This window comes from Vigna angularis, chromosome 8 (genome assembly GCF_016808095.1).
Source record: "Vigna angularis cultivar LongXiaoDou No.4 chromosome 8, ASM1680809v1, whole genome shotgun sequence".
Lineage (NCBI taxonomy): Eukaryota > Viridiplantae > Streptophyta > Magnoliopsida > Fabales > Fabaceae > Vigna > Vigna angularis.
In genome coordinates this window covers 10251657-10323745 of record NC_068977.1, presented here as the reverse complement: position 1 = coordinate 10323745, position 72089 = coordinate 10251657, and the positions used below count along the sequence as shown (strand labels likewise).

The window sequence follows — 72089 nt, the reverse complement described above, 5'->3', positions numbered from 1 at the left end:
AATACCAAGCCATAAAGATTGCTTAAGCCAAAATTCTTTTGACAATCCAACATTAGGAAGCATGCAACAAGATCTCTTTAAAATAATTATATTCATGCATTATGAAAAATCATTTTAATGAGGTGTCATCCTCCCAATACAAAGCCATACAATGCCTTTTGATAAAATACAAATAAGCTCCCACAAATTAGAGTGAATATAATCAATCATACCTAATCCTACCTTAGTCTTGTGGACAGTAGTGCTAAACTTGACTTTGGTTGCTTTCTATAGACACAACGTTCACAAAAGTCGAATTTACCAATTTTATTGTCATCTAACAAATTACTCAAAATAGACAATCCAACCTCACTCATATGCCACAAACAAGTAATATCTTATTTTATATTATGAGAAGATGATATAACAATAACACAATATGCCACAAACAAGTAATATCTTATTTTATATGATGAGAAGATGATATAACACAAACACCTGTACTACATTGTAGAAAGTAGAGATCATTGATAAACTTTTCTTTCATGATAATAAGATCACCTTTGAAGACTTTAATAATTCTACCTTCAATAGAAAACTTATACCCTTGGAAATCATGAATAATAAAAGAAATGGGACTTTTCTTCAAGTTTGATATATGTAAAATATTATTTAAACTTCTCACAATATTGTCATGCATCTTGACTTGAACCATTTAAATGCCACAAACCTTGTAAGACATATTATTTCCAATAAGGACAACACCATTATTGATAGATTGGTAAGTAGTAAACCAATCTTGATTAGAACATGTCTTGCTAGGGAACCCAAAATTAATAATCCATGTATCACCCTTGTATTTTACCTAACTTTATCATTTTTTCCCAAGTGAAACTTACCTTAGATTTCTAACAAATACTAATAGTTTCTAAATTTTTGTTTTTTTATAGCCTTCATAGTTAGAATTCCTAATAAATATGACGTGTTCCTAAATTAAAGAATATAGCATCCTTGTATCTTACTAAACTTTGTAAATTTTTTTTCCACATAAAACTTACCTTAGATTTGGAACAAATACAAATAGTTTCAAAATTTTCTTCTTATACAACAATTCATAGTTAGAATTTCTAATACCTTTTCTTTCACTTCTCATGTCATGTAATCATCTCCTTCTTTCTTCCACTACAAATTCATATATGATATGTTCCTTAGTTTTTCTTCTTCCTTCAGTTACACAACTAATTAATCAAATTAACAAAAAATAATCTAAATATAAAAATGTGTATATCAAAATTTTAAAAAATAAAAAATAATTAGAAAAAAATTAGAAAGGGAAATGGAAGTTGAGCTTTAAAGCACAACTTCTACAAATAAAAATAAAATAAAATAATATAATCTAAGAAAGTATATAAATGAAGAAATCCTTTGAAATAATGACGACTTCGGTCTTCATTAATTTCCATTCAAATCATCTTTGCCTTGCACCATGTTAGATACTCAACTCGTATTAAGTAAGCACAACTTTGATTAGTGCTAATTAATAATAGTTGAAGTCATGCTTGACATTAACAACTTCATCATGTATACATAAGTTGTGTTATTGGTATTCGACTTCACTTGCCCTATTCAGAAGTCGTCTATAGCAAACACGACTTCTTCATAATGAAGTTGTGTCACTTGCACAATTTAACCATGTTCGTAATTTTAAAAAAAGTGAACCCATATCCATCATTAACAAAGTAAATTGACCCACATTTGTAAAAAAAACAAATTTGATTATAGTGAATTCCTTCTTTTTTACTAACACCATTTTGCAACTAAACATGACTTGTTTCTAGTTGTTTCAACTCTAGGTGGCCCTTCTTTCTTCTTCCTAAAGACTATTTACAACGAAGATTTTCGAAGGTTCAATAGTTACCAAGTTTGGTTCTTGTTAAGAGATTCTATTTAGTTATCAATAACAACAATCTACTATGAATCCATACATATTACTTCAACCAAAATTCTTTTGACAATCCAACATTAGAAAGTATGCAATAAGCTCTCTTTAAAATAGTTCTATTCATACCTTCTGCAAAACAATTTTTGTTGAGGTGTCATTCTCACAAGACAATGTTGTACAATGTCTTCATTTTTAAAAATAACAATTTAAATTATCCTTCACAAAACTCTAAACCATTGTCATTTTGAAGATACTAAATCTTTTTTCTAGTTTTGATTCTATATAAGCACTTTCCACTTCTTAAAGTGGGAAAGACACCATTTTTGTGCTTAATAACAAAAATCCAAACTTTACTTCAATAATCATCAATAAAAATTGTATGGTATGTAGAATAGGCCGAACGGTCAACAAAAGTAACCGTTTGGTCTATCCCTTATGTGAATGGATTTAAGTGTTGGGCCAGCGTTTAAGACATTGATGTTGGGCCAACGTTTAAGTTATTGAAATTGGGCCAGAGTTTAATTAATAAATTAATAACAGAATGATTAAAGATATTGATAACTGATTACAGGATAGAAAAGTTGTTTATGAGTAACAGTCCGGATTTAAAGGTAAGTTCGTTTTATTGGACCTGTGCCAGTTTAGGGTTCATGAAATAATTTATAAATATAAGGTTAAGCTGCAAAGGTAAGTATTTTTTGTTAAAGTCCTAATACTCAATTGTGAGAAAATGATCATTGATCACATGCCTAACTTGAGCGTCAGAGTGCTTTTTGCAGGTATCTCCCCATTCTGGACTTGAATTGAAGTGTTTAGAGTAAGAGATTCAGAGATCAGAGAATAGGAAGACTACGACAGAAAAGGTGTATCTCTCGATTCCAATAATTATATACAGAAACAAAAATCAATAAGGACATAACACCGTCTTTTGAAAATAGGACTCCTCAAATAACGAGTGAACATAATCAACCATACCCAACTTGACTCTAGTCTACTTCTCATATATACAATGTTCCAAAAAGACAAGTTTTGTCACCTAACAAAGACACTCGTTTAAAATAGACATTCCAACTTCGCTCATACGTCTGAGACACGTATGTCCATCCTTTTATCAAATGGTGCACCTTTGAATTAAAAGTTACCTTTGAATAAAAATTCTAAAATTATTATTATTTCTAGGTAAGTCATAGGTAGTAAAAACAACTTATCTACACACGATTTTAATTCTTTTAAATCAAAAGTCGTAAACATAAAAAAGAGTTCAATTTAACTATATTTATACTGAAGTCGAATTGTTGTCTAACGACTTCCAATTTAATACATAAATCTAGAAATCGTGCTCTCACAGCACGAGTTTGATAAAAATATTGAAATAAGAAATTGTGTCTGGGAAATAGGACTCTTAATTTGACATAGAAAATCAGAATCTCCCTAATCTTCTCATTGAAATTATGCTGAGTCCTAGTGAGATTCTGCTGCGTATAAGGCACCAAAACCCAATCCACTAAGATTAAGCCCCCCATTATTAGCCCTCTGAAAAACTGCCGAACACCAAATCTTCTTTCAATATTTTCACCAAACTCATTATGAGGATATGACTTCTGATTTCACCACGACTTCATTGACCTTACAGCACATATTATTCTGCATAAGGACAGCACCACAATTGATACATTGGTAAGTAGTAAACCAACCTCGATTAGGACATATCTCGTTAGGCAGCACAGAATTAATAATCCAGCTGAAACTTACTTTATATTTCTAACAAATACTAATACTTTCTAAACTTTTGTTCTTATATAGCAGTCATAGTTAGAATTCCTATTACCTTAGATATGATGTGTTCCTAGAATAATGAAGATAACATCCTTGTATCTTACTTAACCTTGTCATTTTTTTTCTTCTTATATAGCGATTCATACTTAGATTTCCCAATACCTTTCCTTTTACTTCTCATACCATGCAATCATCTCCTTCTTCCTTCCCTTACAGATTCAGATATGATGTGTTCCTCAGTTTTCGAGGGAAAGATACCCGCCAAGGTTTCACAGGAAATCTCTACAAATCTCTGTGGCAGAGGAATTCACACCTTCATCGATGACCACCACCTTCCCAGAGGGGACCAGATTTCCTCTGAACTTGAGAACGCAATCCAAGACTCCAGAATTTTCATCATTGTCCTCTCTCAAAACTATGCATCTTCCTCCTTCTGCTTAAATGAACTTCATTACATCCTGAGGTTTATTAAGCATAAGGGTCGGTTGGTTTTCCCAGTTTTTTATGGAGTTGACCCTTCTCATATTAGACACCACACAGGTACTTTTCGAGAGGCGTTGGCTCATCATCAAAACAATTCTTATTACAACTGGGAGAAGTTTGAGACATGGAAGATGGCTCTGCATCAAGTGGCTAACTTGTCTGGCTACCATTTCAAACATGGGTACACCATTCCTCTCCCATTATTTTCTTTTAAAACTTTTCATACTGATAAATTTTGGAGCACAGACTTTTAAAAAAGCATATAAAGAGTTTAGCTTGACTTCTCACAAAATTTTCTGATTGAACAGGGAAGGATATGAATATGAGTTCATTGAGAGGATTGTTGAGTTGGTCTGCAGCAAGATTAACCGTGCTGCTTTACATGTTGCGGATTACCCAGTTGGATTAGAGTCACAGGTGCTGGAAGTAAAGTTGCTTCTAGATGTTGGATGTGATGATGTTGTCCACATGGTGGGGTTCCATGGACTTGGTGGAGTAGGGAAAACGACACTTGCTGCTGCAGTTTATAATTCCATTGCTGACCATTTTGAAGCTTTATGTTTTCTTGAAAACGTGAGAGAAACTTCGAGCAAACATGGGTTACTGCATCTCCAAAGCAACCTTCTTTCTGAAACAGTAGGAGAGATTAAGTTAACAAGTGTCAAAAAGGGAATTTCTGTAATACAGCACAGGCTCCAGCAAAAGAAGGTTCTTTTGATTCTAGATGATGTTGACAAAGAGGAACAACTACAGGCACTTGCTGGAAGACCACATTGGTTTGGTCTAGGCAGTAGAGTCATCATAACAACTCGAGACAAACAGTTGCTAAAATGTCATCGGGTTAAAAGAACATACGAGGTGAAAGAATTGAATGAGGAAAATGCTCTTGAATTACTTACTTGGAAAGCTTTCAAGTTTGAACAATTTGATCCAAGTTACAAGGATGTTTTGAATCTGGCAGTAACTTATGCCTCAGGCCTTCCATTGGCTTTGGAAGTAATAGGTTCCAACTTATTTGGAAGAAATATAGAACAATGGAAGTATGCTTTGGATCAGTACAAGAAAATTCCTAAAATGGATATCCAGGACACACTTAAAGTGAGTTATGATGCTTTGGAAGAAGATGAACAGAGTGTTTTTCTTGACATTGCTTGTTTCTTCAAAAACTATGATTTGGCAGAGGTCGAAGATATACTTCGTGCTCATCATGGTCATAGCATTAAACATCATATTGATGTGTTGGTTGAAAAATCTTTCATAAAGATTAGTTTGGATGGTAAAGTGACACTACATAATTTGATAGAAGACATGGGTAGAGAAATTGTGCGGAGAGAATCACCCAAAGAGCCTGGGAAACGTAGCAGGTTATGGTTCCCTCAGGATATAGTTCAAGTTTTAGAAGACAATAAGGTGAATAAGATTGATTCATTGGATGATTTGGTTTTTCCTCTTTAACATGGAACTATCCCTTTTGAATTTTATATGTTCGTGTCATGTCACAGTTACTTGTATTGTATGCTTTATAATTTGTACACTTCTCTATGTATGCATGTTGAAATCCTAATATTGAATCATGTGTTGTGGTTGTTTCATGATTTTTCTGTTGTAAGGGAACTGCTCAGATTGAAATCATATGCGTGGATTTCCCTTCAGTTGAAGAAGTGGAAATAGAATGGGATGGAAATGCCTTCAAGAAGATGAGAAATCTCAGAACACTTATTATCAGAAATGGTCATTTCTCCAAAGGTCCAAAACATCTTCCTAATTCTTTGAGAGTGATGGAATGGTGGAGATATCCTTCACAGAATTTTCCACAGGATTTTCATCCGAAGAAACTTGCTATATTCAAGTTACCATACTGTGAGTTTACATCACTAGAGTTGACTGACTTATTAAGACAGGCAAGTGTATTGAGTTCATTTCCTTGTTTCTGTAACTTGATAACTTCACTTCAAGGCCATTTATGTGTTTCCATGTGATGTTTATATCCATAAGTTATCTTTTACTTTGTTGATTTGCTTTCTTTTTGTATGTTGCAGAAGTTTGTGATTATGACAAGTTTAAATTTTGACGAATGTCGATATTTGAAACAGATACCTGATGTATCTTGTCTCATACATTTGGAAAATTTGTCATTTCGATGGTGTCCAAAATTATCTTCACTTCACTACTCAGTCGGGTTATTGGAAAAACTTAAAATCTTAGATGCAGAAGGTTGCTCCAGGCTCAAGAGTTTTCCTCCAATCAAGTTAACTTCTCTTGAGCAACTCAAACTTCGGTATTGTCACAGTCTTCAAAATTTTCCAGAAGTATTAGGAAACATGGAATATGTACGGGAACTTGACTTGAAAGAAACTCCTGTAAAAAAATTCCCACCTTCGTTTCGAAATCTTACACGGCTGCAAAAGTTACATCTGTGTTTGAGTGTTCGAGTAATGAAAAGTGGTTGTGATGGCCTTCCCCTTTCAAGCATTTGCATGATGCCAGAACTGGTTGATATTGCAGCAAATGAATGGGAAGGGGGGCTTTTCCGTGAAGCCAATGAGGGTGCAGAAAAAGTGAGCTCAATCTTGTCTACAAACGTTCAATATCTTCAACTCAGATGCTGCAACTTAACAGATGATTTTTTTCCAACACTTCTCCCATGGTTTGCTAATATGAAGAACTTAGACCTATCAGGGAATAATTTCACAGTCATTCCAGAATGCATCAAAGAATTCCACTTTTTAACCAGGCTTAATTTGAACTTTTGTGAGCGACTTCAAGAAATCAGAGGCATTCCTCCAAACCTGAAATATTTCTTTGCAATAGATTGCCAATCCTTGACTTCCTCGTGTAGAAGCATGTTACTAAATCAGGTATTGATTTTACACATTGAATAAGAACGAGCAAGTTGAACAATATATAAGGAAAATTTTGAATTGAAGGTGGTGTTTTCAGTATCAGAATTGTATATCATACGCCTAAACTTGATAAATTATTTATGATTAACAGGAACTGCATGAGGCTGGAAGCACCTTCTTTTATTTGCCAGGAGCCAAGATTGCAGAGTGGTTCGAGTTCCAAACATTGGAACTGCCAATTTCTTTCTGGTTTCGTGGTAAACTCCCAGCCATGGCTATTTGTCTTGCAATGGAACGAGTGTGTGAGTATTCCACATCAGAAGGTGGTAAATACAGACCCTTGGTGATCCATAGCACATTTAGATTCATGTCACCCATTGTGATCATCAATGGCAACGAACATTTGTTAGAAACTTGGGAGATGTTGGATGATTGCACTTGTGTTTTTGACCTGAGGGAGACAAAACTGAAAAATGATTTAGATGAAGAACTTGTGGAAAACGAATGGAACCATGTAGAGGTTACGTGTCGATATGTGAGTTTAGGCCAAACCTTAATAAAACATGGAATCCATGTATTTAAACAGGAAAGTAGCGTGGAAGAGATTCGATTCACTGATCCTTCCAGAAAAAGAAATCTTGATATGATGAACTCAATAGCTCAAAATCACAGCAGCAACAGTTGCTGAAAAAACAAAGATGAGTGCACAAAGAAGTTGGTGAAACACAGTTTGTGCAGCAGGGAAAACTGTCCAACACCACTGTTTCTCATTTCTTCATGCTTCAGCAATCAATTGGTTACTGTGAATAATTCTACCATCATATGTTTGTATTTCATGTGCAGTGTGACCTTTTTCATTCTCTACTCTACTTTTGAAGTTTAATTGAGATTATGACATTGTTGATCCAGGTTTGAGTATCATAGTTCAACATTGTTTATTAATAAATGTCATTAATTATTTCTCGCACGTTAAAGTGGTGTTTATTTTTTCACCAATATCATTAGGATTATTTTATTGTTAATCTAGGCTATAATTATTTTCTAAGCAATTTCAATTAATATTTTCTTAGTCAACATTAACTATATTTCTATGTTGATATCAAACATGTTCTTTAGTTGTTTTTCAATCTATATCACTTGAAAGATATTTTGTATACAACGGAGTTTAAAATTAACTCTCGATTAACAATAGTTAAAAACTATTATTATTTCACTCTTGCGTAAGTCAAAATTTTCTCGGAAGAAGAATATTTTTTAGCAAAGTTATAGTTGTTCCTATTATAGTTATTCGGTTTGAAATTTTAGCTCGTATGCACTTATGCCATTTGGTTAGTCATTACTCTAAATGCATTTTCATGTTAACTAACTTTTTATTTCATATTTATTTTAGTTTCTTTATCAAAAGTACGGTTTTAGGCAACCTTGAAATTCATTTGTCACACGATTAACAAATAACCAAAGTTAGGTTTAAAAGTTTTACATAACGACAATAAATAAAAACAAAAAAACATTAATTAGAGTCGTATATTAACTACACGACTTTTCCAGTTATATTGAAGTCGTGTTGGTATAACACAACTTTAACTTTAGTGTCAAAAAGTTGTGTTATTTGAATACGATTTCTTTTTCATTAGACAAACAAGACTTTTCCACATTTCTACTATTTAAAAAACTATAAATTTGATAAAATTAAAATGAATTGCACTAGTCTAGTAAACAAATAAAATGTGTGATATTCCATTGAGGTAAAAAGAAATAAAGTAAATTTACTTACTTGTCAATATAAATTGTTCGGTATAGAAGAAAATGAAGACACAGATTTGTTTAACCAAATTTAAATTGTAGATCTTGATATACATAAACTTTTTCTTGTTATACATCAAGTGATAGTAGATATTTTGTCTTAAAGTGTTATCTAACAGTTATCTAGATACATATATGATGTTAGACACCTTATAGCATTAGACTCATCTTATTTGTTTAGTGCATATGAAGATCCGTAGTAGATTATTTAGTAATTTTCTATTAAAGTTAGTTAGAAAGTCTTTTATAGCCTTTTATATGATAGGCTCATGCTTATTGTTGTATATGAGATATCGATTTACAATAATGATAAATATAAGTGCTGAATTGTAAATATACAAGACATTCTTTGTTATCTCTTCTTACTTTAAGAGTTTTTTCATTTTTAATCTTTTTAGGTATGATTTTCTGTCGATCATGCAGGATAAACAGCAAGTCCAATTATATATTGAATTTTCATTTTAATTTTAAAACTTACTTTAACAATTTTCTTTGTATGTGTTTGCAGTTGAATGTCTAATCATAATGTCATGGAGATAATTGGTCATGTGCTTAGGTTGCAAAGGATGTCATTTGCTTAGGTTAAGATAGTTTAAGGTGTTTTCGCATCATGATTTTAATGAATTATCATAGTAATCATTCTTTTATTATGATAAATTTGACTTATTCCTTTTTGTTTTTACATGTTTCTTATGTTACAAACTAGACTAGAGTTATTTGGATAATGACTAAAAAATTCAAAAGATCCATAAAACTATAAGGGTCAACTCAGTTTGTTTAAGTCTGCCCTAATATTAGTCCGTCAAAAATAGGTTGAATTGAGCTTGCTTGCCAATTGAAAATGGATTGAACTTTACAACTTAGTTTGCCTACTACTGGACTGTCGAGCTAATGGGTTGATCCACCTATTTATTTTTTCGTTATCAAGATTCTAATATCATATGGAAAATGACTGATTTTTTTACATGAATGAACTGATGACATGCTACTAGGTTGATTTCGGGCTGAAACAAACTTTTCTCTAGTCTGATTCAAATTTGATTGAGTTGTATTAGACATCGATGAGCTGTATCAAACCTTAGTCTAGTTGTATCAAGTCTCGACCCATCTGTATTAGATATTGACTGAGTTATATCAGACATCGGTCAGACTATTAGGTTGTGTTAATATGAAGTGTCTGGAACGAGTTCTAATTTTTTTAATAAAACTGGATTGACGCAGGCTCCTAGATTGAAAATGTTGTCTCAATCTGTCTTTTTTGGCTGAACTAGTAGGTTAGTCCGCCATATTTGGCTCCTTTTATCATCCCTACAAGAAACTAAAATTAAAAAAAAAAAATTATGAACTTTAATAAATAAAAAAATAATAATTCAAAATAATAATATACCACAATAAATTGTTTTATAAAATATTATTTTTTAATTCAAATTATTTTAATTTAATTTATTCTATTTATTATTATATTATTTTTATTTTTATTATTTATTGTATTATAAATAGAAAGTATAAAAACTTTACATACAAATAATCAATTGTATTAACTATATCACTGATTATCATTAATAATATATATGTACAGTGAAAATTTGAAAAGAAAAATTTCTCTCATTTTTTTATGTTTTCTTACTCTTGTTTCAAAATTTTCACATCATTCAATGCTATCCATGTTTATGTGGTTAGAAACAAACCGAGCATAGTCCCTGTTTTTTTTTCCTTTTGTTTGAATTTTTTACTGACGTTAATACGTTATCTTTTATTAGTATGATTTTTTTTCCGGTTCATTCCTAAAGTAGTTAAAATATAAATATATAAATTATTGATATTAAAAAGACTTTTCTATTTTGAAATTAAATAATAATACAATCTTATATTTGTTTTTTCTAGAAAAATGATCTTTTCATGCTTTTATTATAATTTCTTTTAACTTTAATAAATTTTAGTCTTAGTTGTGTTCCGTAAGAGTTATCAAAGTTACTTTATTTTAATTTTAAAAATGTTATCTAAACTGGTTTTGAGAGAAGTAAATATGTGAAAAGCAAAAGAAAAACCAAAGCTCAATGCAAAGCAAAGTTGGGAAAGTAAGAATGATTGTGTTTATATGATTCTCTTAACTTAAGGGTTTTGTGATCTAGAAAAACCAATTTTCTTGTTAGCCCAGCCACATTATAAGCCATAGAAAAAGTCCTTGTGATGATGCATGCTTGTGAATTTATTTGATTGTGGTTAAATGAAAGGCAAAGTCAATTCTTGTGACATTGTGGTAGTAGAGCGAATGAGTGATTACCTCTTATACACTTGTGTTTGAGTGAAACACTTTACCTAGTGAGGAAATATTCCATGAGCACATGAACATCCATGCTTAGTTGATTGATCATTCATGAAAAATAGCATTTGTTGGATATTAAGTGATTTTGTAAACACCCAAAGCATGTGCACATCTTGATTGAAATCTTTGTCATGAGTTTAATTGAAGTTTTTACTTATCTTGAAAAGAGGATTTTGAATGGAGCAAACCATTGTACAAATTGGTAGATACATGCTTTCTTTCATCATTAGTTAGGGTTTTTCCTCTTTGCTTAATGCTTGCTTTGTTTGACTCATTCATTGCTATGATTATTGATTTTGTCGATATGGGAACGTACGGGGAAATCTAGATCCGGGGAATTTCTTCCAATAGCATATTGGTTGCCTTTAAGCTCCTGCACTTCAGAACTAATTACTAGGAATGCTAGAAATTGTATGAACTCATAATTAAGGATAGGCCTTCTTGACAAGGTAATTTAGAGAGTGGCATTAACATTGATGAAAAGATTGATGAATTCCTAAAGTATATGAGAGTGGATAAGATGAAATTGATAACCCCAACAACATACTCATCCATATAATTCATTACGTGTTTGTTTTACTCTTTTTGTCATTGATCACATTCATGTATACATGTTTAATTACTGTCTTTTGCATTAAAAACCTACAATCAATCGTTCACAAGTCTTAAATAATCAACAAATTAGATAACTAACTAGGCCGTGAGTCCTTTGGGAAAACGATACTTGGTCTTACCTAGTTTTATTACTTGATACGATTCGGTCACACTTGCCGATTGTTAAACAAGTTTATGGCGCCGTTTTCGGTGTTCATAAATTTGTCATCAAGTTTTTGGCGCTGTTGCCGGGGACTTGTGGTTTAACTAGTTTATTTGTGTGATTATTGATTATCTTTGACTTAAATTTTGAATTTTGAAATTTGAATTTCTGTTTTTATTTTCTGTTTTTATTTTTCGGTTTTGATTTTATTTTATTTTATTTTATTTTATTTTGATTTTATTTTATTTTATTTTCTGTTTTCTATTTTTATTTTTTCGTTTTCTGTTTTTATTTTTTCGTTTTCTGGTTTTATTTTTTTATTTTTTTTTTAATTTTTTTTATTTTTTTGTTTTCCGTTTTTATTTTTCTATTTTTTGTTTTTATTTTTATGGTTTAATAGGTTCGGAGGTCCCTATATTTGCGGGTTCGTTTCAATTGGGTCCTTCAATTTTAAAAGTGATCAATTAGGTCCCTAATTTAACAAAATTGAGTCAATAATACCCTTTCCGTTAAATGTAATGGACGGCGTTAACTTTTTAAATAGGTGGCATGCTGAAACATCATTTTATTTGCAGGTGGCAGAGTTTGAGCTTAATACGTGGCAATTTATGCAATTTTTAATTTCCTGGGACAAGGTTTGTTCTTTCAATACATCCTTCATAGATCCATTCCTGGACGAAGAACCTTCAAACCCCTCGCTCACCCTTGAACGGATCTGAGGGAAGCTGAAACTCTGTGCTGCTGTAAAAACCCATCATAGCTGCCATCATACCCCTCGCTCACCCTTGTATAGTTAATCCATCAATACTGAATGTCACGCTGTAAAACAAGCCGTTCTGGAAAAGACTAGCATAGAAATTACCAAAACAGCAACTGAGAATCAAAATTCACAAATTGACACAGGCCCAATGATAAAGAACCCAAAATAGGAGAAGGGTCGAAGCGAAAGTTAATTACCTGCAGAGGCACCAGCAGCAGCGTGACAAATTAAAGCGCTAATGTCGAGACTAGCACTACAAGTTTCGCCATTGCTACTCATATTAGAATCCCAAAACGCAATTTATCAAAGTCGAAGGCAAGTAGTTCCTTAGTTTGCAGAAGAAGGGAAGGGAATTATTTTCATGGCAGATCTTAAATTCTTGTTTGTTTATATACAATCTTCCAAGTTTCAAGTGTTGAGAGGAGAAAAAAAAATAAGGTGCGATTTGGGGTTAACTTGAGAGCAGGGTTTTATTTACGCGGCGAATGGGTCTAACGAAGGGGCTGAAACGTGTTCTTCGGGGAATGAAAAATTGCCAAGCAAAATCAACGGTCTCAAGAGTTGAAAGTTGAAAGAGAATGAGAAATTGTTGGGTTATTTCCACTCTTTTTCTCTCTCGTTGAATCGTTTCTTCTCTTTCTGGGTCCTTGGGGCGTTGAAATTCTCTTCAATTTCTCTTGGCTAATTTCAAAGGGAAAAAAATGGGGGAGGGGATCAAGATTTTACTAGCAAATTTTGACACTAAAACCTGGATCTTGTTTATGAAAAAAACCTGGCTTTCGAGAAATACTTCTAAGTTTGCTTCTTGGTGAGTTAAAAGACAAACCCAAAAATCTTAGTTTGAAAGACAGATGATTAACAGAAAGGGATTCAGAGAAGCGGGGTGTTGCAGAGAGGGGGGAGAAGGAGAAGAAGATGAACCACAGAAGACTGAAAGCTCAAACTCTGCCTCTCGTCACTCTTGGTTCTGCCACGTATTAAGCTTAAACTCTGCCACCTGCAAATAAAATGATGTCTCAGCATGCCACCTGTTTAAAAAGTTAACGCCGTCCATTACATTTAACGGAAAGGGTATTATTGACTCAATTTTGTTAAATTAGGGACCTAATTGATCACTTCTAAAATTGGAGGACCCAAGTGAAACGAACCCACAAATATAAGGACCTCCGAACCTATTACACCTATTTTTATCTTCTATCTTGCTATCTTTTATCTTCTTATCTTTTATTCTTTGTATCTTCTCTATCTTTTTATGCTAACAAATATTTTCTAGAGTTTTGTGCCTAATGCTTGCAGGATGCAATTCGGACAAGAATTTAACTATATGGGCACTCAATTCTACCAAAGTAATCTCAACTATTGGTGGAAACCTCACTCAAGCATGGATCAAAGTCAATTTTGGCAAGTTGCCAAACAATTTAAGAATCAACCACAACAACAATGGCAGCAACAACCCTCTCTATCGAAAAGAAGGCCAACATTGGAGGACACACTTCAACAGTTTTTGCAGGTGGCCAGCTCCACTCAGAAAAACATTAAAGCATCATGTAAAAGGATGGAGATGAACCTTCGTTACATTAGTCAGAGATTGAACGATTTTAAGGTTAATACTGAAGTTAACCCTAAGGAGGAAGGTCAAGCCATTGTCACTGAAAGTGACAAGATTTTTGATGAGAAAAAAATAGGGAGAGATGAGGAAAAGATAGAGAGAAAAGAAAAAGAAGAGTTGAGTGAGAAAGATAAAGATGAAGAAAAAGAAAAAGAAGTGGTTGAGAGAAAAGAGAGAAAGAAAATTTGTGTGAAAATAAAGAAGTTGAGAAGAAAAAGAGAAGGAAAGAAAAAAATAACAGAAAAGAAAAAGAGCAAAAAGAAAGTAAGAGAAAAGAAAAAGAGGACGAGAGAAAAAAAGAAAGAATCATATGAAAAACCTCTTCCTGATCCAAAGAAGTATCATAGGAAGAAGAAATTTGAGCGCTTTATGGAAATCTTCAAGAAATTGGAGATTAAAGTTCCTATGATTGAGACATTGCAACAGGTTCCTGGTTTGATCAAATTTCTGAAGAAGTTCAGTAGAAAGAAGAAGAAAAAAAAGATGGAACTTGAGCTTTATTTGGTCAAGCTAGTGACGTTAAAAGAGCGCTTGCTGGGAGGCAACCCTATGATTTAAGAACTCTTAATTTTTGGTTTGGTAATGTAATTTTGAACTTTTGGGTATTTTTGTTTTTGTTATAAGTTTGTTACAGGGTTTACATCTACTGATGGATGTTAGGCGGAAGAGTATCTACTGAAGGATACTATGTTTGTATACACCTACTGATGGGTGTTAGTAAGAAAGATTTGCATCTACTGAAGGGTGCTGGAGGATTTTGGGTCAGGCTCGTGACGTTAAACAAGCGCTACTTGGGAGGCAACCCAGTTGATTGATTTTATCTGTATTGTTTGTTTTGATTGTGCTTTAGTTGCATGATAGGGATTGAATGTTTGAGTGATCTGAGAACTTAATTGTAGGGAGCAAGTCAGGGGCATGAGTAGAAGGCACCTAGGGTAAGCTAGGAAGAAGAAAAGCACAACATGAAAGTGCCGCTGAGTGGTGGTATCGTAAAAGGGGCTTAGGTTGCCCCTTAGCGGAACCTGAGCCCATTAGGGTATTTTTATACCCTAAGTCACGCTTTGGCCTCTATTTTGAGATTATTCTCTGCACACACACTCCTAAACACTTTTCCAAAGGTTCTCTACATTTTTCCTTTCATTCCTTTTTAGAAAATTTCCCTTCCACTCACTTTCTCACTAGTTTTTCATCTAAGTTTAGGGTTGGGAGAGAGCATCATTGATGGGGCTGAGTTTTTCAAAACACTAGATTAGGATTTGTTTTATCAATCACTTATTTTTAGAATAGGATTTGATGTACTCAATTGGAAACTTTGTCTATTATGATGGTTTGCTTATGATTGTTGTTTTATAAGTAATGCTTGATGATGCTTTGATATTGATTGATGTTGAGATGTGCACATTACATGCTTATACAAGTGATTCACAAGTTTTGTGAACAAATGCATGATGTTGTGATTGTGATTATGATACTAAGAAGGATGTGTATATGGAATGTGAATGAGCTTATATGTGAGATTTTGAGCTCCAGAGTTTTTGTGATTGAATGCTATTACTTTGAAAGCATGAATGATTTTGCCCAGGTTTTCTATGATTGAATCAATTGCTTGTTTGCATCATATGATCAAGGCCATTTGTTGGTAACCCTTTTATTAGCCAAATTCATGAATTTAGCCACTAAAAGAGAGCACTATGTGTTCTATCATTTGAACCCGTAGCCTTGAACATGATTTGAAAAGCTTTACCTTGAGTTAAGATGAAAATATTTTGTGGTATTGACAAATGTTCAAGTTTGGGGTTGTTGGAAAATAGAAAGGGAAATTGAAAGCATTGAGCTAAGAGCTAAGAATTAAGTATGTGAAAAGATAAAGAAAAAAGAGAAAGAAAAGAAAAGAAAAAAACAAAGCTCAATGCAAAAGAAAGTTGGGGAAAAGTAAGAATGATTGTGTTTATATGATTCTCTTAACTCAAGGGTTTTGTGATCTAGAAAAACCAATTTTCTTGTTAGCCCAACCACATTATAAGCCATGAAAAAGTCCTTGTGATGATGCTTGCTTGTAATTGTTTTTTATTGTGGTTAAATGAAAGGCAAAGTTGATTCATGTGGCATTGTGATAGTAGAGTGAGTGAGTGAATACCTCTTATACACTTGTGTGTTTGAGTGAAACATTTTATCTAGTGAGGAAAGATTCCATGAGCACATGAAAAATAGCATTTGTTGGATATTAAGTGACTTTGTGAACACTAAAGCATGTGCATGTCTTGATTGAAGTCTTTTTCATGAGCTTAATTGAGTACTTACTTATCTTGAAAAGAGGATTTTGAATGTGTTGAACCATCATAGTGATTGGTGGAAGATTGAGTTACATCTTGTTTGCTTGAGGACAAGCAAAGTTTTAAGTTTGGGGTTGTGATAACGGTTGAAAAATCATTATTTTTATGCTTAAAATTGATACCAAAAGCAACCTTTAAGACTTAGAAATTAGCTTGAACTCATATTTTTGCTTTAGTTTTGTGAATAAGAGAGTTGAAGGTGAATTTAATGGTTTTGTGCAAGATTCCCTTGATTTTGTAGGCTAATTGAATGATTTGAAAGAAGAATTGAAGTACCGAATGATTGGAATGCTGAAAAGTCAACCAGTCAACCAAAATGCAGAAAAGTTAACCAGAATACAAAAAAGTCAACCAGACAACCAGAAAAGTCAATCAGTCAACCAAAATACGGAAAAAGTCAACCAGACGAGTTTTGGGCCAGTTTTCTGCGATTTTATGATCTGTTTGGGCCTGGACCCGTTTTCTATTGTTTTTATGTCCTATTTAAAGACCTAGATGTCTTAGGGTTTGTATCTTTGGCTGGGAGGAAGTAGAAACACATTTTTCACCCCTTGAGGGTAGATTGGGAGATGGTGATGGCTCTCCTCTTCTCTTTCTAGGGTTTTTCTATCTCTTCCATTCTTTCATTATTGTTCATCTAGTTTCACCATGAATATGGTGAACTAAACTTTGTATTGTTGTTGGGGAATCAATGTAGTATTGTGAAATTCTCATATATGGAATTTGTTTTAACATCTTATATTAAAAAAAAAATACAAAAAAAAAATGGCACACAAAAAACAAAACATGGTAAAATTAGACACACAAAAAACAAAACATGGTAAAATTTGTTTTCTTGCTAACAACTTGTCTACTGTTAGGTTGATTCTTTTATATCTTAACTTATAAAAATGGTACTACTTGCACACAGTTTTTTTATTTATTTCTTATAACATCTTTTTTTTAAGTTTTCCTTTACATAAACTTATCTTTTAGTTTTAAACCATTTCTTGATAATATGATTAATAAATTTTCTAAGCTTTTTAATGTTTTCTTAAATTTTTATACTATGATATTGTTTTAATCTGGCTTAATAAATATATTAAAAAACAGAGTTTAATAAGATTCTTTAAACATTTTCATCTTTACTATGGAGTAGCCAAAACTTATGTCTATATGAATCATATTTGAATATTATAATTAAATCTTAGTAATTTGGTATGTTAATTATTATTTATCATTATCTTACTAATTAATATACTATTATCATATTTTCAAGGTAAGATTATTCCAATAGGAACATAGGTTCAAAACTTATGTTGATTATATAAATATAACTTTCGAGGAATACACACTCTCTCATAAACACTAATGTACACGATTTATATAAAGATATTAACTCTGTTAGTTACTTGAGCATCAAATAGTCTTTTGTGGGTGAATCTTCCTCCTATCAACAACAAGGAGATCATTTCCAAACAAAAAGAGCAATCAAACCATCGTTAGGATATTGCCACCTATTCGCAAATTCACACTCAAGATCCCGATAAGATAATTTAGAGCCCACTGTAGGGCCCCGGTAAAATGTTTCCCTAGCCTCACCTCTATATGGTCAACACTCGAAGGTTTGCACAACTCTCCCATAAGATGAAAATCAACTAGGTCGCGACCCTCCATCAACAAGTACAAATGCTTATAAAATAGCATGATGAGCAATGCAGGCAACATGACACCAAGCTTGAGGCCTTGCACACCCACAAGCAAGTTGACCTACAAAAGCTTCGAGAAAGGCTGACTTACCTCGAGAGCAAGAGGTCATCTCTTTAGCATCGCCTTGACCCCTAGGAAGAGATGATAAAGGACCATCTAGAGGAAGCCACATTGGACCTTTGACTAGATTCATGGCTAGGAGAATGGAAGAGGAAGAAGGACTTTAAAGAACTCTACTCTTGTGAAGAATAGTTTATTAGTTCATCTTTCCTTCTTAAGCTTTGTAAATATGTAAATAACTCTTTTTTTTAGGTTTTGTATTTGGGTCAAGGTTAAATTTCATTTGGGCTTGTATTTTAGCCATTTTTTTCTATCAACCTCTACCTTAATCAATTATAAGAAACAACAACATTATCTTTCCTTCTTAAGCTTTGTAAATATGTAAATAACTCTTTTTTTTAGGTTTAGTATTTAGGTCAAGGTTACATTTCATTTGGGCTTGTATTTTAGCCATTTTTTTCGATCAACCTCTACCTTAGATTATAAGAAACCCATAATCGATTAAAGTAGACAACATTATGAAAAAATAGCAATTTTTATGATTTAATTGATTATGAGTTTTAGATAATCAATTAAAACAAACATGTCTTGACAAAAACTACAATTTTGGCTTTTCAACTTGATTCTTGAGTGGGTATGTGAATTAAGTGGTTCTTTGGACTTGCTTGAGTCTCAAGTGACCCATAGGACATAACTTAGAGGCAAAGGTACCTTATGCATGTATCAACACTCTAGAAGGTTCTTGTAACTTTTAGATTCATTATAGTTTCTTTCTTCTTTGTTAAGACTTCAGTCCACTCCTCCTTCTATAAATAGAAGTGCTCAAGCATTGTACATTCAATTTGAAAATAATATAGAGAAATTATGCCAATATTGTAGCTCTTCCTTTCTAATTTCACTAGGATATTTTTCTTCTTGATTCTCCTAACCTTTTTCTTGATGGTTCATCAAACCTCCTTCAAGACACACATCCAACCCACTCTCAAAATCCTATTTCCTTCATATTTACATGCTTTCGCATCCAATGCATCGTCTCCATGGAGTCTCCTTCAACTTGTTGCAATTGGTATGTTTTATTGGAAGAAAATTTTCATTCCGCTCAAGTGACTGCATTAGTTTGGATGAAATGTCAAACTCGTAATGTTAAATTCTCTTATAGTGACTAATACTTATGCCTTTCATTATGCTTAAAATATTTGTGAATTGGTAACTTCTACGTACTTAAGTGTGGGGGCAAGTGATAAAGTTTTCTTATGGCTCAATAAGGGAGGGAGCATATGGGTACATGTTTGAAGACCATAAAATAACACTCTATCTCTGTTTGTAAGGTAATATTTTTCTTTGACACTTTGAGAATCCATAAGCTACATATGGATATGCATATTTTTCTTTTTTATGTTTTGGGTAAGCAATGAATTATGTGCAGGTGTATATGTATTACTCACTCTCAATAACTTTTTTTTTTGTAGTGGTTTATGCTTTTAGATGCTCTGCATCTCTTTTATAAAGAACTACCATATGTTGATCATCTAAAGAAACGATATTGTCTAACATTTCCTATTTTGAATTTTAACAAAAAGCGTCGAACAAAATAAGCGTTTATCAATACAAATAATCTATTAAATAAAGTTTTACAAAAAGCATATATCGTTTAACATACAATGTTTAACAAATAACGTCTAACAAAAGGAAACATCTAAGTGTATGCTTAACAAAATAGTGAAGCTTAAAATTTTTTATATCTAAATAGTATTGAACAAATAATCGTTTAAAAAAAAGAATCATCTAAGAAAAATCGCTAAACGATGTAATAAAACTTACAAAAAGTTTTATAAATTAAGCATTCAACGTGTTATATCGTCTAAAGATCATATATTAAACGCTTTACGTCCTAAACGATATTTCTATCAACAAGTTGACACTTGTCAAAATGTTTTAAACACAGTAATATACCTAAATGATTACTAATGTTTAAAACATTGATTACATGTATAAAAAGTACCTCTTTGTTTGTATCTTTGTTCTCTTTATATGTGTAGATCATGAAAGTAGACCTTTACTCAAATTTGTGCACATGATCAATAATAACTTTAAGAGATAGAAAGACATTTCGGGAATGTTTCCTTAAAGCTTCAAGCTCTATAGAACATAGAAGTTACTTTTGTCAAAGTTCTGATAAAGTACAATAACTTTGCAACGTAGACCTGAGTCTGACTACCTACCTAAACATGCTATGAAGTCTACATGGAAGTCAACTCTCACTCTAACAGATATTTTCTCGAAGAAGGCTATTATAGATGATTACAAGAAGGGAAGATGAGAATAATATATGTGCATATAAATAAGTTTGTTATTACACCGTCTCTCTTTCTCAACATTGTCTAATGCTTTCGTTTAAAGAGAAAATATTTATAAGTCTTTTAGATATACTTTGTATTGAAAACTTATTCTTTCTCTTAGAGTTATCAAATATGTATCTTGTTTGAAAAGCCTTTTTGGTTGTTTGTAAATTTAAAAGTGAATTAAAATATTTGGTGTTTAGCTAAGTTGAGTTAAACAATCTAGTCAAATGACTAATATTAAAACCAAGAGTGGTTGATACTCATTGTTGTAAACCAGGAATGATGAAACTTTTGTAGTCTTTGTTAAAGATTAGTAAAACCACTTAAGAGGTCTTAAGGGAAAATTGGACATAGCAAAGGTGGGAGCGAACTAGTATAAAAATATGTATATTATTATTTTGTGTTATAAATGTTTTCCTAAATATTCTTTTAAACACATAAGCATCTAAAAATTATTGGAGATTGTCTAACCCTTACAAAAGTCATCCAACATTATTTTGTGAAAAGATTTTAAAGCATTATTCAAACCCTCCTTTCCATTCTAATGTTTTTGTGTGTATCATCATATATTTTTGTAAAAGGTTATAACACTCCACAAGTGCTTTGTAATAATTATTTATTAATTCTTTGTTGATGTAAAAACCAGTTATATGATAAAAAAATGTTTCACAAAGTTAATAATAAGATAAAATAGAATTATGGTAAAAGACTATTTTTAAATTTTTGGTTAGGTTTAAAATGTTTATTTATACCTATATATAGAGATACACACCTTCTTTGGTGTACACTTTCATTTTTTTAATTTACTCTTAATAATATAATTCTTAACTTATTTCTTAAAGGTAATTATATAAAATTGTCACGAGTTTCAATTTCAATTTTACTCTCTTTTTTTTTCATTTATTCAACTTATTTTATTTCATCTTATTTCTTTATTTTTACCCTCACTCACATGTACTTCTTATTATTCTCATTGTATTTTTTCTTTTTAAGTAATTTTCCATTTTCTTTTATTTCACATTGTAAGACCCCGGAAAATAACGTACTTTGGAGTGCGCGTGGCAGCTGGAGAACGAGACACCTCAACAGCGTACGTGGCAGCAGCAGGAAGAAGCATTCCAACAGCGGACGCCAGGTGTCACGCTGCATGGAGTCTGGAGTGGGGAACGCAGTGCAGTTGCGTGTCACTCGGAGAGCGCGACAGTTCATTAACGAACGCCAGGTGTCACGACGAGAGGAGTCTGGAAAGCGTTAGTGGAATGCACGTGGCTGACGAGGAGCGGACGTTCGTTCGGCACTGGAAACAAAGCATGCATTCTCAGAAAAACTCATCTCTCGCTCTACACGCACACTCCTCTCATAATTCTGGAGAATTCTTTTCTCTCCTCCTTCTCTCTACGACTCCCCCACCTTTTCTCTAAGATCACCACCGTCTCATCTCCTCCGATCACGATTCCGACACCATAGAAGGACTCCTGGTGACAAGGGCTTCAAGAAGAACCGTTCGGTTTTAGAAGCTGAAGCTGGTGAGTGTCTTCCTTAGTTATTCGTTCTTAGTTTTCCTGAAAAGTTAAGTTTTGGCTGCATGCAAGTGTGTAGTCTAAGTATTTCGTTTTTCCTGTGGCTAGCTTTGTTTTGGAAGAGTCAAGTGACATTGAGGGTAGAAAAACGTTAGTTGGACGAAACCAAAAATCTTGCGTTTAGGATAAGTTGCTTACCAATCCAGGTAAGGGAAGCTTATATATTTAATTTATACTTGCATGTTGTATGATTTGACTTGGATGTATGAAAAGTATGCCGATTTAGCTGTTATGAACGATCACTGATATTGAATATGTTTTCTGTTGTTTGAAATGCATGTTGATTTGGATGCGTATGAAAGGTGTATGATTATAGTATAGTTTGATTTATTAATATAATGAAATCTATATAGTATGAGAATTGATAATGGATATGAATTTTCAAAGTAGGAATCACATGAGAAAGGTTGAGTTAACTTAGTTGAAAATCTGGATATGATAATTTCCCTATGATAAATCACGCTCGTCATCATACGGTCTTATACCGTTCGGTTTCCCTGAAAATTACTTAGAGTAGAATTCTTTCATTTGGGAAGAATTCGATTTGAGAACGAGCGTCCTTATTTCGAATTACTATGTTTGAGCGTTCCGCTCAGCATAGAGATGTCGTATACCTTAAATTGAATAAAACTGAAATAAGTAACGTTCAGTCTTACACCGAACGTTCGTCCTAAATAGCGCTCGGTCTTATACCAAGCGTTCGTCCTAAATAGCGCTCGGTCTTATACCAAGCGTTCGTCCTAAATAGCGCTCGGTCTTATACCAAGCGTTCGTCATAATTGATGCTCGGTCATCTACCTAGCGTTCGTCATAAGTGGTGCTCGTTCGTATTATTGGATACCCACATTGATAAATAGCGTTCGTTCAAAGGACTATAATATTCATCTTCTCTCACGTTCGTTCAATTATTGGCATCGGTCTTCTGTATGCGAATTACTACAAAGATAGTTCTAAATATTCTTGACTCTTCTTTTTACATTGGATCTGGTCTAAGGTCTTCATAACGAAATTTTCTTTAAGTACCACGGTACGTCCAAACGAGTCAGTTCATTTAACTGGCCGAAGCCGATAGTAACGTTCGTTGTATACTTCCCTGTTTATTCCGTACCTTCATCTAGACGTTCGTCCTAATTCTTCAAGAGGACTGAACGTTCGTCATTTTATGCTCTTAAATCTAAAGATGTAAATGATGATGAATTATGATAACTTAAAGTGTGAACACTATATGGAGTGATATTATGATATTGGATTTTGGACGAGCGTTCCAGGGAGGAACGTCTCATATATGTTGAATATTGGATTGGTAAAGTATGACTGTGGGCATGCTAATGCTGGCTTGGTCCATCCTGATATTCCGTGATACTCATCTTCACGTAGAGGAGAGTAGTTCATGTGTGGGAATGGCAGGAGGTCCTTAGTCCATAAGTTAACATGGGCGACGTAAGAACGGACTAACCTCGGGTGGCAGCTGATGTGATTATTACAGTTACTACATCACCCGGGTGCAAGGACGCCGGTAGCTACACAGATTCATACAGTCCGGACGGTCTGTCTAGTATATCTATATATATAAATTTCTATGTTAAGTTACATGTTGTGTGTGAATTGAAATGTTAAATGTATATGTTGATGTATGAATTAAATTATATAAGCTTACCCTTTCGTTTTTCTTGTGTTGTCCATTTGTCTATGTACGTTCGTCCTGTCTTGCAATAATCATCCGTGTGGATGTGAGCAGAAGGCGAGGCCACCTTAGAGAATGTGATCGAAGAAGATAACTTAGTGGAAGTTGAAGTGAAAGCGGAGCAATAGGACGTCCGTCTTTCTTTTTAGTTTTAGACGTTTGCTTTTGAATTGAACGTTCGGTTATAAGTTTTGTAAAATTGTTCGTTATTAGCATTCACTGTTTCCGTCTTGTATATTGTAACTCTGCACTTTAAGCCGTTCGACTTTTAAACTCTGTTAATTATATAAAGACTGCATTGATTTACTGTTAATTGTAATTAATTCTGATTTATGGTAATTACTGTATTTTGGGATGTTACATTAGTGGTATCAGAGCAGTTTTGTTCCTTAAGGAACACTGTAGGTTATGAGCATACTATGCTTGTGCTGTGTGCTCAACGTCCGTTTAATGAATGACTCAAACTCCTTAAAATTTGCTAATGATTGTTTTCGCTACTTCTTAGAGAATTAATGGCACCAATACCTCCTCCTCAAACTCAACCAACCGAGCGTGATGCATCTGATCATAATAGGCTATTATTGGAATCAGTAATAGAAGTGCTTCAACAGCAGAACGCTGCATTAGTGCAACAGATTACGATCGCTTTACAAAGTTTGAAGACGCACGTGCCAGTTCTGAAGTAACCCAAAGACAACTGATGGAGATCCTACAAATCACTAGGAATATTTCTAGAGCGTCCATTTCCTCTGGGAATAAAGAAACCGAGTGGAACTTGGAGAGTTTCCTCCAACATCATCCATCTGGGTTCAATGAGAAGTGTCCCCCTGATGAGGTGGAGAGAGCTAACGTATTAGAGAAGAACGTGACAGAAGTGGAGCAACACATGAAGCAGCAACAGCAGGTAATAAGAGGAACCACATCTTCAAGGAATAATACTAATCCAAGGAGGACAAGGAGGACGCCTTACGCTCGTACTGGATTACCATCTATTTCTAGTGGTTCTCAGGCACAACCTTTGGTTGCTGCCAATTGGTCTGAACAGCAAAGAACCATGAAATGTTTTAAGTGTGGAGGACCACACTTCCGATCGTCGTGTCCTCAACTGGTGGAAGCAAAATATTGCCTTCAATGTGGGGGAAGCGGACATGTCGAGAACGAGTGCAACATGGGAGAACGAGCAGTGTTGGGGCCACCAAATGCTGGAAGAGGTCAACCAGGAAGAGGTGGCTGAGCACAAGTGGGATGAGTATATGTCTTAACGGACGCTGAAGCAACGAGCTCAGGTACGCTCATCACCTGCACTTTCTTGCGGTATGAACTGCCCTACTGTACACTGTTTAATTATTGAGATAAGGAAGTTGTTCGGTCTGATAGTGTATACACCAACAATTGGATTTGTTTTAATATCCGACAGTGAGATAGATGCTTATTATTATATTAGTGAGAGTGTAATTTTCTAGAATTGACTAACTTAGGAGAATACTTCACGAGAACGGTGTGTCGACGTTCGGTTTCTTTTAAGATTAGACCGTTCGGTAGCAAAAAGGTAACCGAACGGTAATAGTAAATGCTTGGACTGGTGAGTCTTCCTGAAGAGGCGCCAAGGCTATCTACTCAGAGTAAGAATTCAGTCTCTTTCACACTTATGCTAAGTGTTAGATTAACATCAGTAACTTTTTACAAATAGCTTTTGCAGAATGGATGGAACCCAAGAATCAGTTAAGAGAGTTGAACGTTTTGTTATGTAGTACGCACGTTTTACTAGCGTACAAGAAGGATGAATCAGAATGAAACATTTGAGAGCATTGCTAGGAATGTTAAGGATAAGAAGAATTGTGCGTGGAATTGTTCAAAGTGTGAATTACTGGATGAGCAAAGTACAAATACTAGGGCGTGTGTAAGCAGTGATAAACTGAGAGTTGGGTTAGTTGAGAGTCTCAGGAAATTAACATTATAAGTGATGATACGAACGTTATTAGGGGCTTCAGTTGGGAGTAGGAAGTGAAGCGTTCGGTAGAACAGATCGAAAGTGAGTAATGAGCAGATTTTGAGTTACGAATGGATGGTGTGTTGAAAATTCAACTAAAAGATTTTTGTCCTTTATAGTGATTTGGGAGATGGATTTTTGTAAGGTCATCACGATCAATTTAGTAGCTGGGTTTATAAGCAGAAGTAACTAGGTTTGTGTGTTATAGTGTAACATGTCAAAATGTAAAGGTAGAACTTTCAAGATCGCACGACAACAGGATAGGGTTACCTAGAACTTAAGCCAATTACCTTTATCGATCGGTCATAAGGTCGAGGTACTATTAGAGTTACTGAGGGTATACTGACCAAGAAATTTTTGCTTTATGATCATCAGTTTGAGGACTTAACGATAATGATGGTTTAACTCCACAGTAGGTAAGTAGATTGATTTCTTAGAATACAAACTGGTAGCAATTCTGGTAGAAATTTTCAATTCATCTCTAGGTTCCGTGCAACCATTGAAGAGTAAGTTGGGCATTCGGTTGAAGAATTATTCAGTTATCATTCTGAAGGAATCGCTCGACGAGTAGATCGATTCTGACGTTCGCATATTTGTACGAACGTCTGCTTTGAATCAATTAGGGGTCAGATGAAGTCTCGTTTTCTCCAATGATCAAGAAAATCAGTTCTCTGCCTAAACCTAATACATTTGATACTCTCTTTCAATCACTCGGGAATTTACCTATACTCACTTCTTCAAACAGTAATTGTCAGTTAGAATAAACTTTTAATTTTATTCATTTTGTTTCTTGTGATTAATCGTTCGGTTATCGTTTGATCATTGTGGCCAAACATTTCAGCGTTCGACTACGAACGAACGTTCGGGTCCTTTGATTGCTCGGTTTCGCTCGTTCTTTAACGTTCGTCATTTATGCCCTTTACTTGGATTTGCTATATATATATATATACTTGTCTTGGTTTTCGATAATCAATTTATTCCGGGATATTCAGATTAATCTTTTATGTTTTTATCTCATCTGTTGCTTTTGTTTATCCGTTTCACACTCTAATCCAATAGTAAAATACTTCTATATTAATTCTTTTCCTCTTGGAAAATTTGTGACTCTTCCTAATAATAATTTCTATAGTTCGGTATTATGTTACCGATCGGTTAACCTTTCAAAGCCAATGTCTCTTTATTTAAAAGTCATCTGCTGGTCCCTTACTTCAGGGTTCTCCTGTAATTTACTATCTTCCCATAAACATTTAATCCTTACCCAAACATAACCGTTCGTTATAGTTGAAACCAGTCAACATTGAAGAATTGCTAAAGACGTGCGTGTGGGACGAAGTCACTTGTCCTAGGAAGCTGCTGCCGAAGGTTCTTGGATTGTAGACACATTGGGACGGTAGCGTATGAAGATATCATTGCCTCCTCAATTACCTAATCATCATTTAGTTTTCACGCAGCACCACTCTGGAAGTATATTGGAGACTCGTCTGATATGCTAGAGCTAGAACACGTTCGTATTTAAGGATACCGATTTGTATAGATCCAACCAGTATGTATTGGAGATACCCCAACCAAGTGTTCAAGAGAAAATCCATCAGATGGGTGAGAGTAGTCTGGAACGAGAAGAATGACGACATTACAAGAGAAGTTGAAGATTTGCAAGCAGGGACAAAGTACCCCGTCTACCCTTTAGTATACCTGGATTTTCGAGGACAAAAATTTTTGTAGTTGGAGGGAATGTAAGACCCCGGAAAATAACGTACTCTGGAGTGCGCGTGGCAGCTGGAGAACGAGACACCTCAACAGCGTACGTGGCAGCAGTAGGAAGAAGCATTCCAACAGCGGACGCCAGGTGTCACGCTGCATGGAGTCTGGAGTGGGGAACGCAATGCAGTTGCGTGTCACTCGGAGAGCGCGACAGTTCATTAACGAACGCCAGGTGTCACGACGAGAGGAGTCTGGAAAGCGTTAGTGGAATGCACGTGGCTGACGAGGAGCGGACGTTCGTTCGGCACTGGAAACAAAGCATGCATTCTCAGAAAAACTCATCTCTCGCTCTACACGCACACTCCTCTCATAATTCTGGAGAATTCTTTTCTCTCCTCCTTCTCTCTACGACTCCCCCACCTTTTCTCTAAGATCACCACCGTCTCATCTCCTCCGATCACGATTCCGACACCATAGAAGGACTCCTGGTGACAAGGGCTTCAAGAAGAACCGTTCGGTTTCAGAAGCTGAAGCTGGTAAGTGTCTTCCTTAGTTATTCGTTCTTAGTTTTCCTGAAAAGTTAAGTTTTGGCTGCATGCAAGTGTGTAGTCTAAGTATTTCGTTTTTCCTGTGGCTAGCTTTGTTTTGGAAGAGTCAAGTGACATTGAGGGTAGAAAAACGTTAGTTGGACGAAACCAAAAATCTTGCGTTTAGGATAAGTTGCTTACCAATCCAGGTAAGGGAAGCTTATATATTTAATTTATACTTGCATGTTGTATGATTTGACTTGGATGTATGAAAAGTATGCCGATTTAGCTGTTATGAACGATCACTGATATTGAATATGTTTTCTGTTGTTTGAAATGCATGTTGATTTGGATGCGTATGAAAGGTGTATGATTATAGTATAGTTTGATTTATTAATATAATGAAATCTATATAGTATGAGAATTGATAATGGATATGAATTTTCAAAGTAGGAATCACATGAGAAAGGTTGAGTTAACTTAGTTGAAAATCTGGATATGATAATTTCCCTATGATAAATCACGCTCGTCATCATACGGTCTTATACCGTTCGGTTTCCCTGAAAATTACTTAGAGTAGAATTCTTTCATTTGGGAAGAATTCGATTTGAGAACGAGCGTCCTTATTTCGAATTACTATGTTTGAGCGTTCCGCTCAGCATAGAGATGTCGTATACCTTAAATTGAATAAAACTGAAATAAGTAACGTTCAGTCTTACACCGAACGTTCGTCCTAAATAGCGCTCGGTCTTATACCAAGCGTTCGTCCTAAATAGCGCTCGGTCTTATACCAAGCGTTCGTCATAATTGATGCTCGGTCATCTACCTAGCGTTCGTCATAAGTGGTGCTCGTTCGTATTATTGGATACCCACATTGATAAATAGCGTTCGTTCAAAGGACTATAATATTCATCTTCTCTCACGTTCGTTCAATTATTGGCATCGGTCTTCTGTATGCGAATTACTACAAAGATAGTTCTAAATATTCTTGACTCTTCTTTTTACATTGGATCTGGTCTAAGGTCTTCATAACGAAATTTTCTTTAAGTACCACGGTACGTCCAAACGAGTCAGTTCATTTAACTGGCCGAAGCCGATAGTAACGTTCGTTGTATACTTCCCTGTTTATTCCGTACCTTCATCTAGACGTTCGTCCTAATTCTTCAAGAGGACTGAACGTTCGTCATTTTATGCTCTTAAATCTAAAGATGTAAATGATGATGAATTATGATAACTTAAAGTGTGAACACTATATGGAGTGATATTATGATATTGGATTTTGGACGAGCGTTCCAGGGAGGAACGTCTCATATATGTTGAATATTGGATTGGTAAAGTATGACTGTGGGCATGCTAATGCTGGCTTGGTCCATCCTGATATTCCGTGATACTCATCTTCACGTAGAGGAGAGTAGTTCATGTGTGGGAATGGCAGGAGGTCCTTAGTCCATAAGTTAACATGGGCGACGTAAGAACGGACTAACCTCGGGTGGCAGCTGATGTGATTATTACAGTTACTACATCACCCGGGTGCAAGGACGCCGGTAGCTACACAGATTCATACAGTCCGGACGGTCTGTCTAGTATATCTATATATATAAATTTCTATGTTAAGTTACATGTTGTGTGTGAATTGAAATGTTAAATGTATATGTTGATGTATGAATTAAATTATATAAGCTTACCCTTTCGTTTTTCTTGTGTTGTCCATTTGTCTATGTACGTTCGTCCTGTCTTGCAATAATCATCCGTGTGGATGTGAGCAGAAGGCGAGGCCACCTTAGAGAATGTGATCGAAGAAGATAACTTAGTGGAAGTTGAAGTGAAAGCGGAGCAGTAGGACGTCCGTCTTTCTTTTTAGTTTTAGACGTTTGCTTTTGAATTGAACGTTCGGTTATAAGTTTTGTAAAATTGTTCGTTATTAGCATTCACTGTTTCCGTCTTGTATATTGTAACTCTGCACTTTAAGCCGTTCGACTTTTAAACTCTGTTAATTATATAAAGACTGCATTAATTTACTGTTAATTGTAATTAATTCTGATTTATGGTAATTACTGTATTTTGGGATGTTACACACATAAACCACAAGTTAAATGTTTTAGTGGGAAGGAACTATTGTGAAATCCATATACAAAAGGCGAAAGACACCTCATTTTACTAAACATTTTAAAACAAAAAACAAAAGATAGAGTGAGTAATTACTATTCGGTGTACTTTCTCATTTTTTATTAAAAGTTTTCTAAAAATTATTTATATTTTATTTAGTAAAACTTTAGAGTTTTTTTATACTTTCAAATTTAAATTAAAAATTTTACATTTTATTTTATTTTTATTTAATAATATTTCTCTGACTCACATTTTTTCAACCTTTACAATTTAGTTAATTTTACTAATTTAAAATTTTTAACCAAAACTTTTAACCTTCTTTATTTTATGTGTTCATAATTTTACCTATCTAAAAATTTGTAGTTGTTTTAGTAATTTTATTAATTACTCATTATTTTTAATTTTTTTAATATCTCATTCTATCATTTATAAATCAAGTTAACTGAATTTGAGAAATTATTTAAAAATACACTCTCACAGAAGGGATGCTGTATTACTAGTACGTATGATTTCTATTATAATTTGTATAACTTAATATGTAAAATAAAAAAAAATATCAATTTGATCTTTAATAAAGAACAAAATTTTGTATATCACACTGATCTCATAATATGATAATCATATATGACATTTCTTTCAATGTAAAGTTAAAATAATTTTTAAATATAAAATATCTATATCAAAAGTTTAATATATTTTTCTATAGTTTAAATTTTATACATTTTTATATTTTTTTTAAAACATTTTTAGCATCTCATCTTATTTTTATAAATTAAATTAACTGAATTTGAGAATTTACATAAACATATTATTTAAAAATCATACACAAACACCAAAATGTCTGAATTTATGCTAATTGATATAATTTCTATTATGATTTATATAATTTTATATATATATATATATATATATATATATATATATATATATATATATATGTATGTATAAAATAAGATATCAATTTTATCGTTAATAATATATGACTGATCGATAATATGATAATCATATATAATTTTTAAATATAAAATATCTATATCTTTCTAAAGTTTAAATTTTATATGACTGATCGATAATATATTTTTCTAAAGTTTAAATTTTATATATCTTTACATTTTTTTTAAACAGTCAATTAATTAGAAATTATACCAAATGTGATAAATTAGAAATAGTAAGAAAAGAGGGTTAAAACTGAGAAATAAGTAGTATAAAAGTTATAAATATATAAATTCTTTTCTCACCAGATAAATATATAAAAAATAGTTTTTAATAATTTTTATAATTTAGTAGCCACACATACTAGAAAAACTGATCTTATAATAGCATAATTATTGATAAATTTAGTATAATTAATTAAATTAATTATTTCTAAGTTTTACAAAGTAATTAATCCAGCCATGTAAAACACTAAACATAAAAATAGAGAATATTCAAACAAGACTCTACATGTGTAATAAGTTTTTCTGAGCTTGTGAACAAGAAACTGAAGAGAGAACAATTGCTCGCTTTCTCCTTTTCGTTTTTTGACGATAACCGCGGGAACTGCTCTGAATTATTTTAAGTCCTATTAATTCCAACTGTTCTTCAAATTCTTTAGGTTAGGTTCCAATCTCTTTCACACTCTCTATGCTTTCTCTTTTATGCATCTTAATTGTTTTTCATCATTAATGCAATTATTAACACAGAAACCAATGCAATTTATTACAGCAATTTGACTTAAGCTCATTTTCAGTGCCATTAATTGAATCTAATTTTCTCTTCTTTGTTCTTTTTCTAATTCTTTTATTTTTTTCTTTCATGCTAATCTTATCCCTATTCAAGTTTGTTTGTGATTGATGATTTTGTTCATTGCTTTGGGTACCCTAAAAGGTTGTTCTCTCACTAGTGCTCACATTTGGTGTGTGTATCTTTAAGCGGTTGATTGAAGTCTTCCATATTTTGTTTTTTATGTGTTTGTGATATGAAATGAACTTAAACAGAGTGTTGAGAGAGTGGGTAGTGCAAGTTTTCAGGACTGCCGTTTGAGTAATATCTTGTTTCCCCAATTGTTTATGATTAATTACCTGAATTAGTAGCCTCTGCTGGGTTGGTTCTTTCATGAATTAAAGTGACTGTTTGTATCATTTTCAACTTCTATTTGTCTATATTTCCTGAATTTTTAATCTTGCAAAGTGAAATATTGTCAAAACATCATTGGATAACGATGCAAAACGGTTTTACTATGATGCAAATTGAACTTTATGACTATGTTTACATTATGGAAAGGGATGATGGAATAACAGTAGTTTGTATTGTTTGGAAGTTTAAATTGCTTGGAATAAAATGGAATCTACCTCATCTCATCCCATTCAATATTGTCCTGCTTCTTAATGTGGGTGGGAGGAGTATACGAGATTGAATGAACTTATTGTTTACTAATCTTCTTATGATGTCATTTATTTCCCAAACAATGAAATGAAAATTTTCCTTCACTTCATTAAATAACCCAATAGATGTTATGAATCAACACTATTTTCAGAGAAAACAAAGTAGAGTAAATCTGAATTTCTCTAATTTCACCAATCACACAACAAAAGATACAAAGGAGCACTCTCCTTCCCATTAGATTATTCTAGTTACAAAACTCAATTCGCTGTCAAACATCCCCCATTTTCTCCTAAACTTCCTATAAAAAAGGGTTCTAGCCTAACGGTTAGCAAACACTAAGATGTAAAAACTACCTTACAACTATATTCTAAGTTATTGTTTTCAAACCTTCTCCTGTAATAAGACCGCAATCTTGTCTTATTGTCAACAACACACTGTATTTGCTTCTGTCTAACATTTGTTGTAATTTTATTTTATTTCATCATTAAATATCCCGATTCAATTGCATTTGTTTCCACCTATTATTAGATTTCCAAATGAAGCATTTAGGTTTTGATACTCAGTATCATGCAACAATCAGGTCTCTATTCCTAATTAAATTAGTACAGAACATTGTTATCAGTTCTAAGACCAATTTGTAGTCATTCTCATTGAGTCTTTGAAGGGCCTAGAATTGAGTTTATATGTTTCAAGCTTAGTGCTTATAATTTATATGCTCCAACTTGAGGGAGAGTGTTAAAATTATAATTGTTTATTGTATTGTACAACTTTTATAGAGCTGTCTTTTAGCTGTATGCACCTTGCATAAGGATATTATGTTATCGCATATAACTTTTCCTTGAAATGTACTATTCTCTTTTTCATATTTATGAAACATACATCAGCTGAGCTGAGTATTTAACTCACCGAATTCTTACCACATCCTAATTCAAGTCATATCAACACGGTCCAATCTGTTAATGAATAACAAATGTCAAAACCCATGTTAAAATTACGTTGTTCCATTTTTTACTTTCCTTTTTTTTTCTCACCGTTTTCCCTCTGGAGAAGAAAAATGTAAAGTGATGTAAATGAACATATGTGCGACCATATGCTGTTTGATTGAATCAAAGGGTTTGAATGAAACCCTGGTTTTCATTGAATCACATCAGCTCTTTGGTGCCATCTCTGACATTCTTTGGTGATGCTCTCTGGTTTTGAGACAACCCATGCCTTCAGCAGCAACATTTACTTCTCTCCCTTTGACAGTGCTCTGTTCTTTATCTGAGACTGAGATTCTTTTGGCCTTTACAGATGTCTTTCATCTTTGTTCTTTGTTGTTTTCTCTTTTGTATGTCTTCCATGTTTGGTGGTCTAAAATTGTCTTTAATTTTAGACGTTTTAAAATTTCTGGCATTTTGTGTATTTATATATTTTATACCTATTTCATCTACAATGTACTATTTTCAACAATTATAATATTTATAACATCTGTTCCACCCTTGGGTTTTCGGGTTTGGGTGCTACTCACTGCTATCCAGGATTCATAACTATGATTTAAAACTTTTCAAGTGTTTTGCCCTCATAACCTGTAGCCTAGAGATTGTATGTCATGTTTTGTTCTGATCTAATTTGAAATTTTGTATTTGGATACCTTCAAAGTTACAGTAGATACCCCAAAACCAGCTGCTTCCCATTAAATTAAAATTGGTTTTTTCTCACCTCTTCACAACCTAAACACACTATTAATGTGTGTGTTTCGCAGTCTGTCTTGGGATCTGCTGTAGTATTTCCCCTTACTTGTTTTCCTTGTGTATATTTTGAACACAGGTTGATGGAGGGTACCGAACCTGATATAGAAAGGCATCCCCTGGAAGATGCAGAAAATGAATGTCCAATATCTGCCGAGGTGGTTTTGGGGCAAGAGAGTCAAACTAGGAACCCCTGTGATTCTTCTGTAGAAGACACTATTAAGGTCATTGACACTGAGAATGAGTGTACACGTCCAAATGTTTGTGCTGTTGACCATAGTCATATTAAAATTAATGATGAATGCCAGACATCAAATATTTTCCATGATGACAAATTTCATATTGATAATGTCAGTAGTGGAGAGTTGTGCGAGAACCCCTGTCCGAGTACTGAAGTGAAAAATGAGAACGAAATATATGTGGCTCCAAAGATTGGTATGGAGTTTGAATCAGAAGATAATGCTTACAAATGTTATAGCATGTATGCTGTCCTGAAAGGTTTTAGCATAAGAAAGGATTTTGTCAACAAAAGTAGGATAAATGGTGCAGTGGTATCCAGAAGATACACCTGCCACAGACAGGGTTATCGGCCAAACAAAAATGGTACATACTTGAGGAAATTTCAGCAGGAAACAAGAACTGGTTGCTTGGCACACATGACTATTGCTCGTCAGCCGAATGGAAAATTTCAGGTCACTCATTTTGAAACTGAGCACAATCATGAGTTTGTAAAACCCTGTACTGCTCATATGTTACCATCACAGAAAAAATTGAGTTTTGCTCAAGCTATTGAAGCAAACTTAACTGTATCCGGGTTGGATGAGACACCAAAACTGGGAATGGGATTCGACTCAGACAAGCATGCATATGAATTTTATAATACATATGCTGGACGAGTAGGTTTCAGTGTAAGAAAAGATTATGTAAATAGGAGTAAAATTGATGGTGCTGTGGCATCTCGACGATTTACTTGCTTCAGAGAAGGTTTTCGGCAGAAAGACAAACAAGATATGAATACAAAGAAACCTCGGAAGGATACTAGAATTGGATGTTTGGCCCAAATGGTTATTTCTCGCCAACCTGATGGTATGTATTATGTTACTCACTTTGAGGAAAAGCATAATCATGAACTTGTTGCTGCATGTAGAGTGCACATGTTAAGATCACAACAAAAGGGGTTAACTGCTACTCAAATTGAAAAGAACATAGTGGATGGATCCAACGTGCTGCCTACATCAACCTCTGAAACCAATTGCAAGGCTCGTCTGGATTATGATCCCGTGAACCATGAATATAAACTACCTTTCAAATGTTCTAGCAAAGTGGAGGGAGAAATTGAAAAGATTAAGCTTCACTTCCAAATCAAGCAAAGAAAGAATCATTCTTTCTTTTACGCATTCCAGTTTGATGCTGATGATCAAATAACTAATATATTTTGGGCTGATACAAAGATGATTATAGCTTACACTGATTTTGGTGATGTTGTTTGTTTTGATAGCAGTTATAAATACTATAAGGACTCCTGGCCATTTGTTCCATTCCTTGGTATAAATAATCACCAGCAAATGACTATCTTTGGGGTTGCACTTCTTCAGAATGAATCTGTAGAATCTTTGAAGTGGCTGTTTATAGTTTTCCTTGAGGCAATGTCTGGAAGAAAGCCAAAGACGATACTTACAGATCTAGATGTTGTAACTGCTGAAGCAATCAATGTCATACTACCCCAAACAAATCATCGAGTTTGTGTATGGCATGTCTATCAAGATGCCCTCAAGCATCTGAGTCATGTTTCTGCTGGATCTGATTCTTTTGTAAATGATTTAAGAAGCTGCCTTTTTCATCACGAGGAGGAGGATTATTTTGTTAATGAATGGAATACTCTCCTGGACAAATATAATCTTTGGGAAAATGAATGGTTGCAACAAATATTTGGAAGTAGACATCGATGGGCTATAGCATATGGAAGACAATATTTTTGTGCTGACATAGAAAGCATGCTACTGAGACAAAATCTTACTGGCAACCTGAAAAGGTACCTAAAGCATGACTCCGACATTCTTCCACTTTTCAAGTATCTTGTTAAGCTTGTTACTGATTGGCACTACAAGGAATTAGAAGCCAATTATGACATGAACCAGCGTATGCCACCGTTGCTGGGGGATATCATTACGTTAAAGCATGCAAGAGCTCCATACACACCAAAGATATTTGAGTTATTTCAGAAAGAATATGAAGCATGTTTGAATCTAGTGATAAAGCATTGCACTGAAAATGGATCATTTTATAATTATAAAGTTAGCGTATATGAACATGCACGGGAGTATTCTGTTACATTTGATTCTTCTGATGAGACAATCAGTTGTAGCTGTATGAAATTTGAGTACGTGGGGATATTATGCTGCCATGCATTAAAAGTTCTTGACTATGTGAACATAAGGATTGTTCCATCTCGGTACATATTAAAGAGATGGACAAAAGATGCTAGAGTTTGACCTCCGAACTTTATGGACAAAATTTTAAATTGTAAATTGAAGGGTTTATATTAGCCAAGGGTGCCGTTTTGTAACCATGGTAGAACAGGCAGCCTATGTAAAGTATTAGTCTTATCTGACAGATGTAGAACATCTTCCTGAAAGGTTAGTTTCTAAGTCAAAGAACTAATTCAGAAACACACCCTCTGATTTTGAAATAAGCAAATAAGTTTCCATAAATGATTGGTCTCAAATAATTCACTGTATTTAATGATATTATTATCTGCACAATATCCTTCATTTAATTTAGGCTTCATTTATATGTATATCAAATTTTATGTATATCAAATTTCATTGAAGAGAAGTTTAGGGAAAAGGGGTGGTTTTTAAACGTGGTTGAGGTTAGTAGAAATAAATAATGTAAACTAACTTTCTTAATTGACATAAATATTTTTTCTCTTATTTATATTTGAGACTATAGTGCACACCATACATGATCATGCATATTTCTTGATAAATTGTTACAACAAATTTGCTGCACAATTTTGTAAAAAAATAGTTTTTTCAAGAATTTAATCAAAACAGGGCCATTATTTATTTTGTCCATTTTGTTACTGAGAATTGGCGACTGTCGGCATATCCTTCCTTTGGTGATTATTTCTTGATTATTTCTTGATTATAAACTAATTTGCCATTCCAGTTATATGATTCTCATTTAGTATTTTTATTTCTAATATTTCTAATATTAGAGCAGGAAGATTTAGCTACACAGCTTGAGTGTGACTTCTACAAAACTTTTAATACATTTTAAAATAATGAATTGCTCAACAATTGTGAGGGTGGAAATAGAAAAAGGAATACATGTCAGAAGAACAGTAATGACCGATGTTGCTATATACCAGGAGTGCAACAAGGGTCATACTTATGATCATTAGGTCTAAACTAACTTGATACAATACAATCCCATCATCATACATTTACAAGTCTGCACTAATCTTTCCTCCCATGGTTAATTTGCAATGAACGTGGTTAATATTTGTAGTTTCTAGAATGCAGGTATCCATGCTGAATATTTGGTGATGCATTCTCATGAGTTGGAATTATGTGGGAAGTTGAAGTTAGAGGATGAGTCAAGGTGCGACCACTCTTTCCCTGCAAATGCTTAGTGCCATTGGTTTTCAATATTGGTCTGTTGGGAGGAAAATAAGTTTTGCTTTCTGCCATTGTGGGAGTGGGTTTCCTTCCATCCTTAGGTATTTCAGAACGTGTCAGCTGGTCCTGAAAGGCAACCTTTGAAATTTTAGCTATTAGTAAAGTAATCAGAAAGTTCTAAGGAAAAGTTTTAAAGAAAGTTTTGTAAATTTAACGGATTTTAATTTCATTAAGAAAATTTGTTGTTTTCATTGTTAAAAAATTTGAGATAGTCTTTGAGATATATGAATTGTAATTTTAGTACTTATAAAATGTAGTCTTTTTTCTTCATCTTTCTGAACTTTTAAATCACTATTTATAATTCTTGATAAATAAATAACAATTATTTTATAGATATTCAGAATTTTTTGAAATATCTTAGGCTGAAATTATATTATAATATTAGTATTTACTATTGGGAATAGTCATATAATACTAGTGTCATACTAGAGTCAAAAAGTAGTGATTTCTAAAGTTAGAGGAATAAAAAAAATACACTGAAATTAAAACTCATTTATTTTATAGGACTATAAGGTATTTAAGCAAAAGAATAAATATATAAGAGAGAACTGCCAAAGGAGTAGGTAAGATTACTGAAAATTTGCTCACCAATAACATGGATTTGGATTTATCTGGTCTTGAAAATCTTCATTGTTTTTATCTTTTATTTTTACATCTAATTATGAAAACGACAAATAAACACTGTTTTAATTTCGAAAGTTTGCATAGCAGTTAAAACAAAGTATATATTTTATTTTTGAAGAAAACAAAAGTGTGTAGGAAACAGAGAAAACAGTAACCAAAGTAAAAACAATATATTGCCTTAAATAAAAAAATCACCCCTAACCCTAGAATTCTCTGCATTGTCCTGAAATGCAAATGGTCATTGTAATTGTTAACAATTTCAGAAAAATACCTTTTTTGTCTCACTCTTCGATATTTTCCTTTCCTTATAAAAATCAGGTAGTGGCCTTGCTTTGAAGCAAAAGCTTTGGCGTAGTTTTCTAATAATCTCAGTCTCTGTTTTGTCCTGCAAATAAGAGGATTGGGTATAATTAATTGACTTAAGGTAACATAATTCTCACAACAATGTTTCGATTAGTATTAGTTTTACTCGTCACCCACCTTGTGTTTGGTCTGCAACTGCACTTTTTGTGCTTCATTAGCATTGAATTTTTCTTCGAGTTTCTAAAATTGATGAAGATAAGTACTTTAATATCCAAAGTCTCAAAATCAGCTGAATATAAGAGAAAAATAAGGTTATTAGTTTTGCCTTCTTTCTTCTGGCAGCCCTTTCTTCTGTCCTCAAGCTGAAAGGGGATGATATAAGTGGAGACTTCATTCTGTTTCTGCATGCAAATAATACATTATTAGACCTTCCCAATCAATAACTTAGGAAACAAAAGCCTCCAAGTGGAGATAACTTACTCTCCAGAAAGAAAGCTCCATTTAGGGCCACCCGTATGGCTGCGTGGTGCTGAAGATAAATCAAGAGGTGTTTTGTTCCTAAAATTTTACAAATTTGCATACTCAATAAAGGATGCCAAACAGCTAGAAAAAACTGAAATTAAACAGTTTCACATTAGAATTATAATTAAACATGTTAAAAATCATGTACCTTTTCTTTTCAGTTAATGGGGTCAATGAAGAATGCTTTTGAATCTCCTTGGAAGCCTGCAATTGGAAAATGACTCACTTTAGCATCCTTGACAGACATTGCAACATGAATGAGCATGACAAAATGAAAGTAGGAGGCTTGGAATTGGGTGAAAATTTCAAAAGAAGCAAAAATGGCTGAAATACCATAGTTGGAGTTCTTATAGGAGTCAAGTTATCCTTTGAAGCCCTGGAAGGACCAGCACCAGCTCTGGTACTTTCAAACTTTCTCATGACTGATGCAGTCAACCTATTAAGTTCCCTAATGGGTGTAAAGTTAACTGATCTTGGAGTAGATCTCTTTTTATCTACAGTGCTTAATCCAACAGGCATATTGTTCACTGGTGTAACAATATTATCTCTTCTGAAAGAAATAGCAGCAGTGGACTTAATAGGTGTAGCGGTGAACTTGGAAGGTCTATTAATTGGTGAAGCAATGTTATCTCTTTTGAAAGAAGTAGCTGCTGTGGGTTTAACAGGTGTAGTGGTGAACTTGGAGGTTCCATTTGCAGGTTTTATGCTCATTGGTGAAACAATGTTTTCTTTTTTGTAAGGGATAGCAGCTGTGGACTTGACAGGTGTAGAGGTGAACTTGGAGGTTCCATTAACCTTTGATGACAACTTGAAGGAAGAAACTGGGGGTTTCTTCCTGCCCACATCAGCCAAAACTTCCTGATCAGAGATAGAGACCTGCTGCAATAACAAGTCAGTGTTATGACCTCAAAATTTCAAAAGAAAAAGATTCCAGGAAATTAATTAACATATAACCTTTACTAGTGGTGTCAAAATTGGTGTTACAGTTACATTTTTCTCCCTCTGTGCATCATCAAGATCTTCAAGCTGGTTTTGCAATTCAACCTCCATTGAATTTCCTACAACAGCAACTTCTTCCATCACTGCCTCAGTTCCCTCTACCTTGACACTTTCAGGTGTAACAGTCAAAACCTTTGCATCTTGCTCTACCTCGATAACCATTTCAGAATTTGGACTTGTTTGTGAATTATGAGTGACAGTGTCATTGTCATTTTGATGACTGACAGTGTCATTGTCATTTGGATGAGTGACATTGTCATTGTCATTTACTCCCTCTTCTGGTCCAGTGGCATTGTTTTGTGCCCCTTTGTTTGCCTGCTCAAGCAATGCAGCAGCCTTCTGAGCAGCAAGTTTCTTGTAGTGAGCTTCAAAGAAAGCCTTCTTCTGTGCAACAGAACCAGGTCTTGAGTACCTCTCTGCTTCCTCCACATAGCGGTTGTGGGAGAAACTAGACCACTTCTCCCATGCCAGGGACTCTGACATGAACCTCCCAAACGAAATCGACTGCCCAAGTGCATGAATTGGGTTGTTCTGAAACGCACAAGTTTCACAGTTTTTTCAAGATCAACCTTCATTCAACATAGAAAAGAAAAATCTCCTCTTGATTAATTGCACCCAACAACAGACCAAAATACAAAGCTTCAATCAATTATAACCCAACTCACAACCCTTTTGAAAATGCAATATTTTTTTTCTTTCATTCTACTGTATCACGCAGTGCATTCATGCCCAAGTAAAAGAGTATGAAAAAGATTTAAAAAATATGGAAGTTATTTGAGGGAATTAAGAATCCAACAATGCATATTCCGGAAAACAGAAGTGAGTGCTGCATGAACTGACCTCGTTGGCTTCATTGGAAATGCCTGAAGCATAGCAGAACGGTTGCTGCATGAGACAAGTCGAGTCTCCCATGTTTCACTGCAACGTCCAAACCTCAAAAGATCCAAACTTTACTGCATTATTATTATGATTCCCTTTGTTAGTATTAGCATTATTAGTATTAGTGTTATATATTTTTTATGTATGTGACCGTTTGTTTGTGGGTACATTCAAATTTGAAATTCAAATCAGAAAGCATGGTTGGTTGTGTTGGAAAGCAGACAACTTTAACATATTATAAAAAGTGAAGTGTGCTGCAATCTTCAATCTTTTAGTTTCCAGACTGTGGGGCCCACTCAAAGGTGTTTGCAAGAAGAGGAGCCTCGCACTTTTAATGATAATGTCTAAAATGAGATTAATTTCATTTTATTATTTTTGTTATGATTGTTGTAAAAGTTAAGTTAAAATTTACAAATGATAGTGTTTTAAGTTTTTTTACTAATCTAACACAGTGAAAAAATAGGTAAAATCTGGTCCAAGATTGTTATAGGGAAGAATTAAAAGTTATATTTCTATTACTAATGATATATAATTATATTTTAGTGTAAAGTTTATTTCAATTGCATAAAATTAATTGTTTATTGTATATATTTTTAACTATTAGTTCAAATTTATTAAAAACTGTGTGTGTTTGGATTTAAGCTTAATTCTCCAAAATCAAGTTGAAATAAATAATAGTTATAATGGGATTTGATTTTATATTTGAGAATTCGTTGAGTCTGAATACGGTTTAGAGTTTTTAATCTGTTCAAATTGAAGCAAGGATTTATAACTTTTAATTTTTATATGAATTTGACATGAAAATGAAAGAAAGCGACATTCAAAACTTGAATCCAAATCAACGGTAACTTTAGAATTGATTTTTTTTATATGATTAATTTTAGAATTGATTTTTTTTATATGATTAATTTTAGAATTGATTTATGGTTAAAACAATTGTAAGTAACTTTTACGTTTTTGGAAAAATGATGTATTAAGTTTTATTGTTAACTTGCTTTTGAGAGTAAGAATCAATCGTTCATTTTACTTAAAAAATAAATTTGATTAAAATGAAGATCGCAAAATAAATTTCATTCAAAATTAATTTAGCAAATGGTCATCCAAACATCTAAAATTTAAGTTCCTCAATTTTATGACGAATCTACTAAATACCTCTAAATTAAAACTTTAATTTAACTATTCAAAATTTAACAAAAAATGTTTTCAACATCTTAAAATATACCACGTTCAAAAAAAAGTAACGAAAACAAACTTCTTTTATCGTTATTGGCGTTTGAATTAAAAATGGAACTTTTGAAAATTTTGAAACAAAATAAAATTTTCAAATAAATTTATTTGACACTAAATTTGTATACTAATTTTTTTTTATATCCTTTCATGTGGAACAAATCTTTCTTTTGTATTTTTTTAATATTGAAACAAGTCTCCTTATAATTAAACATTTGAAGTATTGTTGATTTTAACTTGCTTTTAAATTATGCGAAACTTTTGGACATTCATTATCATATAAAAAATGAGTAATTTGTTAGTATGTAATTCTTTTTTTCTTAATTGTTTGAATTTGGTGAAACTTCAATTCGTATTGATATTTGTTTTGTTGAACCCGAGAAGCTATTCCATTGACATGTTGGTAGCAGTGGGAAGAAACAAGAATGAGTGAAGGAGAAGACCTAACAGGTTGAACAACCAGTGGTTGCAACATTACCCAACGTTGGTAATGTCAAAATTAAAGTGTGTTATATAACTGGAATGTCTATGTCAAAATGAAAAAAAAATTATTTTTATTTAATTCAATTTTATAAAATTTGTATTTAATTATATTGTAATCTATGTTTTATTTTTAGTTATTTTGAGATGTCTAACACACTTTCTTATGATAAATATATATATATATATATATATATATATATATATATATATATATATATATATATATATATATATATATATATATATATATATATATATATTTAGTATAATTACTAAACTAGATATTTGTAGGCAGCTCATAATACAATAGATAAAAAATAATAAATTTTATTATAATAGATTCAGATAAGTCTGACACTATTTAAAAAAATATTTTAAATCTAATTTAATTTTATAAAATCAACTAATAAAACGAATAAAAACACTTTTCAAACTTTATACCGAACATCTCTTTATATATATATATATATATATATATATATATATATATATATATATATATATATATATATATATATATATATATATAAACCTTTTTAATTTTAGTATACTTTATATATTTCTCACCTAAAAATATTCTACATTTATCTTGCGATATCAAAAATATTTTATGAAGATATATTATTAAAGAAGAGATTTAAACTACTTATATATAATAAATTTATTATATTTTAAATTAATGTAAAGATTTTAACATCATCTGAGAATAAACTTTTAAAATTTTACCTTTTGAGTGAATTAACTAAAACCCTAACATAGTTTGAGTTACCTAAAAAAACAGTTAAAAGACATTGATAATTTAGGTGCAAATAAATAAATAAAAGGATGTTTCATAAAGCTGAAAAAAGAAGAAGGAAGAATCACATGATGTAATAATGGCAGTGACTGTAACTGAATTATGAAAGGGCACGTGCCCGTTTCCCAACGTTATAGATGATTATGCACGAATCACATGAGGTGAGTCCCATGTGAGCGTAAGTGGGACTTAACGAAGAAAAAGAGAACTATATGCATATATTAATAAATATATTTATTTTTATTTAATAAGTATTTTTATTTTTATGTTTGTTAATTTTATTTAAAATTATCTCAATTTTTGTAATTTTTGTTTAATTTCATCATTTTCTCTTATAATATCTAAATACATATTGTTTACGTGAACCATTTGTGAATGATGTGGTTGTCACATCATCTCATCTTTTTTCTAACATCATTCACTCGTCTCATCATCGATTACCAAACTTTCTTTCCTATTATTACGTTCCTACAACACACTATCATTTTCTTCCTCATACTACATATTCGTACCACTATCGTGAGACAATGAACATCTTCTTCGAGCAAATCGCAAATCACAATCTGCAACCTCACGAGCAACCTGTGAAAAATCCTAAATCACACACTGTGCCGCAAGAACCTCCATACCTAAACCAAATGTAAAGCCGCCAACAATGCAACCACAAACCATCGTAAAAACATCTATCAGTCACTATTTCCTCACACTCCCAACAAAAGTCACAACTAAACCCTAACGATCCATTTTGTGCCTCTTCCATATGAAGCCCCACTGTGAGTTCGAACCTACAAATCAAAAAGTTAAAGACCACAAATTGCAAATGAAACCCAACATCTCCACCACCGCAAATTGTTGAAATGTTCCAAATTTGTTGCAAGATGTTGAGAATAGGGTGAAATCCTATTATTTTCGCCTAACCGAAGCCAGATGACAATAATTCAAAATTTCACTTTGCTCTTTATCGAGTTCTTGCCCAAACGACATATTTTTACTTAGACGAGACTCTTTCTCGCTCAAGCAAGTGGCTTTTCGCTTAGGCTATAATGCCATTGCATTTATTTTTTGTTTTTGTCAAGTTGTCGCCCAAGCGACAGATCTATCGCTTAAGCGAGAAAACTCCAGTGGCTCTTTATTGTCTCTGTTAAAGTGTCACTCAAGTGATAGACATCTCGCCCAAGCAAGATTTCCACTAAAAAGCTTTCTATTTTACACATGATGAGGGATGTTTGATGAATTTGTTGATGAATATGAATATGTAGTAACATGCATGTTGATGTATGATGGCTATAGTTGTTTTTGCATGTAGTATCTCTAAATGTGGATGAATACAAACATGTATGAATATGAATGGATTTTTGTATGAGATATTAGTTTTAAGAATAAAGTAAAGGGTGATTTGTTCTTCAACAATGGTTTCTTTATCAACTAGATATCAAATTTTTTTCCTTAATGGAGCTTTGTAGGAAGAGATTTATATGGAGCAACCTCTAGTTTTATTGCTCAAGAGAGTCTTCTGGATTGATATGTGGTCTCCGCAAATTTTATATGGTCTAAAACAATCTTCTAAGGTCTGGTTTGGAAAATATAGCAACATTGTTCAACAATTTGCTATGACTTGTGTTACATATATTATGTTATTAGATATCTTAGATACATATTTTATCTTTATCTTTTATCTTTAGTTAGTTTGTTACTATTCTTTATTTGTATTTTGAGCTTAGCCCATATTTCTTCTATTATAAATAGAGTACCATATGCTTATATTCAACACAAGGGAGATTAATTACATACATATTTTTTCCTATATTTAACAACTTGGAATAAGGTAGACCATTTAGTCTTTTACCGTCACTCAAGTGTTGGATATGTTTACTTGATAATGTATGTTGATGACATTGTTCTTATAGGAAATAACCACTATGACCAAAGATCTTGACAAACTCAAATATTTTTTTGGTATTGAGGTAGCACAATCCAACGATGATATTGTTATATCTTAAAAGAAGTATGCATTGGATATTTTCGAGGAAACTGGATTGATAAATTCAAAATTTGTTGACACACTCATATATGCTAATACCAAACTCCTACCAAATCAATGAAAGCCTAGTTTAGGTCTGAAGTAGTATAGAAGATTGGTTGGGAAATTAAATTATCTTACAATTACTCGTTCTGACATTTCCTTTGTAGTTAGAGTGATGAGCTAATTTCTCAATTTCCTAAGTGAAGATCATTGAAATGCAATCATCTGTATATTAAAGTACATTAAAGGATGTCCTAGAAAAGGTTTGTTATATGGTTCCATTAATCATACAAAAGTTCTTTGCTACTCATATGTTGATTAGGCAGGATCTCCTTCTAATAGAAGGTCTACTTCCGGGTATTTTGTCTTCATTGGTGGTAACTTAATCTCTTGGAATAGTAAGAAACAAAGTGTTATGACAAGATCTAGTCACAAGCATAATATAGAGTTATTGCCTCAACCACTTGTGAACTTGGTTTAAGCAATTGCTTAGATAGTTACAACTTAGAGACATCAATCAAATGACATTTATATGCGACAATCAAGCTGCTTTTCATATTAGTTCTAATCTTATTTTTCATGAGATCAAATACATTGAAATTGATTGTCATTTTATTCGAGAGAAGATTGTATTTGGAGACATTAAGACTGAGTTTGTCAACTCAAATGATCAATTAACATATATTTTCACTAAGTCTTTATGGAGACCAAGAATTGATTATATTTGTAACAAACTTAGTACATACAATTTATATGTATCATCTTGAGGGGAGTGTTGGAAATATTGTGTTTTATGTTAATTAAGGAAACATAATACCTATGTTAATTATGTTATTTGTACATATTCATTTGTATTTAGGCTTAGTCCACATTCTCATTATTATAAATACATTATCCTATGTGTATTTTTTACACTAAGGAGATCGATCATATACCTTGTTTTATTATATTCAACATGGTATCATAGTCATGGTTTAGAACTTATCTTAGAAAAATTTGATATTTGTTGAGTTGCTATCAGACTATCCATTAATGTTTAGTCTCACGTTTAACATGTAAATACCTCATCATGAGGAAGATGTGTTAAAAGTCTCATTAACTAGAGATAAGTGTGGAAAATAAAACTGATTTATTATTCTCAATCATGAAAAATACATTCGCATACCCTCTATTTGTAATAATCTAATTCTCCTAAAAAGGGAAATAGGGAAACTAGGAAATCTAGGAAAATAAAATAAAATAAAAGATTATGTATCTATTTCCTCTAATTAGGAAGATTCTAAAGATATTATCTCAAATTACAACACTCCCCCTCAAGCTGGATCATACAAGATTGTATGAACCAAGCTTGGAATAGTCAAACTCAATTGTAGAGAACGTCAATAAACCAAATTGAACAGCAATGGACGAGCGCGAACTAGCACCATGAAACTTCAACTTGGACAACAATGGACGAGAGAGATTTCCATCAAAAATGGATGATGACTTGTAGCAGCAAACAACAACAAACTACAAGAACAAATGAAGGGCCTCCAGTAGCGAACAGCAACAAACTGTAGGGACTGGATTGCCATCAATAGTGGCGAACAACAAGAAAACTTTAAGGGACTTAATTGCCCTAACAACAACGAACCTTTAGGGACTTAACTGCCCTAAACAGCAATAGACCTTCAGGGACTTAACTGCCCTGAACAACAACAAACCTGCAAGAACTGAACTGCCCTACAGCGGCTAACAGCAACAAACCTGTAGGGACTTAACCACCCTACAGCGGCTGAAACTTTTCTTCCCCTCACGACTGAACGAAATATGCATGTCAATGACAGAACGTGAAGGTGGAAGAACTGGTAAGAACCGATCCCATACTTGAGGACAAATCTGAAACCCCTAACATCGAACGAGCTAAACCAGTCGACGGTTTCATAGAACAACTCTCAGTGAGCTGTTACAATAAGGCATTGGTAGAAACCAAAAACAGCAAAAATTAGGACTTATGATGGCATCAAAAGGCCAAAGACAAGTTGAAGGTCCAAAGATCTCTGCTGGACTACTCCTAAATGGTGATACTTAACACTGTATCACAAGAAGTACGGGCTAAACTCTAGCCCAAGAAAGAAGTTCTCTGCAGGGGCTGAAAAATATTTTCCCTCACTACAAACAGCAAAACGACCGCTAGTGCACTTTCATGAGACACTCTTAATCTTGACCAAAGAAAATGCGGCAACTTATTGAGGTGGCAACGACAAACTGTAGAGGTTATAACAACTGACTGCGGTGACGGCAACTGACTCCGCCGACGCCGACTATGGTAGCAGCGGAACGAAGCATGGTTGCTTGAGAAACAGAAACGAAGTGAGAACCCATTGGTGATAGCAAAACCCATTGGTGGTGACAGAAACTAGAATGCAGTAACCAGATGCACCAAACCAGAACACAAAAATGAGAAGGAGGTCCGGCGATGCGGAAGCGTGCGGTGAGAAGACAGAGATGTTGTGAAGAAAACGAAGATGACAACAATGGTTGCTATGGAGGGTTAGAACAGAGAGAGGAAGCTTCGTCGAGACGACAGGCAGCGGCGTGGTTTGATGCCGACACCGAGAAGGCGGCGCGTGACAAACACGCATCCGAGACCAGCTGAAGAAAGGCAGCGTGTGGAGGCGCGTTGAGCGGAGTTTGGTCTTGACTCCGGCGGGGTTGGCCATCGCTCAAGGAGGCGGTCCAGATCCACTGGTCATCGGACATAAGTGTGACGGTGGCCGGCGACGACTATCGGACTGATTTGGCGCTCGTGGCGGCGCATGAATGAGAAGTAGCCATCGGAACCGGCGCGGTTGGCAGTCGCTCGAAGAGACGATCCAGATCCGCTGGTCACCGGTCAAAATTGCGACGGTGGCCAGTAGACGGTGGTCGGAGGCGGATGAAGGACGACAGTGGTGCACAACGTAATTATCAGTGAAGGCAATGGCAGCCAACGACAGTGGTTCCCTGAAGAAGAGACTTTCGGTCTTTGATTGACAACCAATGAGAATGCCAAAAAAGATTGGGCATTACTTAAAATACCCATTCTGAGATAAATTCTGGAAGTATAGCATATAGCTAGGTCAAATTCAACTCTATGGAAGTATAACTTATAGCTAGGTCAGATTGAACTCTGGAAGTATAGCTTATAGCTAGGTCAGATTAAAATCTGGAAGTATAGCTTATAGCTAGGTCAGATTTTAATTGGAAGTACAACACAACTGTGTGTAGCTGTTATAAAAAAAACAAATGTATTTGGTAATATTGGAGAAAGGCTAGAATTCTAAGAAGAACTTGACTAGGGCAATTGGAACCCATTAAAAACATATGTTAAAAAAGAGACTTTTAGGGGGCCGTCGGCGGCCATGACGGCCGACCACCGGTAGACAACAAAGACAGCGGAAGCGGATCAGACAAGCTCTGATACCATGTGAAAAATAAAACTAATTTATTATTCTCAATCATGAAAAATACATTATCATACCCTCTATTTGTAATAATCTAATTCTCCTAAAACGGGAAATAGGGAAATTAGAAAATCTAAGAAAATAAAATAAAATAAAAGATTATGTATTTATTTCCTCTAATTAGGAAGATTCTAAAGATATTATCTCAAATTACAACAATAAAACCAATTAATATATATATATATATATATATAAATAAATAAATGTAAATTTTACTTTTTCAAGTCAGTTTTATGATGTTCTCTTGATAATTACCAATGCATTTGGTGAACTTTGAGTGCAAACGAAAACAAATCACTTGGTAAAACATGTTTGGTCAATTCTAAAATAATTAAAAAAAGAGGAAATGTTAAATCCTCTTCATGTCATTCTAAGCTCCTTTTGTGATTGGCTTGAAATATGGAAACCACCAATTTTTATGAGTTTTACTTCTCATTTAGACTGTCTCCTGAATTAGAAGTGAAATCTACCAAACTTAAATATTTTGAATGAATTTCAGCTAAAAATAGAGATAGCCTTAGAAAGAGAGTGCAACAGAAAGCAAGAGAAAGCATAACTAGTATTTCTTATTAATAAATAATCGTAATCGTGAATAGTATACATGATCAAAGTCAGATCATAACTTTGATCTACCTAGTTTATTTGGAGGCCTAGAAACCCAAGCCAGCATGTGCATACAGCAGTTGGTTGGCAATGTCTAAATTCAACACAAGTTACATAACTTTCTATTATATAAATGAGTTTTTACAGCAAATGTTGATAGGGATAAGATCCATAAAAAAGTAACATAAAGACTACATATGTTAATACTCAGAAAATCCCTTTGTTATCTATCGGGAAATGAAAATGAAAATTATACAGTATATCCATCCCTCACCTATGCTGCAGGATAATCCAATCTCTTGTTTTAAATTGCTAAGATCTTATGTTCTCTGGGTACAAAAAAAAAAAGTACAAGCAATCTCAAATTAAAGAACAGAAGATTGTTTTCCCTTTGCAAATTTCTCAATCATTAATATCCATTAACAAAATAAAAAAATGGGAGGCTTTCTAGAGGCTCGTGAGAAGAATAGCTTGCTTTGCATAAATGATGTCACACAGGCTCACTCAAGAAATAAGTCTTTTAACCTTCAATTTGTGATCCTAGCATGGAAGACATGAAATTCTGATGAACCAGCTTTTACACCATAAAAAGGAAAAGGAACAGAATGTCTACAGAGACACATCACTGCGGCGATCACGTCCGTTCATTTCCATGAAACCTGAATGCAAGCTTCTTCTCCTCCTACCTTGTTTTGATCTAGTTCCTCTTCTTCTATGACCTGAATACACCATAAAAATGACAACCAAGAAACCTACTCCTGAAAATGCCCACAAGAATATCATCCAAAACCTGAAAGAACTAGGCATCTCATCTTTCTGCACACTTTCTGATTCCTCCGTCGTGATATTGTTGTTTGTTGAATCATCATTTGCATCCAGGTTGCTGACCCTTGACACTACACTTTCTTCTTTTCTTTCCTCCCCTTCTGATGTCAAGGAATTATCACTTGAACACCTTCTCTGGTGGTGAAGATTCAGTGCTTCATTCAACGTCTTAGCACATTCTATGCTGAGCAGATCTCGCTGTAAATCCTCCTTGTTATCTAGACCAAGTGTTGAGGAATCTGGTGGATCTGGGAACTTGGCCCAGCATTTGTTGACCACGTCAACATTGCGCCAAACTGCTTTGTCAAAGCTCCAATTTCCAACACTGAATCGCAATCCGTAATGGAAGACTCTATATTTGACATCAGGTGCAGGAACATATCCTGGGTATATCAGTATCTTATCGTTTATAGTATGCTTTAATTTCAACTGCATCAATAAAGAACTGGTTACAGCAGTGAAATATTTTTCATACTTTGAAGAGGAAGTAAAAATAATGTGATGCAATACACCATGAAAGAGAAATGCACAGAGTAGCATATAGGGATTAGGGAATGAAAATTTATGCTCATTCTTGTCAACAATTAGGTTCTGAACAACTCAACCCAAAAGTGAACACCATAAGATTTAGTGTTTCACTCACCCCTCAATAATAAAAGCCAATAATAGAGAGCACATAAAGAAGAAAACACATCTTTATACATAAATAAGGCCCTCATTTTTCTTTTATAACAGATAGAACAATTATCACTCAATAACATTTCAATACAAGCTCATGTGGTTTGTATTCATTTAATAGACATGCGTTCTACAATTGCTTATTCGTAATCAACTAGAACATTCCTTGTTCAGTCATGTTTCAACAGTTAATATTAGCTTCATCACAGGGTAGTCAACTGAAGTAAAGCACCAAGCCTATGAAGCACAAACATTGTTGACAAGCAACAGAAGGTACAGTGTGCAAGAGTGTGTATATGCTTCAAGATTTATGGTATCTTGATATATTTCATATAGGAAAAAAACAAATTGTGGCACATTCCTATGTTTGTTACTAAGAATTTCCACCAAGGCATGTTATTATCTCCCTGCTTTCCGAGATGCCACTGAAATAGTGAACACTCTACTCAATATGTATGCCACTGAACAAGGAATTGTCGTACTCATCACAAAGTGCCTACTGGTACAATCAGTAAATAATAAAGATAATAAAACATTTCCAACATAACTTTATGAGACTTAGATATTATTGTAATGCCTCTTAAAATTTTAATTCATGATGGGCTGATGCCTATAGACATTGTGCTCAAGCAATCCTTCCTTATTCTCTCTTTTATTGTTGAAAATTTTCGTAGTTGTTTCAAACATCTATGTTTCTTCTTTCTCTTTTAAATGGCGTCCTAGCCATTTCTGTGTTGTGCCCCCCCTGCTATGTTGGAACTTGGAAACAAAAGGCACAAATAAATTGGACTCGGTATGAAGAAATATTAGACATGCAATCAACACTAAAACAAACAAGGCACCAAAATGGTATTCGTGCTTAAAATGATCAAACACTTCACCTAAATGGTAGAGTGAAAGAATTTTCTAAAGGTAAAATAGTTTTTGCAAATTACAAATGTTAGAATGGGAGTAAAATAAATTACAAGGGTAGAACTTCAATGGGAAAAAGCCATGAAAAGATGATATTTTCTTTGCTTCATTAATTTACTTGGATAAGAGCCTTTAACAGTCACACAGTATACAATTGAATTTATTATCTATTTATCCATTAATTTTTATTTATTTATTTTAACAAATGAAGAAACAATATAATTATTATTCTCGAGGTAGTGTCCTGAAAGAAAGTATGTTATACTGTTCTAGAAGTTATAATGTCCAAAAGCATCATTAAGCAAGCTTAGAAATGGTTCCCAGCCATATGATTTTAGGTACCGATAGTGATTAGTTAGTTAGTTAATCACATTAATTAGTTACTTAATTAGGTTACTGGGATGAAATAATTTGAATAAGACATCTGATCAACAAATAAAAGGAGAGGTTGAAAGAGAGATTTATCAGTCATTGTGAGAAATAATTGTTCTGTTAGAGAAGAGGGAGAGAACAAGGTCTCAAATTCCATGAAGGTTCAATAAAATTCATTTGCATGTGTTATTAATAGAAATTGGATCAGAAACTAAAAAGAACTACGGATTTTATTGAAGATTGAGGCTATGGATACCTAGCTAATGAACTAACTAATGAATAGCTATAGGTACTTGTTCTAATACAGAAAAAATGTCCTGGTTAAGATGAGAATTGAAGTAAAGCATAATTTATAAATACCCTAGTCAGTTAACTCAATGAGACACTTTTAAGGACCAAGCCGTAAAGGACTAGATGAGAACTAAAGAAAATAATTCAACTCATCCTGGCCAGATTAAAATAGAGAACTAACAACTAAATCATATTTAAAAGGCAAGACAAAATTTAGATACACTTGGTAATCTATATAAGAAACTAAAGAAAAGATGAAATATCTAATTCAAAGGAACTTCATTACTTGAGGATCACTGATAAAGAGAGGGACGAATTCAGACAGATCTAACATTAAGAATCCACCTATATAAACACGAAGAATCAATATTGTCTGTATGACACTTAAAAAAATAATTTGGCCTGCTCCCATAAAGTAGAGAGAAGTGTCTGGCCCTTTAAATTAAGCAATAGACACACAAATGTTTTACACTGAATTGCCTATGTTAGTTTCTAATAATTGGCGATTGGCCAAAGTGAGTTCTATCATGAATTGATATGACATATAAGTTCAAGATCAAGTATGTAAGTAACTGCGGATCTCATGGATTTTTGTTCGATTCAGTTTCAAGCTATCAAGTGGCAAGGTCTCCATCAATGAAGAAAGAATGTAAAGGGCCCTGTTTATTTATGGAGACTCTACGGTGTATGTTTTCTATCATTGTCTCCTATTTTTCATGATAAAATGATTAAGAATTAAGATTAAGCCATGTGGTTATACCCATGAAAAACCATTGTGTGTTTTCCCCACTCTGTTTACCCAAAACCAATAAATAGTATGCTTCTTTCTTTATTTAGCAAAGGGTGATAGATCTAATCACCACTGAATTCAACACATTAATTCTAAGAAGGCACAACAGCCCAGAACCCTGGTATCTCTTTGGGAGCACCTGTCTCCTATCAACCTAGTGGTCATGGCTGCAGCTGTGCACCAAATCTTAGAACACATTTGTGAGTTCTTATCAAGAGTTCCCTCCTTCTTGAGATGGAGGGGCTTATAGCTCTTCCTACAAGATAATACCAGTTCATTTACCCATAACAGTTTATGTTTAATTCAAGCGTTATTTGTATTCTTCTAATACATTCAAAGTAAATTCTTTTATCTGTTTGAATGTATGATGACTAGAGTTTTGACCAACAAAACGACCTAACTTATATTCAATTTGCGAAACCATAAAAAGTGAAATAAACAGCTAAAATTGAAATTTGAGATTTGATTGGTTAGCTCCTAGAACAGATATGATAGCCATTCAAATAAGAGCCCAAGGGTCCAAGCTCATATTTGCCTAGCTCTTTGAAGGACAGCACAAGTTGCAAAGCAAGTAGCAACTCAAATGACTGACTATAGATCTTTACCTGAAACAGGATATATCTCTAACTCCATGACACCCATAATCATATCAACATATAAGCTGATTATAAATGATAAGAATGTAAAAGGAAAATACCTCTGCAGCACCAAATGAGTAACCATACATCTCACTAATCCACCCAGATTCATATATGTCTCCAGTTATATTTCTTGCATAATGAGCTCTATCAGCTCGGACCTCCTCAGTTTTATGCAGCCACAGCATTGCAAATTTCCGGAGATCATCTACATGCATAATGATTACACCACCAACCTTGTCACAGGCCTCAGGATGGCTAGTATGTAATTTTGCAAGCTCGTTGTCACAGCCAATAAGGTAGCTAGCATAGAAAAAATAAAACAAACGAGTCACCAAAGAGAATACACAAGATAAAGCAGACTTCAGCAGAAACATATACCATGTATGTACTGCACTAGCCAACTTCAATCAACATCATTGCATTAATACTAACATTAACCAGTCTCACACACATAAATTTAAATTAATATATCTTAAATTTAGAAGGGAAAATTTTCTCTATTTCTCACTCATAATTATTAGGTCAGCTTACCTATATTTATACATATGTTCTGAGATAAAAGCAGAAATTAAAAAATAAAACAGTAAACAATCCTAGAGAGAATAAATCCCTATAACTATGGGATTTTATTCTTGTTACAATCTCCTAATATTCAATTCATAATCAAATCTAACCAAACAAACAGAATAAAAGATAAATATAAATTTCCCTAAATAAAGCCTAAATTCACGGCATGCTTCTTGACAATATACTTACTCATAAGGAGTTGAAACGGGATGACCACGAGCTGCTTTGAATTCCCATGGTGTTATTGAGCCTCTTAAGATCATGTCAGCATCAAGAATCACTATGAATTCAGCATCAATATTTACATGATTAAGCCAATGAAGGACTGCAGCTGGTTTATTAATTGCTGGATACCTGAAATAAAACACACATTATCATGCTTTTCTAGCTTATAGTATAAATCAGCCACATGAAACATGGAAAAGAGTTAGGCTCTCAATGACTGCACACTACAGGTTGAAGAATTTGGTATCTCGTATATCATTTAAGCAGGAAGAGTATACACAAGGCAAAGATCAGAAATTCAATAGTATTAAATAAATAAGTTAAATTTGAATTCCACGAACACTGATAGACTAAACCCAGAATTTAATGTTAACCACTTTGTCCCAATCATACAGTAAATGTCAGTGCAGAAATAAAAAGAAACTAACAAAAAGAGGTTAAGATACTGCCACTCAAATTTGAAATAAATAAAAATTTGCAATTACCAATCTCCTGTTAGTGGATGTCGACTCATAGAAGGGACATAATGTGTTGGAGCCAAATCATGGCCTTTATACTTCTGTAATTCTTCATCAGAGCAGCTGAGAAGTCTAGTAATATTTCCAGGCTGTCCACTTTTATGGAAGCTGTGCATAAGTCCTACAGTTTGCCAATCAAAGTATGTGGTGCATTCCGTTGAAAAAATGGTATGAATTTTAGGATGTGGCTTTCCTGCACCATCATCAACATGTTCTTCTTTGATATCCTCCATCATTTGTAAAGTAGCAGGAGTCACATATTTTGGCTGAGTTAGTTCTGCATAAGCTTTGCTTTTCAAAAAGCTCAAGTATTTAGACCATACTGGTTTAGGGCAACCATTTGCTGCATGTTGTAATAAAAGGCCTTCATTTATAATGTTTATGCACTCTATGCTTAGAAATAGCCCTCTCCTTCGATTATGATCAAGTTCCAACTGTCTTAACTGCAATATAAGATACTTTCCAATTTCAGTAAAATTGAAAAAGACCTGATGCCATATTTAATTTCATAAATTCAGTATAGTTGAACAAAAACAAAGGATTAAAATGCTGAGTATTATAAATGCATGTAATAGGAGTATGTCCTTGCTTATTAAAAAATGATGAAGCACCACTAGTGCATCACAATTACACATCCTTAAACACAGGAATGTCTTCTCCCAAAAGAGAAGCACACCATGGGGTTGAAAAATCCTGGTTTTTCTACAACCACAAGTTTCCTTATACAAGAATAATGGTTTATGTACCTCTTTGGGATATGGAGGTTCTGGAAAGAGTTTATTACATTCATAGACAATTCCGTCATCATGGTGATCCAGTTTATTAAATGACCAATTCCCAACAATAAATGGAAGCCCATAGTGAAGAAGAATTGGATCTATTCCCTCTCGAGGAACATAACCAGGGTAGATCATTAAGTTATCATTGATCTTGTGCCGAAGTCCAATCTGTGAAAAAGAGGTAGGGAACCCAAAAGGGTAGACATAAAGAAGGATAAATACAAAATAATCAGTGGAAATTGAATCATTAAACACTACAGTGAATTGCTAGATGGTTGGTACGGAGTAACATCAAGTATATAGTTTATAATGCCTGAAATAAAAAACCATTTTAAGGTATTGAACTCACCTCTGCAGCACCAAAAGAGTATCCATACATCTCACTGATCCATCCTTTCCCGTAGATGTCACCAGTTATGTTTGTTGCCCAGTGAGCCGTATCTTCCCGAACTTCTTCGGTTTTTGAAAGCCACAAGGGAGCAAAAACTCGCAGGTCATCTATATGAAAGGCCAAAAGCCCACCAACTTTGTCACACAGTTCTGGATGTTTTGTGTGCAGTTGAGCCAAAATATTGTCACAACCTATTAAGTATCTGGAAACAGAATTTAGATATGTCTCAAGTTTTAATGGTGAGCCAAAGAAAGAAACAATAATATAAAATACATATATAAGTACTACTTTAAGAGATTTAATCAAGTTTATAACGTAGAGCAAAGCTCTCCCTAGCTTATGCATTAGTAAAGTCCCCATCCCCTGATTCAATTCAAGTGACTGCATTACGGCCAATGTAAAAATAAAAGGCCTAGGCTTCCAAAACTTCCATATTGTTAAAATTGATAACAATCAAATGTAAGATGCACTAATGCATTAGCATCCTTCCAAAGTATGTGAAATGGAAGTGATGATCAAGTGGTTTACACTACATCACAAAAAGAAAAGGAGTGAATAAAAAGAATAAGAAGCAAGAAAATAGTAAATACCCATAATAAGCTGCAACAGGTCTTCCCCTCTCAGCACCAAGCTCCCAAGGTACAATTGGGCCTCGGATTATCATGTCTGCATCCAGAATGACAACCCAGTCAACGTTTTTTGCATCCTTACTGTGTTTAAGCCAATGTACAACCCCAGCAGGTTTGTTTATTGCAGGATACCTGCATAGTGGATAGGAGATTTATTTCTCATCCTACTATCTTCAGCAAATGGTTCTGCTTTTAAAATAACATAGGCACATGTCATATTTGCCAAAGGGACGTGTTAAAATAAAATTAAAAAATTAAAAATTAAAAAGAAAACACACACACTCTAAACATATGAGAATGAACCGACACTTATGAGCATTTCGTTTGAGAAAACACTTTTTGTTTTCACTTTGCTTCCAATTTTCAAATGCTTGTACAGGAAACACTGAACATAACTTTCTACTGTTTTCATGTTTGGTTTTCACTTTTTTCTGAATAAAAAATCAAAAATTCAAAGTGAAAACAGAGAATGAAAATAAAGAAACATTTTCTCAAATCAAATGGTCACATACTCCATACCAAAGTACTGGCAGAATATTTTCATTATGAAGTAAGAGTATCAATATGAGTCATCCAATGCCCTGTACTAATTGGTGTCAAGTGCAAGCTCAGGGGTCTTATGCACAAGAAAAACTGGATAGTGCTGACATTAAGAAATTTCTTGTCAACATCACATGTCATAACTGTACCAATCATAATTGTTGTACACCACACAATCCAGAGCTTATTTACCATGAAGAATTTAGCCACCACACCAATCCACAATTTATACACACTGTTTCAAGAACTCGCAGATCCTGTCCGTAGACATGCCTAAGTAAAAGATCAACAGCAGGATAGACAACTACACAGAACAACAAATCAGAGTTAAAACTACCTTAGTAAGTAACCAACTAACGTTGGACAACCAGAACCAAAACCATGTCATTAATCTCACTCTAAAACAAAACCACGCAAATGAATCCACACTCCACACTCCAAATTCCAAAAATGACTAAACTTAATTCCATAGGTGTTTATTCTGCTGATTTCCAGTCAAAATTGAAGTTTCGCCTTAATAATCTATGTTGACCTTAAACCAAAATCTGTTGCACGAATTACCAAAGGGAAACTCCAAAAACATCTCTGAAACTGCATCTAACAGTTGTCCTTCTAAAACTTACCCCACCCCACCCAAAAACATAAACCTTTGCAACACTGATTATTTATCATTTGCTTACCAGTCACCAGTTCTGGGGTGTCTACTCATGGAGGGCACCTCAAAGGTTGGCGCCAAATGCATTCCCTTGTAGTTCTTCTTCTCCTCATCAGTGCAACTGAGGAGTCTTGTGATGGGTCCAGGCTGCTTGGCCTTCCTGTAACTGTTCATCAGCCCCACAGTCTGCCAGTCGAAGTAATTCTGACATTCCACAGAGAAGAGGGTATGGATCCTCCCTGATGGAGACTTCCTCGCACTTTCAATGTCCACCACACCCGCCAACACCACCACCATCAAAATCCAAACTTTCCCCATCCCAGCTCGATTTCAAGGTCAGAAACCAATTGGGTATCGCCTCAAAGATCCGAATTTCATCTCACGACTCTGATCTCCCAAACTCTCAGCTTGCAATGCTGAAGTCAAAATTGTGTAAACAATATATTAATATTATGATACGATGAGATGGGAGAAAGGAAGATATTGTGCAATTTTCCAATTTGTGTTAAATAAACAAGTTAAAGAATAATATTATACAGCTCGATAATTAAACTAAGCAATTATTAATGTGGGAACGAATCTTGAAAGTGCGAGAGTAGTTGTTATTACTTAAGAAAGTAGTGCATACTGTACACGTATGTGATAGTTGAATCTTCAACGCTTTGAGGTTTTTCTATTTATTTTTTGTTTTGTTGTGCGAGAAGAAAGGGCTTTTGATTTTCTTCGTGCATGTTGGAGGAGACTAATTTCTGTTCTGTGCCTGACTGATTCATTGGGAAGAGAAGATATATTATTATTCCTTAACCTAATCAATGAACCGTCGTCGTTTGCTGTTCGTTAGCCTGTCTCCTCATTAAATCATTATTGTACTTTAAAAATCAATTGCTCCTTACTTTTTCCTAAATCAAAAGAGGAAAAATTACCCCTTTTTGCAATAAAAGTTAGATAAGGTTGGTTTTTTTTTTCAAATTTTAGGGAAATGTTGAGGAAGGAAATTACCATGTATTTTGTTTTCCACACATATTTTATTAATTGAAATTTAATAAAAATATAAAATATACATAAAAGAAGATAAATATTATATGTATAATCTGAGATCTAAAGGAAAATAAAAGAATATGATAATATATTATTACATAATTAGACTTACAAAACTTTTACTACTATCGGGTAGTCTTGAGTTAAGAGTTACAACAAGTGTTTCTTTAAATATGGAAAATGATACTTCGACAACCAGTTTTGACAACATTTAGACATGGGACACGTGTGTAAATGTGAGCGGTCCACGTTTTTAATGAAAAAGCTGTCGAAATCTGACGTGGCAAGGGGCGGGCAGGTTTAGAAGTTTAGTTTGAAATTTGAAATTTATTTCGAACATTGTAGAGAGAGAACCGCGAACATTGGGAGGGAGGCTGTGACCTAGACAGAGAGAGGCCGAGAGAGTTGGAGAAAGGGAGTTCGAGAGAGAGAGAGGTCCGACGGAGTGCTTGCCGGGGTGTCGCTGGACAACGTTGAAGGCCGTGTCGGAGCTATTCAACCCCTCCAGCCGATTCCGATTCACGGCCGCCGCAGCTCCGACGTTGGCCAACGAAGCGAAGACGACATCGTCTTCCGTCCGGCCCAGCGAACTAGGGGCGCGTTCAAGGTCTCGCTTCGTCCCACCTGCTTCCGTCCCTGTCCCGGAGCATCACCGGAGTGCCACCGGAGTGTCGACTGTTCGGTGGACGAAAAAGAGGGGTTTAGGTTTAGGTTTCTTTCCCATTTGGGGAGGTTTAGGTTTTGGTTTCTTTCCCATTTTCATGTATTGAACTCAGTCTCTTTGAAATTTTCTAGTTGAATCTGTTTCTCCACTCAAGTTTCTTATTCATTTTACGCTTTAACTGTTCATTGTGCTGCAAGTTTTACTGTTCATTATCGCTTTCACGCTGCCATGGTAGGATTTTATTGTTCATGCTTGCTTTCAGTCGCTGGTTCCATTCAAGTTTGTGTTTCTGGGTTTGCGTTTTATGCTTAAGTTTAATTTGTGCATGAACGTTCGGTCATACTATGCGTTTTATGGTTCCATTCAAATTTTGATGTTTCAGTCTAAGCGTTCGGTTTTTATGTTTTAGACTGAGCGTTCGGTTTTGGTGTTTTAGTGATTTAAGCGTTCGATCTAAATTTGATATTCTTAGGTTTGAATCTGAAACGTTCGGTTTTGGGTGTATTAGTAAGCGTTCGGTTTTGGGTGTATTAGTAAGCGTTCGTCCTAGTTGTGTCAGAGAGCTTTAACGTTCGAACTTGGTTCTGTTTTAATGCTTGTGAGCGTTCGTTCTTAATTTCGATTCTTAGGTTTGAATTTGAAGCGTCTGGTTTTGTGTTCTCAGGTAACGAGCGTTAGCGTTCGATCTTGGCATGTGTTAGTGATTGTTTGCGTTCGACCTGGATCGGAGTGTACCTTTTGAACGTTCGGTCTGTGTGTTAGTGAGTGTTAGAGCATTCGGTCGTGTAATGTGAACGGTCGTTCGTTTTCGGTAGCGTTTCCCGTATTGCCCGACCGTCCAAAAAGTAGTGGTGTCTGAACACTAACCGCGTTCGGTCGTGTAATGTGAACAGTCATTCGTTTTCGGTAGCGTTTCCCGTATTGCCTGAGCGTCCTCTAACAAAAACTCGTGTCCGATGAGGACGGACTCCGGCGGCACTCGTGGCTGGTTGGAGGAACACGAACTCCGGCAGCACTCGTTTCTCGAAGTATACCATTAATGTTGACTATCGCTTTTGTATCGGACCAAACCCGCAAACGCAACTACAATTCAAATTCAAAATATAAACAATCAAAAAACTCAGTTTCAAACAAACAAATCAATTTTCAAAACATTTTATGTACTTACATTCTTATAACCTCCTTCTTTTGAGCAATCCATCTACGCCAATTCAATCAAAGTACACTCGACGGGGAAAAAACCCTAACAAAAGGCCAAGGACCTTACACAGAAGACGGACTGGGTGGGTGGCTCCTCTTGGAACAGCGGCAGCCAAAAACGCGTCGGTGAAGGAATCGGACAACACGGGAAGCCGGCGAAACTCCGGCGGAACTCCGGTCGCCAACAAACCGCGACGCTCGACGGAATCAAAGGAGTCGAAAGAAGACTCAATGGCGGGCTGGGGAGAGAGGTCGACGGACTCTGTCTATGGTTCGGAAATATTACCATAGCCGACGGTCCGGCGACCACCGCAATGCTCCGGTACAGTCGAAGAACCGGCCACCAAAGCACCTCTGCACTCCAAGCAAGCAACCGCGTCGGCCGATTGCAGACGTCAAACGCCTCGAAGGGTGGCTGGGTGCGACGAAGACGAAGACGGAGTCTCTCTCACGACGCTATCTCACTGCCTTTCTGTTTCTCTCTCTACCAAACCCTAAAAATTCAAATTCTGAAAACCACAAATGACGCCCACAACTTCAAACTCGCGCTCTGAATCTTCATTTTCCACGTCAAATTAATTTTTGAAAGCCAATTACACGTGCACCAATGGCATTTTGACACGTGGCCCGTGTTAAAATGTTGTCAAAACTGGTTGTCGAAATATCATTTCCCTTTAAATATCCTTTGTTGTTTAAACATCCTTTTTCAGTACTGATAATTTTAAATAAAAAGGATTTGTCTCCTATCTAAATGTGAGAATCCATGAGTCGAATTTCATAAAAAGTAGATAATCTAATAAATTAAATTTATATCTTATTTATACATACATTTGATGACAGAAGTTATGTATTTAAGCATGTGTTAGTTTTAACCTTCTCGGGTTAATGAAAGTCAAAATAATTTATTGGAAAAGAAAGAAAAATAAAATCATTTCACCCAATACATTTTAAATTATTATTTCAAACCAATGCATTTTAAATTATTAGAATCATTTTCATCATTTTCTAGCAAATCTAAAAGTACTTTAATATATTAAAACATACTTTAATTTATTAAAATGTGCCAAAAAATCATAAAGGACTGAAAATATTTTCAAAAAACTTTTCACTTAACAAATGATCAAATTAAGATAAAAGGAGAATTTATAACTTGTAAAAACCTCAAACCTCATTCATTGTTACACTAACATGATCAAAACATTCCTAAAAAAAATTCATCACTTAATCTCTGAATCTTCAAACATAATTTTGACTTAATCAAAAATTTTGTAAGAACTAGAAAAAATAAATAAATCTAGAAGGGTTGTTTCAGTATAAACAACATTAGTTAGAGTAATAAATGATAAGTTAGATTGAAGTGAAGTGTGGCACATGTAGTTAGAGTATTTTATTATGTGTTGGAGATATGTGTTCAATTTTTTTTGTGTACATTTATTTATTTCTTTTTCTTATTCTAAATGATATTGTCTTAACAAATAATTAAAAACAATTTAGAAGTATAAAAAACACTTAAGAGATGCAAGGATTGGAAATGAAATTGATTTATTTTATTAGGGCTAGATTTCACCAATCTTGCTATCATGCACTTAATTATTCAACTCCTCTCCAATATATTGATAAGTCAACCCACAAGTTTTTGGTTAAATTTTTATTTTGAGCTATACCACATTTAGTGATTCTATTTCTCCATTTTTGTGATACTAATTTGGACTAGCTACGGTTTGATCAAACCTTAATCCCTTAGTAGAATGAGTCTAGAGTTTCTTATTAAGAGTCAATTCCTTGAATCGCTAATAAACAAATATGTTTTAATAACTAGGATTTAAGACAACTAATAAGTCAAACTCCATTCTTAAATACAAGTTTCATTAGGTATTTTGTTTTAATTTTAAGTTACAAAAAATATTTCCCAACACCTAAGTAACTAAGTATCAAGCTATTGTTGGTTTATGAATCATAGATAAAAAATTAATAAGCAATAAACCTTTATAAAAAAGAGTAGTTCCCAATTTCCTTTAGAAAAAAAAAACAGAAGTGTACATGAAGGATTTGTCATTTGAAATAATTAGGCTTAATACCCTATTTTGTCCCCAGTTTCGCTCGAAAATGTCAAATTAGTCCATCCTTTAAAAAGTGCGTCAATTACGTCCTTACTTAATAAAATTTATATCAATGAAATCCCTTTCGTTAAATCCGTACAAACGGCGTTAATTATTTTTCTCTCTCTTCTACTTTAATAATTAACGCCGTTTGTACGGATTTAACGGAAGGGATTTCATTGATATAAATTTTATTAAGTAAGATCGTAATTGACGCACTTTTTAAAGGATGGACTAATTTGACATTTTCGAGCGAAACTGGGGATAAAATAGGGTATTAAGCCAAATAATTAATGAACTGAAATAATTAATGAACAACCTTTAATTGGTCTTTGATCTTCATATATATATATATATATATATATACATGAATGACTCAAAATTGTTATCAATCTCTCACTTGTCACAAATATATATATTCATATAAATCCTTACAAATGCGTTAGACTTTATGAGCTCAAAATTGTCATTATATACCTTGAACATATCCAAAAGATCATGTTCGTTGATTATATCGGCATGTAGAACCAAAGCAGTTTTCATTGCATCAATTGCAATCAAACTTGAGAATGATCATTAATGCTAATATAACCAAATGACATGTATTCATCATGAAATGTGTTGCATGAAAATTACATGAAGGTGACCTGTACACGTCTATTTTCAATTGGTCCTTACTTTATCTCAATGAGATCAATACAAAAAACCTTAATATACATAATGTAATTTTGAATAATAAACCAGAATGTATGCATACATGAAAACCACACATAGAACACAAACACACAAAAGTGATTAACTCCCTCTAAACCAAAGATTCCTCAAACTGTAAAACACTCATATGAACAATATACTCATAAAAGACCTTGGGTGTAAGAGCATTATTAACAGGATATACCATCAAGGAATTTGTCTCTAAGTTTCCTATGGAAATTCATCCACTCTATACTCTTTCTTTAACAACTGATTTGATGTCATAGTATAACTCGAGTGGTCTTTCAATATTATATATATATATATATATATATATGTATATACATATATATATATGTATATATACATATATATGTATATACATATATATGTATATACATATATATATATGTATATACATATATATATATATATGTATATACATATATACATATATACATATATATGTGTATATATGTATATATATAGATATATATATATATATATATGTATGTATATATATATATATATATATATGTATATATATATATATATAGTGTAATGGTTATATCTATTGTAGAAAATTATTTTTGTTCTTCATTGTCTTGGAAAGTTTAAGAGTACAAATTGTAAAATGGAAGAAGATGGAGATACAAGGAGGAAGAAGGAGATGATGTTCTCACAAGTCCTAACATTCCTTCAAGCTTTCTAAATATTTATTTCGCACTCTAAATCTTTAAAAGTTAACTCTCTCTCAAGGAAACAAGGAGAAATAGGGTAAAAATTCTCACATCAGCAAAAGTGTCTCCCAATGCAAGTCGTCCACTGTTGGGAGATAAAATACGTATCCAACCTTTGTGAAGGTTATATTTAATGGAAGTCCCTCATTGTTGGGTCCTTAGCATTAGTCATGGTCTCTGCCAAGTTGGTGCCCATTGCCCCTCTTGATGGCGCCAACATTATTAATCTTGAAGTTCTCTAGCTTGATGGTAATGGGTGTGGCTTCTGTGACACCCAAAGTAGGTGCTCTTCTATGATTATATAATGTGGTTCTTTCTTCCAGCTTCTCAAGATTGTCAACTTCTTTGGTTTGAAATATCAAATAATTAGACAAAAAATGATGGGGATTAGTGGTCTAATTATATTAGAGTAACTAAAAATGTAATTATTTGTTTATAAAATAAAAATAAAAATGAAGACTAAGTAGTCTAAAAGCTAGATAAGAGTTTATTTTGTTAGTACAAGATAAAAAAAATAATGGTAAATATTAACATTATTAGAGTTGAAGCCTAACTCGTTCATACATAATCGACTTATAAGATGAGGATTGTTCTCACTTATATACTATAAATTGACTTTGTTAGAATCGCTGCAACGGAATTATTAGCGTGGAACAAACCAAGAGGGGGGGTGAATTGGTTATATACTTTTATTTTGCCTTTTATTATTTTTCTCTTAATTTTTCTTACTGAGCAGATAATTAAATATAAATGACAGAGTAAGGGAAAGAGAAAAATTGCACAGGTGATTAATCGATTAAAATTGGGTTTAATCGATTAAAACAGCTTGTGGATGATTCTCAACAGTAAATAAATCAAATATAAATTACAAGAATCAACCCTAATACATATAAGAGCACTATTACATCAACTTTGATTATTATAAAAGCTTTATAAACTACAGAGATCTTCAATCTGCCTTTATGGATCTTGACTTGTGCAAATTTGTTCATCATCAAAACTTCATCTTTGATTTTTGCTAACATTCTCCCCCTTTTTGATGATGATCAAAAACTCCTTTGATTTAAAGCTTTTAGTAATAATCTGGATAAAACACAACTTATGGAAGAAAAAGTGCATTAGTGAATAAACACAAATAAGCAAATAAGATTTAAACAATTTCTCCCCCTTTTTGATCATAATTAAAAAGTTGTGTTTGATGTTCTCCCCCTAAGATAATACTCCCCCTTAATAAAAGCATATATGCATATGAGCTAAAAATGTTTCAAATTTAAAGATTCATTCAAACATTCACAATAGGATATTTAAAGCAAATAATTTTAGGATAAAGAACTTATAAAACATTGTTTAAACATACATTGAACTATATAAGATAGGAATTTTAAAGCAAACAAAACTATGGCTAGTTTTTCAAAATTGCAAAACTGGAGCGCATTTAATCGATTAAATTGGATTTTAATCGATTACGTAATCGATTAATACTTGGATTAATCGATTAAACCATTCGTAAATGTATGGATAACGCTTTTAATCGATTGACACGTAGATTAAACACGTGAAGCAACGAAAAGTGCAATATTGAGTCCAAGAATGCCTATTTTACTATTTCTAATATGCCTAGATCTCTTCTAAGCTCAAAAAATCTATCCTTAGGCAATGCTTTGGTGAAAATGTCCGCTAATTAATGCTTAGAATCTATGAATTCCATTTCACAATCACCTTTTTGGACATGGTCTCTAATGAAGTGATGCCTAATTTCTATATGCTTGGTTCTAGAATGCAGGATAGGATTTTTGGTAAGTTTTATAGCACTTGTGCTATCACACTTAAGCGGAATATGATCTAAATGAATATCATAGTCTTCTAATTGTTGTTTCATCCATAAGATTTGTGCACAACAACTACCCGCAGCAATGTATTCAGCTTCAGTGGTTGATAAGGCTACACAGGCTTGTTTCTTAGAGTGCCAAGAGACTAAGGAACTACCAAAAAAGTGACAGGTTCCACTAGTGCTTTTCCGATCTATCTTACAACCTCCATAATCAGCATCAGAAAATCCTACAAGACTAGGGTCAGCTCCTGAAGGATACCATAAACCAAAGGATGTTGTCCCCTTAAGGTATTTAAGGATGCGTTTTACTGCAGTAAGATGAGACTCTCTAGGGCTTGACTGATACCTAGCACACACACATACACTTTGCATGATATCAGGTCTACTAGCAGTAAGATATAATAGAGAGCCAATCATACCTCTGTATTTGGTCTGACTTACCTCTGTACCTGTCTCATCTTTGTCTAAATAGCAGGATGTTCCCATGGGAGTTGATGCTTCTTTAGCATTGTCCATCTCAAACTTCTTAAGGATTTCCCTTCAATACTTGGTTTGAGATATAAAGGTTCCTTTCTCCATTTGTTTGATTTGAAGTCCGAGGAAGAAAGTAAGTTCTCCCATCATTAACATCTCAAATTCTCCCTGCATGGACTTAGCAAAATTCTCGCAAAGAGTTGCGTTAGATGAACCAAAAATAATATCATCTACGTATACTTGAATAATTAGAAAATGTTTTCCAATTCTTTTAATAAATAAAGTTGAATCAATTTTTCCTCTGTTGAAACCATTTTCTACAAGAAAATTGCTAAGACGTTCATACCAAGATCTAGGTGCTTGTTTTAAGCCATATAGTGCTTTCTTTAATTTGTAGATGTGATTTGGGTTTTTAAAGTCCTCAAAACCAGGTGGTTGTTCAAAAAATACATCTTCTTTGATATAACCGTTTAGAAAAGCACTTTTAACATCCATTTGAAATAATTTAAATTTCATTATAGAAGCATAAGCAAGAAGTAGGTGTATTGCCTCTAACCTGGCAACTGGAGCGTATGTCTCATCATAATCTATACCTTCTTCTTGACTATATCCTTTTGCCACAAGCCTAGCTTTATTCTTGGTGATGTTTCCTTCTTCATCCAGTTTGTTTCTGAACACCCACTTTGTTCCAATTACTTGATGAGTGTTTTTTTCTGGGAATTAATTCCCACACTTGATTTCTTTCAAACTGGTTGAGTTCTTCTTGCATTGCGATACACCATTTTTCATCTTGAAGGGCTTCTTTGATATTCTTTGGTTCAATCTGTGACACAAAAGCAACATTCATACAATAATTTACAATAGTACTTCTTGTGTTTACCCCTTGTGTGATATCGCCAATTATGTTGTCCAAAGATAATCCTCTAGGTTGTCGCCATATTTTATTTAAATCTTCATCTTGAGGATTGTCATGATTCTTCTCTTCATCTGTTTCCTTTGATGAATCTTCTCTTGTTCCTGCATCAGATTCTTCTGACTCAAGAGGTTTTGCCTCAAGGTCTGCAATTTCATCAAAAGTAACATGTATGGATTCCTCTATTGTGAGTGTGTTCCTATTAAAAATTCTATATGCTTTGCTTGTTAAAGAATAACCAAGAAAAATTCCTTCATCAGCTTTTGAATCAAATTTTCCCAGATTTAGTTTTCCATTGTTTAAAACATAGCATTTGCATCCAAAAATTTTTAAATGGGAAACATTTGGTTTTCTATTTTTGTAAAGCTCGTAAGGAGTACGTTTTAAAATAGGTCGAATTATCATTCTATTTAAAACATAGCAAGCAGTACTCACAGCATCAGCCCAAAATTGTTTAGGAACATTATTTTCATTTAACATAGTACGAGCAAGTTCCTCTAAGGTTCTATTCTTTCTTTCAACAACTCCATTTTGTTGGGGAGTTCTAGGTGAGGAAAATTTATGAGAAATACCATGTTCTTCACAAAAACTTTCAAATAATTCGTTTTGAAATTCACCACCATGGTCACTTCTAATAGCTTTTATTCTTAGATCCTTTTCATTTTGAACTAAAATAGCAAACTTTTTAAATTCTTTAAAAGCTTCACTCTTAAGAGTGAGAAAGAAAGTCCAAGTGTATCTTGAAAAATCATCAACAATAACCAAAGCATAATAGTTTCCACCAAAACTTTTTATCCTTGAAGGACCAAATAAATCCATATGTAAAAGTTCCAAAGGTTTTAAAGTAGAAACAATATTTTTTGAATGAAAGGAATTTTTAACTTGTTTACCCTTTTGACATGCATCACACATTTTATCTTTTACAAACTTTAATTTAGGTAAACCAATTACTAGATCTCTAGATATAAGTTTGTTTAATTGTTGCATATGTATATGAGGAGCACGCCTATGCCCCAACCATGGGTTTTCCTCTTTAACAACTAAACATGAAATATTTTTATTTGATGCATTTTCTAAGTCAATTAAATAAATATTATTATGTCTGAATCCTTTTAATGCAATTTCAGAAGAATCATTCTTAAAAATAGTGCAAGAATTCTTCTCAAAGGTTACCTTGAATCCTTTGTCGCACAGTTGACTTATGCTAATTAAGTTATGCCTTAGTCCTTCTACATATAGCACGTCTTTGATCATCAAGGTGTCTTTGCTTCCTATATCCCCTTTTCCAAGAATTCTTCCTTTATTGTTGTCACCATAGGTAACAAAGCCTTGTTCCTTTTCTTTGAAATATGTGAACTTCGTCTTGTCTCCTGTCATGTGTTTTGAGCAACCACTATCGAGACACCACATGACTTTTCTTGATTTCTGTAATACCTACAAAAGAAAGGAACAAACAAGCTATTTTAGGTACCCAACTTCTTTGTATGGGTCCTTTTGGGTTAGATTCAAATTATTTAGCAACCCAAACATATCTACCACTTGGAACACCATAATGCTTAATTTTACATTTATTTGAAGTATGACCCTTTTTCATACAATAAAAGCATGATACAAAGTTTGTGTTCCTATAAGTTGTTCCTTTTTCTACCCATGTTCTACGAGTTCTATTATTATGTTTATTTTTAATTTTAGGAACATACTTATTTTTAACAACCTTATTTTCATTATTTTTACTACATTATCCTAAGGTTGTGTTTTCAGAAGAATATTTGAATTTTATGCAAGATCCACATTCATTATTAGCAATATATTTTTCCTTTTCATAATATAAAACTTTACTTTTCAAATTTCTGATTTCTTCTGCTTGATATAAAAATTTATTTTTCAAACTTCTGTTTTCTTCAGACAAATTTGTAAATTCGGTTTTCAAAGCATCATTAATTTTAGAGAGATTTTCAGAAGTAAGCTTTAAATTTTCATTTTCTTCAAGAAGGTTGTCAAATTCAGATTTTAAATATTTAAAATCCTTTTTCAGCTTTTTATGAGAAATATCTAATTTTTTAGATTCAATTAATAATGCAGCATATGTTTCATGCATTTCATCTTCATCAATGTGACTATCATTATCAGAATAGTGTGAGCTACTTACTTGGCTGACATTATCATCATCTGCCATCAAACAGATGTTTGCTTCTTCATCTGAGTCGCTTGAATCTGAAATGGTTTCATTGTCGTCTTCCCAGGCAATGTAGGCCTTCTTTTTCTTGAAGAATCTTTTCTCCTTTTTGTCTTCACCCTTCTTTTGATTTGGGCAGTCTGCTTTTAGATGCCCCTTTTCTCCACAGCCGTAGCATCGGTAATTTGAGGAAGATACTTGATTATCTTTCTTTTCGTATCTAAATCTTCCTTTACCTTTAGACTTCATGAACCTGTTTAATCTTTTGATCACAAGACTTAAATTTTCCTCTTCGTCTGAGTCTTCATCTTCTGATTTGCCTTTGCTTCTTTCAACCTCCGACTTTAATGCCAAACTCTTCTTGTTGTTTTTGGCTTTTGCTTCTTCTTCATCAAGTCTTCCAAGATCTAGTTCATGTTCCCTCAACTTTCCAAAGAGTGCCGCCATAGTCATGGTGTTGAGGTTTTGTGACTCCGAGATTGCAGTCACCTTTGGTTGCCACGACCTGTCTAAAGACTTCAAGATTTTAATGTTAAGTTCATCGGTATCAAATGACTTACCTCGTCCAATGAGATGATTGACAATGTTGGTGAAGCGTTTTTGAACGTCTGAAATTGTTTCTCCTTGCTTCATCCGGAACATTTCATACTCTTGGATTAAGGAGTTCTTTCTTGCCCTCTTTACATCATCTGTTCCTTCATGCGTCACTCTGAGTACGTCCCACATTTCTTGAGCAGTTTTGCAGACAGAGACCCTGTAGAACTCATCAACAGTCAATGCTGATGCAATGATATTCCGAGCTTTTACATCATTCTGAAATCTTTTCTTTTCTTCAATGGTCCATTGACCACAGGGCTTTGGTTCCTGTGTATTGTTAGTAGGAACAAAAGAGCCAGACGCAATAACATCCCAAATTTCACAATCAATAGATTCAATAAATATTTGCATTCTTACCTTCCAGAATGCATAGTTCTCACCTGTGAATAGTGGGGGTCTATTGATTGATGCACCCTCTGCAAAGGTTTAATGTGATCCTGCCATTTGAATGACTATCAAAGCAAGCTCTGATGCCAATTGTTAGAACCGCTGCAACGGAATTATTAGCGTGGAACAAACCAAGAGGGGGGGTGAATTGGTTATATACTTTTATTTTGCCTTTTATTATTTTTCTCTTAATTTTTCTTACTGAGCAGATAATTAAATATAAATGACAGAGTAAGGGAAACAGAAAAATTGCACAGGTGATTTTATCCTGGTTCAGATCACTCGGATCCTACGTCCAGTCGCTTATCTCAAACAAGATAAACCTTTTTCACTAACACAAAACAATTACAAATATTAATCACAAAGAAAAACAATTTGTAAGAGTTTAGAAATACCACCTCTCTTGAAACCACAAGAGATGAACTTACACTTCCTTTGAATCTTCACAAAGGA

The 72089-nt window shown here is 33.8% G+C and overlaps 3 protein-coding genes and 1 pseudogene across 11 annotated transcripts; 2 read left to right on the top strand and 2 right to left on the bottom strand.

Moving 5' to 3' along the window:
• The first annotated feature begins 3741 nt into the window (after nt 1–3741).
• LOC108343927 (disease resistance protein Roq1-like) lies at nt 3742–7990 on the top strand (annotated as a pseudogene).
• A 23760-nt stretch (nt 7991–31750) lies between these two features.
• Nucleotides 31751–39852, top strand: LOC108344447 (protein FAR1-RELATED SEQUENCE 5). Of its 3 annotated transcripts, XM_052866902.1 has the most exons (4): nt 31751–31884; nt 34464–37020; nt 37912–37990; nt 39678–39852. In XM_052866902.1, exon 2 carries the CDS (start codon nt 34468–34470, stop codon nt 36874–36876), a length of 2409 nt encoding a protein of 802 aa, XP_052722862.1. In that variant the 5' UTR covers nt 31751–31884; nt 34464–34467; the 3' UTR covers nt 36877–37020; nt 37912–37990; nt 39678–39852. The 3 variants fall into 3 exon arrangements, with proteins under 3 accessions (XP_052722862.1, XP_052722863.1, XP_017438380.2); XM_052866903.1 differs by lacking the exon at nt 39678–39852 and having other exon boundaries at nt 34464–36416; nt 37912–38044; XM_017582891.2 differs by lacking the exon at nt 39678–39852 and having other exon boundaries at nt 37912–38038.
• On the bottom strand, nt 37720–41491 carry LOC108343930 (protein WVD2-like 4). Of its 4 annotated transcripts, none has more exons than XM_017582381.2 (9): nt 41356–41491; nt 40471–41046; nt 39850–40395; nt 39665–39720; nt 39475–39552; nt 39320–39395; nt 39172–39234; nt 38963–39076; nt 37720–38145 (listed from the first exon to the last, which is right to left on the bottom strand). In XM_017582381.2, the coding sequence occupies exons 1-9, from the start codon at nt 41425–41427 to the stop codon at nt 37885–37887; spliced, it is 1842 nt and encodes a 613-aa protein (XP_017437870.1). In that variant the 5' UTR covers nt 41428–41491; the 3' UTR covers nt 37720–37884. The 4 variants fall into 4 exon arrangements, with proteins under 4 accessions (XP_017437870.1, XP_017437872.1, XP_052722864.1 ...); XM_017582383.2 differs by having other exon boundaries at nt 37720–38133; XM_052866904.1 differs by having other exon boundaries at nt 39320–39389.
• An 8619-nt stretch (nt 41492–50110) lies between these two features.
• Nucleotides 50111–59581, bottom strand: LOC108345697 (peptidyl serine alpha-galactosyltransferase). 4 transcript variants are annotated; one of them, XM_017584384.2, is made up of 9 exons: nt 59434–59581; nt 58850–59240; nt 57591–57761; nt 56959–57202; nt 56577–56777; nt 55798–56273; nt 55277–55441; nt 54577–54820; nt 50111–51265 (listed from the first exon to the last, which is right to left on the bottom strand). In XM_017584384.2, the coding sequence occupies exons 2-9, from the start codon at nt 59140–59142 to the stop codon at nt 50621–50623; spliced, it is 2439 nt and encodes an 812-aa protein (XP_017439873.1). In that variant the 5' UTR covers nt 59143–59240; nt 59434–59581; the 3' UTR covers nt 50111–50620. The 4 variants fall into 4 exon arrangements, with proteins under 4 accessions (XP_017439873.1, XP_052722861.1, XP_052722860.1 ...); XM_052866901.1 differs by lacking the exon at nt 59434–59581 and adding an exon at nt 58362–58473 and having other exon boundaries at nt 58850–58987; XM_052866900.1 differs by lacking the exon at nt 56577–56777.
• Nucleotides 59582–72089: the final 12508 nt, after the last annotated feature.

Bases quoted from the DNA above. Each gene is read 5' to 3' on its own strand.
- LOC108343930 (XM_017582381.2), bottom strand. From the start codon at position 41,427: ATGGGAGACTCGACTTGTCTCATGCAGCAACCGTTCTGCTATGCTTCA. The intron at 40,396-40,470 runs GTTATATGTTAA...TTGTTATTGCAG, and splicing joins TTTTGACACCACTAGTAAAG to CAGGTCTCTATCTCTGATCA. The intron at 39,235-39,319 runs GCAAAACTAATA...CATCAATTTTAG, and splicing joins GGGCTGCCAGAAGAAAGAAG to AAACTCGAAGAAAAATTCAA.
- LOC108344447 (XM_052866902.1), top strand. From the start codon at position 34,468: ATGGAGGGTACCGAACCTGATATAGAAAGGCATCCCCTGGAAGATGCA.
- LOC108345697 (XM_017584384.2), bottom strand. From the start codon at position 59,142: ATGGGGAAAGTTTGGATTTTGATGGTGGTGGTGTTGGCGGGTGTGGTG. The intron at 54,821-55,276 runs GTAAGTATATTG...TTTCTATGCTAG, and splicing joins CCCGTTTCAACTCCTTATGA to CTACCTTATTGGCTGTGACA. The intron at 51,266-54,576 runs GTATTTTCCTTT...TTATTGATGCAG, and splicing joins ACTCATTTGGTGCTGCAGAG to TTGAAATTAAAGCATACTAT.